Source organism: Pinus tabuliformis, chromosome 2_2 (genome assembly GCF_031772625.1).
Source record: "Pinus tabuliformis cultivar Carrire ecotype Pingquan chromosome 2_2, CPIR1, whole genome shotgun sequence".
NCBI classification, from domain to species: Eukaryota; Viridiplantae; Streptophyta; class Pinopsida; order Pinales; family Pinaceae; genus Pinus; species Pinus tabuliformis.
The window spans coordinates 719,222,170-719,294,258 of record NC_142300.1 but is presented as its reverse complement, the minus strand read 5'-3'; the positions used below and the strand labels follow the sequence as shown (position 1 = coordinate 719,294,258).

At 39.4% G+C, this 72,089-nt stretch overlaps 1 protein-coding gene and 1 pseudogene across 6 annotated transcripts; one reads left to right on the top strand and one right to left on the bottom strand.

Annotated features, from left to right (window-relative positions):
• Positions 1-13,613: 13,613 nt before the first annotated feature.
• Positions 13,614-46,372, top strand: LOC149194693 (uncharacterized). Of its 6 annotated transcripts, XM_089405139.1 has the most exons (7): positions 13,755-14,133; positions 41,794-42,090; positions 42,180-42,816; positions 42,962-43,161; positions 43,262-43,512; positions 45,755-45,841; positions 46,069-46,346. In XM_089405139.1, the coding sequence occupies exons 2-6, from the start codon at positions 41,807-41,809 to the stop codon at positions 45,799-45,801; spliced, it is 1,419 nt and encodes a 472-aa protein (XP_089261265.1). In that variant the 5' UTR covers positions 13,755-14,133; positions 41,794-41,806; the 3' UTR covers positions 45,802-45,841; positions 46,069-46,346. The 6 variants fall into 6 exon arrangements, with proteins under 6 accessions (XP_089261262.1, XP_089261263.1, XP_089261265.1 ...); XM_089405136.1 differs by lacking the exons at positions 13,755-14,133; positions 45,755-45,841; positions 46,069-46,346 and adding exons at positions 13,614-13,742; positions 43,603-45,153; XM_089405137.1 differs by lacking the exons at positions 45,755-45,841; positions 46,069-46,346 and adding an exon at positions 43,603-45,153 and having other exon boundaries at positions 13,754-14,133; positions 43,037-43,161.
• LOC149194694 (secreted RxLR effector protein 161 pseudogene) lies at positions 35,397-35,831 on the bottom strand (annotated as a pseudogene).
• Positions 46,373-72,089: the final 25,717 nt, after the last annotated feature.

Here is a 72,089-nt window from a genome sequence, read left to right as displayed (position 1 = left end):
GAGGGACTACATATCTTGCATTCCATCAAGGATTATCATCTTGGACCTGGTCATTTTCCTTTGGAAGAGTCACAACTCGTCTAGATCTGAAGGTTTTGCAACACCTCGCTCAACAAATTCTTTCAGCCCAAACTCATCCAACAAGAATAATATGCAAACCTTCCAAACTGTAAGAGCCCTCTCCTAGGGTCTTCTAACAGATCTATTTCTGATGAATTTAAATGCAATAAGAGGCAATAGTTTACTTTCTTACAAGACTTTTAAACAAATAAAATTTTACCATTTACATTCTAATCCTTATAACTTATGGAAAACATTTCATTTTAATAAATTTACCTAAGTAATATATAGAGGAATACCTATACCGGTGGCTGGTGGAGATGCCTTTGAGCTGTTGCTTCTGCTGAACGCTCCTCTTGACTGACCCAACTGGATTTACCTCCCAGCCAACTAGGAAATAATTCCTAGTCCAGGAAACCTCCACAGGTTCCCTAGCCCTTCGAGCCCAAGTCCAACCAAATGTAGTGTGTGTGTTTAAGATGAATGATCTAGACCAAAAATGAACAATATTTATCTCCTCTCAACAACCCAAGAAACCTCCATAGGTTCCTAAGGTCTCCAAAAATCACAACCAACCCCAAAATCATAAGCAAGGCCCAACCTCCCTTTTCTCCCTTCCCCCTTCCCTTTTTATACCCTCCCTCTCTTCTCCATCTCAACCAACTCCCATTAATGTCATTAACTTCTCATCCATCCTTACAGTTGACTTCTCTTCTCCCAAGTAAAGCTGAGAGTACATTTGGAAATGTGACATGAATATAAAATTGATTAATGGGAGAGGACCACGTTTTCTCCCAAGTAAATCTGAAAGTACATTTGGGAATGTGAGAAGAATATATACATTGATAATTAAATGGAGAGGACTATGCCTTCTCCCAAGTAAATGTGAGGGTACATTGGGGAATGTGAGATGTAATTAAATGGAGAGGACCATGTCTTCTCCCTAGTAAATGTGAGGGTACATTGGGGAATGTGAGATGAATATATATATTGATAATGAGTTGGAGAGGACCATGTCTTCTCCCAAGTAAATGTGAGGGTACATTGGAAAATGTGAGATGTAATTAAATGGAGAGGACCATGTCTTCTCTCTTTGAAATGTGAGGGTACATTGGGGAATGTGAGATGAATACATATATTATTTGAAATAATGGAAGGAGACCACATCCTACCTAAGATTCAATTTGAGAAGGTAAGTTGTGAATTTGAATAATAGAAATCATGAATTTTATATTAGACCAATATTTCTCAATATTTTCAGATAATGTAAACATTAATAAAATTTGCAGGATAAGATTTAAGTGGGGCATTACATACACCCCTCCTTCAGAAAACTTCGTCCTGAAGTTAGAATGAAAAGATACAAGGAGTTTGAAAGCATAGCAAATCAGAGAGAGTTATAGCAATAAAATTTGATAAGTCAGACAATGACATTACTTCCCATCAAGAGTCTCCAACTGATCTATATCCTCCTATCCATCCTGACCTACTTTTGTCCCCACCCTATCCGTCCTCTATTGCTTTATCAGTGGCAATGGCCATACTAACCACTAATAAAACCGACATGGTGGAAGCGTCGAATACATTGACCTAACTTCCCCAACAGGCAACTGGCAATTGTTATCACACATCTAGAGGAGCATGTCCACCACTACCCTCCCACGATTCCAGGTTTCGGAGGATACACGGTGGGAAATGCCTCCACCCCTCCTTTAGAACTAGGGTCAACGCCCTAACACAGACCACACTACAAAGCTGGTTGGACTTGTCATCGAATAATCAAGTTCAAGTAGGTATACCAGAACACAAAGAAGGCACACTCATTTGTCAGGGAGGATCTGATTTGTGAAGATTGATGCATACCAGCACAAGGATACTGTCGCATATGCTCTCTAGAATGGGCTTCATCATCATGGCAACGGGAAGAGGGTGCACTTTTCATCAGTGCCTTCAATCCAAATGTCAAAATCCTTGTGTACTGAAGTAAATTACTTTAGGTACTCTCTTGTAGCTTACACCCAGCGGAAAGGCACATGTTAGGGGCTACTCCTGTAGATCTTTTCAAGAGATATATGTAACAGTAGGAGAAGAGAGTTTTCCTTTGGCACTTTCGGGTAGCTACCAAGAAACTTATAAGCAAGAGGTCATTACCTACAGTGAGCCGCTTTTCCCACAGCTTCTTCATTGTTGCCGCCTTTATACTTTGAAGTCAATGTTGCATTTGTTGTCTCATGCATCATCAGGACTTTGCATGACAACATGCGATGTATATATGGTGATGGAGAAGTGGCACCTTTGTCTGATCTATTCTTTGCACATCAAAGGTTTATACAAGCTTGAGTGGAGGTGTGCATACACTCCCAGTGCCAGTTAAAGTTGTATGTTGTTTGAAGCAGGTGCATTAGAGAAAGTGATTGACATACATTTGGGTTGTAAACTTAAGTCTTATCTAGTGAAATTTTCAGTTGCATTGCACAAGTGGAGGGCACAGCACCGAATAACTTTATACCTTATCCATTAAAGCATGCAGAAGGGAAGTTTAAGTTCTATTTAAATATTTTCTAAGTATGATGTTTTGTAAGTTTAAACCATAATTAGCATTTAGTTATAGCAAGCTTCTAGACAGGACAAGAAGGTCACAGATTAGCCTAACTCTTATCTCCGTGAGTCAAAACATGCAAAGGAGTTATCCCAGCAAACGATGATAAGATGGATCAAAAGGTGAGTGAACAACATATGAGGATAGATATTCTGAGAATGTTTCAAATCAGACTTAATTTCAATTTGCCTATTTCAATGATTTCAAACCCATGCAACTCTGGTCAATGGTAGTGCTATTCAAGGAAAATGTGGTTGCTCCCTCTGGAATGATGCTAAGTTGCTTATCCATATGCATGATGAGTATCTGGAGGAGGATTAGAAAGCAGCTAATAAGGAGAAATGTTACTATTTCTGGACAACATGTCAAGTATTTCATGGAGTCATAATTGAACCTTATCTCTTCCTAACAATGGCATTGACTAGAATTCCATTTTTAACCCTGAAAACTATAGCTTTGATGTGTTTACATGGGTCTTCGTTGTGCCTTGAAGGGTTGCAATTGTGCACATAGCCAACAACCTGGGGTGGCAATGCTTGTTGGACAGTTGGCTCACAGAGTCCTCTTATGATTATAATTTATGAATTTGCGTCACAACCCACGATCCTTTGTCTCCAGCAATCTTCCTAACCATGGCATTGACTTAAAATTCCCTTTTAACCTTGAAAACTGCAGCTTTGGTGTGTTTACAAGTGTCTTGGTTGTGGCTTGAAGGGTTAAACTCAGTATTTACTAAACTGATCTTCATTTGCCCACAGAGTTTATATCCTAGTATTCGGAAAATATAATAGGCAATTAGAAGCAAGCAAAATGCTAGATACAATGCATATATACCCAGAAGTTTTCTTCAAGGGTATTGCATATCACAAAGTAGAGGTACAATACCACAACTTTGGCACACTTATATAAACTTCCATAACTGCTGGAGTTTCACAGAATCCATATGCAAAAAAAAAAACAAGAAACATGGCAATTTTTACCTTAGCACATTACAGTACATAATTACAGAGCTTTCCAATCCATGGATCAGACCTCTATAGCAGGGCACATCACATTTACACACTCCATCTTATTTTCTAATCCCTATCACCTAACTATCTTTCTCTGCCTCTGGAGTCTGAACCAGAACGAGGAGTACAGTATGAATGATTGTCAACACCAATTTATGGACCAGAAATTATGCTTCCTCTGCCTAGATATCCAACTCGTTTTATCTCTAGTATCTAAGTTCCTGAGACCTCTCTCTTCTTCCTCCCCTTGTTTGACTAGCAATTTTAACTTTTGTACATGTGCACTGACAATTACAAAGATGATTATCTCAGGTACAAGAATATCACTTACAGGTTTGATATTAGTTCATTTTCCTTGTTGACTACTCTAACCATTATATGTTGATGAGTTACTAGATTTTCTTTTGCATAGTGACTTTTCGTCTTCTTGCATTAGGTCTCACAACATTTACACACTTTACAAACCTGCCTTGCAACCTTCATGCACTTTGTGGCTTTACAACATTATTTAGTAGTCCCAGCACCCCAACCTTGTCTTGCAGGCTTCCTACACTCAGCAAGATTGCAATATTACATTGTGGTCTCATTGGCACCACAACACTACTTTGCAGGCTTTATTTTCACATTGTTGTTGTGGGGCCATCTTTTCATCAGGTTTCTTACACTCTATAAGCTTGTTTGCAATTTTACAATTTGCAACTTTATCCTGTGTTCCCTGTCCTGAGTTCTGAATATCTGATAGAGCCATAACCTAATTTTAAGGTTTTTTAATACTTGTCAACATTGCCTCATGACATTACAACTTTAGAAAATATTTGGCTCCTGCATGCATCTGTGACTCGGTTACCAGAGATGATAATCTATTTCAGGCCATATTCTAGAATAAGATATTTTTCCTGATCGCTTATCAAACCACCACTTGAAGCATAGCCTGTGCTAAATTTAGTTGCCCTATCAAAATTCCGACCAAACTACACTGCATAGAGAGAGGAGGTCACTAGATTTCCCAACACATAGTGCATATATCTTCCAATAGACAAAGTTGTCTAATTAGGACTAAAACAATGCTAATCAATTATACATGAAATAAAAGAGTTAAGCACAAATTGACCCTTTAAATTCCAGAAGTGCCATCAACCTTTGACTATCGTGACTGAACAACTCTATTTTTTTTTCAACTGGGAGCTCTTCAGGATGAGACCATAATAGTTCATAGATGAATTCTCCCCATCTAACTGTTGAACCATCCTGCAAAGTCCAATTTAACAATAATGCACACGTATTAATGTATTAATTCAGTGTCTCACAGTTTTTCAACATTCAGGCCCGGCACAGCCTATCAACTCAGCACTTCTTAATCACCACAGCTCACCACAGGCTTACAATAACTATCATATTCAGTGCCAAGAAGAATTCACCTCACACGTTGCTTTACTTCACACGGTGGTTTACTTCACACGGTCTATAGCGAGTCTTTCTACAATGTGGCTTCACACGGTCCAACGCTTTAACTCTACAGGTTTTCTACACACAACAATTTAATACTCTGCTAGTCTGCTCTTCCTTTACCACTCTCATTGGTTCCACACCCACACTTTGCATGCTCACATTCACTTATGCTCCACAGCCACACTTTGCATGCTCATTTACTTGACAAGCTTGTCCAACACCCAGTTTATGCCTGGTCACCAACTTCACACTGCTCGCTCATCCTTCCTCTGATACCACTACTTGACACAGATCTGGGAGAAGAGAAAACAAATATATATATATATATATATATATATATATATATATATATATATATATATATATATATATATATATATTAATTAAAACTCTCCAAACTTGCTTGTGCAAACGAATTACCAGACGAGGAGGAAAGGTCAATAGAGAAATTGTTTCTAAATATTTTGTAGAAGTAGAGAGAAATCCTCTCAACCCTAAGAATTTATTCTAACTACCAGATTTCTTAGCATTTTCTAGAAATCCTTAGAAACTTTAGAATTTTCTAGAGATGTTAAAGAGCAATTACACATAAAAAAAATGCCCTGACATCACTTCTAAGTTTCTAGACAAATCACTCCTCTTCAATTTTGACTTCCCCATCTTCAAATGGGTCATTGTCGCTACAAGGAATTTTTTTTTGTCACTAAAAGAAATTACAAGTTGTTAGAGGGAGAAAGCGGAGTCACACGTTCAATAGGGAATTCTACCCTAAAGTGGTGAATGGAAAAGAAGAGCGTGAACAAAAATTGAACGTTTATAAGAAGACCAAAGACATCTATATCACAGAAACAATGATGCCAGGAGCAAAACTAAGGGACCAAAAAACAAAATTATATACATTCATGGTCATTTCGTAGACAAAAAAAACAATTATATACATTCATGGCTATTTCACAAAAGGTAAAATTTAGAAGACGATGGAAAAAAGATAAAAATAAATAAACCGGCTAAAAAGTTGCCCGAGCACAAAACCCTAAAAGAAGAATCTGCAGTTCTTGCATGCACGGGAAGTGTTGTCCAGCGAGAATGGAACCGGAACATTGTGTCTTTATTAAAAGGAGAGAAGCAACAGATTCCAAACAATCTGGATGCAGAGGTTTATCGACCGACACCCAGCGGCCCCTGGACATGGTCGCTAAACCCTTTGCATCCAGGCTGCCAAGCGTCTGAAATCACCCGCCCACTCTAAATCTCGGCAGTTCTTCAGCAAAAGATAAGCATATTACATAGGGAAACGTTCCACAAAGTTAGAAATTCGTGATTGGACTGTACATCAAAAGGATAAGGATATAAAAAAAAAGCTCAGAAACTATAACCTGATAAGGATAAGAAGATTGCAGGGGGCAACAATCTACAAATTGAGTAGAATGTACATCATCATTGTCCCCGAAGCAAAAGGATGGATCTCAGTTAAAGGCTCAGAAACAATAACCCACAAGGATAATCAGATGAAAGAGGGCAAGGATCTACACAGACATCAGTGTAAAGTAAATCATCAGAGGCTCTGAAGCATACGAAGAAGATCAGGTAAAGGTTCCAAAACCATACACCAATACAGATCAAGCAGGCTACAGAGAACAACACCCTACATCACCATAAGTAGAACACACATTATTGACGTTCCGAAGGCAAAGGATGGACACCAACCAACGATTTAAATACAGTAACCTGATATTTATGCAGGTAGTCATACACACACACAAACCACGCAGGGAAATAAAGTCCATTGAAGAATAAGCTTCTGAATTCAGTTTGTCTAAAGTGATGCTTTCTGCAAGTTTCTGGGCTTAAAAAAAAAGTTTTGCCATGACCACTGTATCCATTGATGACCATAACAATTAAACCAGAACTTGTTACCACACTATACATCTTCATGAGCATGTCTGACTAATGGATATTGTTGTTTTGAGGCTTCTGTGATCAGTGCTTTGTGTGTAGTTTTCTTCTGGAGTTCTCACATCCATGATTGTTTGTATCGACGTTTCAAGCCATCCACCGTGGCTCATCATCAGGATAGATCAGAAATTGTGTAGGACAGATCTCATTAGACTTTGAATAAATAGGGTTAAGAGATGTATAGGGAATGGAAGCCGACCTTGGCGGAATTGTTTTGTAATATTAGGGTTTTAATATTTTATTATATGCTAATAATAAATAGAATGAATTAAAATTAAAATTGAAATATTTAACTATATGAATGAAATATTTAATTATATAATAAGATAATTAATATTAATGTTTAATATCAATAAAAATAATTTAATTATTTAATTTAAGATTCTTTGTTTACTAGTTAAATTTTTTTAATATTTGATTATATGGTAAGAAATTTAATTAATTCTAATTTTATGAGAATGAAATAAACCTAGAATATTAATTATGTAATATTTTTTTTCTTCAAATAATAGATATTAAAAAAAAAAACAAAAACCATTACATAATTAATATTTTAGGTTTATTTCATTCTCATAAAATTAGAATTAATTAATTTTCTTACCATATAATCAAATATTAAAATTTAAATTTTTTTAACTAGTAAACAAAGAATCTTAAATTAAATACCTAAATTAAATAATTAAATTATTTTTACTGATATTAAACATTAATATTAATTATCTTATTATATAATTAAATAGTTCATTTTTTCTTTAAAAAAGAAAACAAAATATTAATTATCTTATTATATAATTAAATATTTTATTTTTTTTCTTTTCCAATTAAAAAAAAAAAAAACCATTACATAATTAATATTTTAGGTTTATTTCATTCTCATAAAATTAGAATTAATTAAATTTGTTACCATATAATCAAATATTAAAATTTTTTAACTAGAAAACAAAGAATCTTAAATTAAATACCTAAATTAAATAATTAAATTATTTTCACTAATATTAAACATTAATATTAATTATCTTATTATATAATTAAATATTTCAATCTTAATTTTAATTTTAATTCATTCTATTTATTATTAGCATATAATAAAATATTAAAACCCTAATATTACAAAACAATTCTGCCAAGGTCGGCTTCCATTCCCTATACATCTCTTAACCCTATTTATTCAAAGTCTAATGAGATCTGTCCTACACAATTTCTTATCTATCCTGATGATGAGCCACGGTGGATGGCTCGAAACGTCGATACAAACAATCATGGATGCGAGAACTCTGGAAGAAAACTACACATAATGGATATTGGTCAGACAATATTTTTTCCGCCATTAGAAAACAACATCGTAGTAATTGTGACTACATCTCCATCCTATTACCAACAAAGCCACAAAATTGAAACCTGTTTCTAAAACAGAGACCACAATTGATGATAAATACTATGATATGAAATTTCAATTACAAATAAACCAATAAAAAAAAACACCATTTCACCAATTATGGGAACAAGTTAGGCCATGATTTTTGTTTTGATTTTGAGTTAGTAAAGTTTAGGGCTCAGAACGTGTTAGGTGGCCATGTTCTTCCCATGTTACTAACAATTTACAAGTTCATGATTTTGTGTTCACAACTATCTCATGACCCATGGCACTCTCTAGAGGTGGGGAGGAGAGCAAATTATAAAGCTCACTAATTCGCCCCTAAATAGAAAGGCCAGGTTGGGGTTAGCCCAATAATCAACAGTGATGTCGGGAGAGGATACATGCAAACGCACAATGGATTAGATAGCTATGGAATCAAACATATAGTAGCAAATCGATCTTTGCAGCATTGGAGTTGAAAATAATTGAATCAGGAAAAGGAACAGAAGGATACAGGACAGTGGATTCTCATTTGGGTTGGGTAAGTATATCGGGCCAGTTCTGTTAGGCTTCTCTGCGGTTACGCAGTGAACCAGTGTCAGCGGTAAACAACTTCCTATAGATGCCAAATTTAGCTTTCAAAAGAAATAATATCATAGTCTGCCCCTTTTACTTGGAATCCATTCAATTAGCAGATAAGCCAAGCCCTTGTAGCAGCCCAATCAACAAGCATCAGTAGGATCACAAAGCAACAAGCATTGACAACACACTGGTACCACACAATTTGAGGGGAATAAAAACACACTGAAAAGAATGATAAAGACAAAGCAGTGTGATCTGGAAAGTATACGCTTACAAGATGACTACTAGCACCGGGATATAAGGATTCAAGCACAAACTCCAGCATATTCAAAATCGGTTCATGTACTAATACTATTACCATGCAAGTGTGTTCAACCGATTGTACTATACTTCTCTTGATTCATTTTCTAATTGTATAGTAATATTTAGTTCATAGGAAAATTGTACCCAAAAGAAGCAGAAACATATGCAGTGTACACCCTCAACAAGTTGTCTTCCCATTAAAAAAACGTTATGAATGTTTATATTTATTGTTTTTCAGACAACACATTTCATAAAATAAGTCATGATTGTATTAAACACACTCATGGTATTAAACACATTTTACTGAATGCAAGAGTTCATTTGCTGTGCAAGACAGATTGACACCTCAACAAATTTGATTTCTTGATTTCCACAAACATGTGTTGTCATATCCCTAGGCACTATGCCATTGGATTGCTGTTGAAACATTTTGACATTCTAATTTTCTGGATTTTCTAATTTTTTGGGTCTAGATTTTGAACCAAAGATTTGATACCATGTGTAAGAGCCCTATCCTAGGGTCTTCTAACAGATCTATTTCTGATGAATCTAAATGCTACAAGAGGAAATAGTTTACTTTGTTACAAGACTTTTAAACAAATAAAATTTTACCATTTACATTCTAATCCTTATAACTTATGGAGAACATTTCATTTTAATAAAGTTACCTAAGTAATATATAGACGAATACCTGTACCGATGGCTGGTGGAGATGCCTTTGAGTTGCTGCTCCTATTGAACGCTCCTCTTCATTGACCCAACTGGATTTACCTCCCAGCCAACTAGGAAATAATTCATAGTCTAGGAAACCTCCACAGGTTCCCTAGCCTTCCGAGCCCAGGTCCAACCAGATGTAGTGTGTGTGTCCAAGATGCATGATCCAGACCAAGATGAACAATATTTCTCTCCTCTCAACAACCCAAGAAACCTCCACAAGTTCCTAAGGTCTCCAAAAATCACAACCAACCCCAAAATCATAAGCAAGGCCCAACCTCCCTTTTCTCCCTTCCCCCTTCCCTTTTTATACCTCCCCTCTCTTCTTCATCTCAACCACCTCTCATTAATGTCATTAACTTCTCATCCATCCTTACAGTTGACTTCTCTTCTCCCAAGTAAAGCTGGGAGTACATTTGGAAATATGACATGAATATAAAATTGGGAAATTAATGGGAGAGGACCATGTCTTCTCTCAAGTAAATCTGAAAGTACATTTGGGAATGTGAGATGAATATATACATTGATAATTAAATGGAGAGGACTATGCTTTCTCCCGAGCAAATGTGAGGGTACATTGGGGAATGTGAGATGTAATTAAATGGAGAGGGCCATGTTTTATCCCTAGTAAATGTGAGGGTACATTGGGGAATGTGAGATGAATATATATATTGAAAATGAGTTGGAGAGGACCATGTCTTCCCCCAAGTAAATGTGAGGGTACATTGAAAAATGTGAGATGTAATTAAATGGAGAGGACCATGTCTTTTCCCTTTGAAATGTGAGGGTACATTAGGGAATATGAGATGAATACATATATTATTTGAAATAATGGAAGGAGACCATATCCTACTTAAGATTCAATTTGAGAAGGTAAGTTGTGAATTTGAATAATAGAAATCATGAATTTTATATTAGACCAATATTTCTCAATATTTTCAAATAATGTAAACATTAATAAGATTTGCAGGATAAGATTTAAGTGGGGCATTACACAAACACCAAAATTGGAGGAGCCATTTAGTCTATCCTACTCTCTCAATTCTAATTTTGTGTGAGTTGTCATCTTGCAAACTTGAAGACTATGTGTTGATCAATTATTGTTTAAAGTTTTGATACCATGTAGATTTTCCATGAAAATGTTGATCTGCTAGATGAATAATCTGAAAACAAATTTTCTTTTCACATAAACACATAATTTCTCTACCAAATAACAATGGAATAGAACATAAACCATTCGCAAAAATTCACACAAGAAACAACACAATTTTCTAGGGAATGCAATTGAGAAAAACCTCATTTGATTTAGAATTTTATTGAGGAAAATTGAGCAATAGAGCTCTTACAAATAACCTTGCCTCAATTGAGAATACAATCTTCTCTTTCAACCTTATTATAGGCTTGAAACAACCTGCAAGATGTTGATATTCTTCCTCCTGCTACGTGCACTAGATGCTCCTATTTCCTAGTACAAATCCTTAGGAAATAGGCTCCTATTTCCTAGCGCTCATTGAGCTCCTATTAAATAAGGACACCCTATTTCTATGTGCACTTCCAAGAAGAATTGCCCTCCACAATAACTCGCACAAGACACTCTTGGCTCGTTCCTCCATAAGCTCTTTTGCTCACAAACTTGTGCTCAAGAATAATGATACAAAGTGTAACTTCAATCTCCTTGTAAGCAATTCGATTTGGCTTTTCTAGTTAAAAAAAGTCAACACAAGTTGTTAACTAGTTCATCCTAAATTTAGGAGGCTAACTCCACTTGAGTATTCAATTCCCAATTTAACTCACATTAGAAGACAAATAACTTGGTCTTCTAGCCCCAAGGGTTAGCTCAGTTGGTCAAAATCAGTGCCTCGCCATTAGGAGGTCACAGGGTCCAATCTCCCCGAAGCCCTTGGGGTTAGGCCTTGCTAGTGGGTTGCGGGGCTAGATTCCCTTTGGGGTCGATTAGCCCAGATTTTTCCGTGGACGTAGCGCCACCCATTGACCAGGGTGTCCGTGAACCAAAAAAAAAAAACCTTGGTCTTCCACAAACTTGCACTAGTCAAACCGCTTCTTGAATTCGTCCACATCACTAGAACTCCATGCATGATTAAGAAGATCAATAATACATTCCTTGAATCAAGGCACAAATTAAGGAATCCATTACTTCGCTATTTTTCAACATAAAATACATTTTTGGAATGCATAAATAGATTCAACAACCTGAAAATATAAAATACATTTTGGAATGCATAAATAGATTCAACAACTTGAAAACATAAAATACATTTTGCAATGCATAAATAGATTCAACAACCTGAAAAACCCGGGCACCCAAATTCTAATTAGACAACTTAAACTTGAGTTTCTAAAAGTCTTTGCCAGATTGTGGTTAAAATTAACTTGAAAAAAATTCTCTGGAAAAATTAGACTACATCAATAAATTATAATCAACCTAGATTCATCCTAACTCCGAACCTACCAAGCACCCAGAAGGATCATATTTATTGTTTTCTCTTTAGAAAAGTTTTGCACCTCAAGAGATTTGATCACTTTTGACGCTTGGTAGATGCAAAAATAAAATAGATTGTATGCTAATTTTATATAATCTTTATAAATTTGACTATCTTCAAAATAAAATAATAATATCCTCCTACAAAATTTGCTCAAAAAATAAAAATTAACAAAAAAAATTGAATAAAAAATATGAAAAATTAATTCATTTACAAGATGTAATCCCTAACCTTATACAAAATTTAACCCAGAAATAGTATTTTTTAATCCATTTATAAAATGTAACCCACAAAAACATTAAAAATGGACCATTCACAACATCTAAAACAATAATTTACTAATATTTTCTTTAAAGCTTATGTGATTCATAATGAATTAAACAAAGCTTTTGTAGAAATCACATGAGAGAATTTTTTGGCCAACGCATTTCAAACCAACGAGTGTAGTTCATCATCATGACCAGATGAAGAGGCAGACTATGGCAAAGGCTTAAATAGAGAGCAATGTAGAAACATAATTTCAAGTAACGGCTATATTTACACCTCAATAGATTTGATCACTCTTATTAGATGCAGAGATAGAATAGATGTATGCTAATTTTATATAATCTTTATAAATTTGACTATCTTCAAAATAAAATAATAATATTTTATTGTAATAATACCCAACACCAATTTAACCATTTTGTAAATACAATAATTGACTAATAATTTTCTTGTAACAATTCCCAAACACCAATTTAACCATTTCCATTTTGTACATGCAATAATTTACAAAATTTACCAATAATTTTCTTGTAACAGTTACCAACACCTTGTTCCATTAGAAAAGACTTCCATGAGAAATACCATTGGTTGTCCCCGAAGAAAAAACAACTAACCTTTACAGTCAAGACATTAAAAACGCCTCATTATACAACCAAAAATATATTTTTTATTTTATCTTTTATTAAAAATGAAAATATTCTTTTACATTTTAAAAACATTTACCCGTCTCTTTCTCAAAATTATGAAATTTATGTATTTAAAAAATAAAATAAATTCGAATAACCATACTTTAATTCCTTCACAGCAACAAAATACCACACAGAATTTAATACCCATCCATACACTAAAGACTCCTAAAATTCATCTACTATGTTTGACTTGGGTACGATTTTAAGAACTTCCATGCTCTCAAAGTAAAAGAGCTCGAGTTCAAATCTCATTACGTAATTTCTTCTTCTGTACCTTCTCCTTTGTTTTAATTTTTTCTTTGAAAGTTCAACATTTTCACGGGGAATGTTTTGATTTTTTATTTGTTTTTAATTTTTCTCGGGGAAATCGATCATACATACGGAATACTTTGAGAATCGAACCTGGCACAGCTGGATCACTGCATGCACATCATAACCTTTTACATAATTGGGCGGGGACAGGATGATCCATTACATGTTTTGGCGTGACAGTTGTATTCGACCTGAGCACATTTTCTCTGTTTTGCCTGTTTTACCTCGACCGTGGCTTCGGCCTCGGGGAGGGGGCGGTGACGAGAATTTTGTAGGGTTGGGAAAAGAAATAGGGTTCAAGGTGGGAGGAGGAGGCGCCCGCACTGTGGGTTAGGTATGAGGAATCTGAAAAAAAGTTCAAGCTAATTCTGGTTTGAGCTTTTTTGTACTGTTATGGCAAGTAGGATTTTAATGGGTTTTTGAATTTTTTGTCTTGTTTTGCTAAAGCAAGCTGTTTGATGGTTGTTTTTCTTATTTTTTAGGGCTAAATAATCCTGTTTAAATTATATATAATCTCTGGAGCCAGGAGTGTAGTTGTTGCTTAGAATTAGAGCCTTATCACATACTTTGTTCCTTGAATTGGTGTGCATTTATCATATAAGTAATTTTAGTTAAATGTTTATTTCCTTTTGAGGTGTTAGTAGAAAAATTGTGTTCAGATTTTGCTTGCATTCGATGTGATAGCATGGAAATTATCAGAGATTACTTTGCCCTTGCTTTATAGGGCAGAACTCGATGTTTGCCATTCATTTTGAGTAAAGAGCAGTGAAGAGAAGTATATAAAGTTTGATTTCTAATTGTATATCTTGAAGTCTTGTGAATATTTCTCGCATTTGAAGTCTGAACAGAAAAGTGGTTTTAGTTGTTCGAGGTGTTAGGAAAGAAATTCGAGTTTAAAGTTTGCAATTTTTTTTTCTTAATTATAATTTATTGCTGTCATAGATTTTCGTGATATTGCCTTCTCGAGGTGTACATCGTGAGTGCGTTTTAGTTGGCGTTAATGCAAGCATGTCACGGCTGAATTTACTCAGAAATTGCAGAGGAATTTTCTGTATGGCCAAAATTGAATGCAATATATGGTAGAGGAGCGATTTTTATTTTTCACTCTGGAATGCCGCTTTAACAAAATAAACATATGCTTTCCTATTCATGTGCACGCTCACCTGTGCTTTTCTATTGTCATAAGTGTTAGCTCAGCCGATTGAACCGTTTGCCCAATGCATGTTGCATTGCTTCTTCCTTTTCTGAGAAGACACTTAGTCTCAGAAGAGTTACGATTAAAAAGGAATCTTGGTAAATTTTGAGCTTGGCTTTCACTTTCATGATGATGGTTTTTGGTTTCTCTATTTTCTCAATTTATGGGTCGGTTTATGAGTGTCTTTTTAGTGGTAGTAGCACCGTAACGCAATCTTATAGGTTAAAGTATTAGGTTTACCTTCAGTAAGGCGAATGGTTCTAGTTTTAGTCTTTGGTGGGGTATGTTTGTAGCCCCATCGCTGATCGCATTCTTGTTTGAAACATGAAGTCTATAAGCTTTAGGCTTGCCTTCCCCCACAAAAGCTTTACCACAAGCAGCTTCTAATATAATGAGTGTTAATTTTTCATCAATTGTTGTTCTATGTTGCAACTATTACTTCATCAATATCCGATATATCCAATAGCATCCAATTTAACAATTTCCACTTCTTCTCTTTAACCAATATTTAACCGATGACAATAGAACAATAGTAGATAGAACAAGTATTCAAATACACAATGAAAGACAGTCAAGAGACCAGAGACACAATATTTGGTCAATGACCAAGGAAAAACCCCTCAAAGGGGAAAACCTTTGCAAATCTTCTTCTATTAGATTGTCTGAACAAGTATTCAAATACGCAATGAAAGACAGTCAAGAGACCAGAGACACAATATTTGGTCAAAATGACCAAGGAAAAACCCCTCAAAGGGGAAAACCTTTGCAAATCTTCTTCTATTAGATTGTCTTCAAATCTTCAGTAAAGAGGACATCATCCAAGCGTCAAAGTTTAACTTTGACTAGCCAATATCCAAAACCAATATACAATATTCAATCAATCTTATGTCAAATCAATATACCAATGTCAATATGATGAGGAAGAGTCAACTCTTGTCAACTGTTGAATCTGAAAAAAGTCAACAGCAGTTGAATGCCCTAACCAGTGAAGTCAACAGCAGTCAAATCATGGTCAAATCTGCTTCAATTTAATTCAGTCAAAGTCCAGTCAATGCAGCCTCTTTTGCTGGTCAAGGATCAGTCAAAACAGCGCCAAAAACTTTGGTCCAACTTGGTCAATGGAGAGAGAAAAAGTACAGCTCTGTTCTGCGGTCAACAGCAGTCAAACTCCTCAAAATGCCTCAGTTTTAGAGCCCAAAAATGAGGCCTGATGGGACAGACTTTCTCCAAGAAAATCGAAGTAATATGTCTCCTTTTGACCTTGGTCAACGCTGGTCAAACTTCAACTGCAGAAAAGTCAACACTGGTCAAAAGTGGTCTAGCTGCTTCAGAATTTTGTCCTTCCTTCCTCATTGAATTCGGCCTCCTTAATCAGATCCAGAACCCAAGAAAACCAAGCCAAACCTGTTAAACTCACATGGAATGTAAATAGCGAAATAGAAAAATAAGCATTCGATTGCATTTATTATTGACATGATATACATTTATAGTACATGGTGTGACTCTTGGATTCATCTTCCAAGTGGTCTCTTGGACTTCGGTGGCTGTTCACATTCCGCACCAACCCATAGAAGATTAGGGGTCCAACGTTCCCCCCTTAATCCGAAGGGGTATGTATGAGTCCAAGAAGAGAGCTGTAATACAAATGTGCAAAAATGCATGGCAGCACTAGGCTGAATGTGCTCTTTGAAATGTTGGTATAAGGGGGGTGGTTTAAGGATGGCCACCAACACTGGAACGCTTAGTGGAGTACCCGAAACTCTTCCAAATCTGGCATGAAGCTGAGGTCTTCTGCTAGAGGAAGTGCTCATGTTTTGAAGAGGGAAACCTTCAACCTTGAAAGGGAGGTCTCACCCCACCTGAAAAGGGAGAACCTCACCTAAAAAGGGAGGTCTCAATCTGTGATGGTTTAAGGATGACCACCAACTCTGGAATGCTTAATGCAATTCTTGGAACTCTTCCAAAACTGGCAAGAAGCTGAAGTCTTCTGCTAGAGGAAGTGTCCCCAATTCTTTGAAGAGGGAGAAGCTTAACCTAAAAAGGGAGGTCTCAACCCCACATAGATGGTTTAAGGTTGATCACCAACCGAAGGCATGCTCAGGGGTATCTTTGTCTCTGGCTATAACTCTGAATCTGGTATGGCAGGTTGTGGCTCATGCTCGCTTGATGTGGCTTTGAAGCTTGTATATGACCATCGTTTCCCCCTTGTTAGATATAAGGTGAGAAGATGGCGAAAACTCAACTGCAAGACTTTTCAATATTCGAGAACAAATCCTGTTGTATGAGTGAAGCCCATTGCCAAAAAGCAATCCATCCAAGATGAATATTTGTTCTTGCAGGAGGCTTGTTTTTGAAGTATCTGTGTGAAGAATGAGTACACTGACCACAATGATTGCACGGATGAAGATCAAAACAATGATCTTTCATATGGCCAACTCAGTCACAATGTTGGCATTTAACAACTTTTGGTTGTCAATGTGGAGGAGCATTATCTGGAATAGCTGAAGGTGAACTGTCATGAAGAAACCCAACACTATGGAATTGAATGGGCTTGGAAATGCCCACTTGTATTCTCAGCGCATTAAAAATAAGAGAAGACTCCAAGTACTAGAAAAGACTATGAAAGGTCTTAATAAGTGCCAGTAAAAGGCCTTGGTTTGAAATCGACAAAGAGCTTTTAGCTACCGAGCTGAGGGGGACAAAATAACGCCTCCTATATATCACCAGATCAAAATTTGTTGCGAGGAAAGATTTTAAAATGACATTGACAATATAACTCACAATTAACACTTTAAATTCCACCCTCTTACACCAATAGAAGCTCACTAGTGTGGTCAAATTCAAATTCCTTCAACATCTCAAAGTGAGGGACCACTTCAAAGTTTTTTTGAGCTTTCCTTGGAAAAATTTGAGTTTCGGCCTCCTTTCTTTTCAAAAATATCAACTCAAAGTGATAGGCTAATGACATATAAGGATTGATTCCCTTGTTAAAGCTAAAGGGTCGAGCAACATCAATGGTGCAGAAAATTTTGTTCAAAAGCTTCCAACACCTCCGAGAGCTTCAAGAGTATCTTTCTAGAAATGTTTGTAAGCAGAATAGCGTTGGTGGAGCTTGTATCCTTGATCATGTTACGCAACTTATTGCGATGCTTCTTTATTGACATCAATTCAAATCTGAGAGATAAACTTTAGTATTGGAAAAGTAAACATGGCATACACACGTCATCTTCATTCATTACCATTTCTCTTCTATTGACCATCCCGTTGTGGATCACACAGGTTCATAATCCATATATGTCAAAATATATGTCATTGAAAACTTTAAAGAACACCAACATGGTTTTCAAGGAAAGAACTCAACGCATACCACAAACCACTTGCATACTAGGAGGTGGAGAGGACGACAAAGCCCTCAGTTGCCGACGCTTCTTCCAAGGAGGACGGGGATACCAGAGAAGCAGAGCTTGCTTTTAACATCCATCTTACAATTTTGTGAGCACGACTATGCAATAACACGTTGGATCAGTGTTGCAGGAAACGTCCCCCCCCCCCTTGGATCAAAACCTTGATCTGCGATCCGTATGGATGCGTGGGGGAAGCGCCGTCCGAAGTGCATTTCGGAAAAACCAAAATGCATTTCGGGCTGATAAACACGCTTCCTGGAAATTTCTGAAGCATGTGATCGAAATGCGCTTCGGATGATGCTTCAGCTGTACGAAGCGTCAAGCTTCGGAGTGCGAAGTGTACGGATCGCGAGCTTCCTCCATGTTTTTTTTTGTATGAATTTTTTGAGCGATTCTAGGATGATGATGATCGTGTTGAGATGCCACCCCCATCTGGTCCCTTGGTTCCTAGGTTCCATGGTTCAACACCAACAACAGGGGGTTCTTCTTCATCAGTTTCAATGCCACAACTTCCATAGGCACCATCTTCTTCATTGCCACCACGTGGAGGCTCGCTGCCATGTTCTCTTCGTGGTGGAAGGAGGAGAGATTAGTAGATATATTCACAATTTACTGCTTTTGTCATAGATTAATCATTAGACTTGTAGGCTTGTGAATTTGAACCTTTTTGCTTGGCGGTGACCAAGTGACCTATTTTGTAAACATTATTAATTTGAATTTTGGACATGAAAAATGTTGACAGTTGCTCACTTGCTAGATAAATCATTATATGCTTTATGTTTTATGTTTTATAATATGCTTAAATGTTTTATGTTTTATAATATGCTTAAAAATTCGATGTATGTTTGTAATTGCTAGAATATAGATGGTTGATGCTCGAATAATTAATCATTGATGTACATACTAGTAACTACAATGGAATCGTGTATGCCATATCTATCTTGATTTATGCAAAAATATGCATGTTTTCATGTCTTTTACAACTAATTTGGTATTTGGGATGTTTGTTTTGAATATAAATACAAAAAAATATATATAATATATATATATATATATATATATATATATATATATATATAGCAGATGCTTTGCTTCCTAGCTTTTGGAAAATGACGCTTCTGCGTCCCCGCTTCCAAAAAACGTCCCCGTTTCGTCCCCGCTTCGTGCAACATTGCGTTGGATCCAAGGCATTGATTAAATGGATCAACTTTTGAATATGGGTTTCCCTCAAGCGATGGCAACTCAGTCTCTTGCTTCTACTCTAAAAGCCACTGAATGGATTCTTAACCAACGGTCCGAGAGCCAGAAAGTAGACTTCTCCATAAACACAGGAATTGAAGCAAATGACTGATTATTTCATTTTCAGTTCCCACACAATTGTCGCTGGAACGCTTAACTGTCTGCAAATTTCCATCGCACCGGAATCATGCTGCAAGTCCCATGCAAGGGAAGAAGGCTTTCTAACTCTAGACAAGCGGTAAACTGTCATAGATGCTGCAACATATAGTCACGCTGGAACTTAGGATAGAAAAGGTTGATTGAAGGCACAAAAACCCTAAGGCCCAGACCTTTATTTTGCAGAGGCAGGAAAGAAGAATGGACATGGCTTGGTGGAAGATCGTAATGCCTTTATCCGCATTTTTTTAAAGTCAAAAGTATCATCAACAATGAAGGTGAGTGTGATATTTTGACTGATAAGAGTCTATTTGCAAGGAGATTCAGAGAGATGGGAGTCTCGTCCGAGATATTTCGCCTTAAATTGAGCGATCCACAGATACGAGAATGGCATGGATGCTTGGAACTGCTTGTGCTTTTTTTTGTTGAAGGAAGCCAACCTATCGAGCAAGATGACCCAAAATGGGAAATGTATATCAGAGACTAGAGGGAATCATTGAGTGGAGGTGATGTTGTGTGTAGATTATTGGGATTCTGTACTTATTACCGTTTCTATCATTATCCAAACACCACCCGTTTAAGAATTAGCCATAGGACAGTTGAGAGGCGTTTTGGAGGTTGCTAAGATAAGGTTCGACTCACTGACAAAGAAATGACTACCAGGAGACTATTCAAGTCGACACCAGAACTGTGATAGGTAAATAAATGCAATGCAGGAAAGAATGACACTGAAGAAAGAGCGTTAGGGTTTTGAAGAGCGTTTCTTGGAAGCTCACTAGAACGTTAACCTCTACGCCTTAGTTGCTAACCAAATGCATAAAACAACGCAGATTCTACAACGTTCTAATTAAAAATACCCTTCCAAACTGTCCATCTCAAAATCGGAAAACAGGTATCCACCGTCCAATCCTATGTTGCTGAATGAATCCCATAAATTTACCATCGAAATGCATAAAATTCAACGATCTGACATTTAAAATTCTAGTCTCTGCATCAATTTTCACGACATTATAGCGTAACACCAATGTGGGAAAAATACACGTGAGAAAACCTTGAAACCTTACACAAATAGCTAGAGACACAGAGATGCGCAGGTTTACATAGGGCACAAAAACAAATGGCTCACAAAAGATTGAGCAGATTATGAACGTACCTGCTCTGATACCATGTTAAACTCACATGGAATGTAAATAGCGAAATAGAAAGATAAGCATTCGATTGCATATATTATTGACATGATACACATTTATAGTACATGGTGTGACCCTTGGTTTCATATTCCAAGTGGTCTCTCAGACTCCGGTGGTTGTTCACATTCCACACCAACCCATAGAGGATCCCAATCATCAAAAGTCAAAGAATGCCAAAGAGAGAGGTCAAAGATGCCTCCAAACCCTCGCACATGTGAAGAAGAATAGAGCCGCCTTTAACTTGTACGAACCAAACAATTGAAGAGAGAAGAAGAATGTGTGTTGTGTGATGTCCAAATGAGGCAAGAGGGTACTTATATTTATATGCAACTTGAGGGGTGTCATTTTGTCCATGAGATGTGTCGTTTGACTAGAGGCTGACGTTGATAATTTCGTATTTGTGGGCTTGACCTAAAAAATCCACTTTTCCTTATCCGAATTGAGTGCTTCAAAAGTCAATTTTGGTCCTCTGGAAAAGAGGAATTCAATGCAATGATTATCTCCATCAAATGAGTTGTCCAAAGAAATGTTATCAGAACTAGACTGGAGCCGGTGGAACTGGCCAGTTTGGCTGTTTTCGGCCCAAAACCGGTCTGAAATGGGATTCTGAACCGGAATTGGCCGGTTCGGTACTGAACTAGACTATTCCACCGAACTGGCTGGTTCAGGACCGGTTTTGTTTTGTTTGTCCCTTCCCAAGACAATGTAATTTTTTTGTCCTTTTTTTATTTTTGATTTTTCAATCGGTTGGCCCACATCTAATTCTCCCCTAGGCCAACCTAATATTCAAGCCTATGGTCCTATTATTGCTATGCATTTCATTTTGTTAAATTTTACGTATGTTCTATGCTTAGAGCAATTTATTTCAATTTTCACAGTAAGCTCAATATCTTTTCTAGATTAGCAATCACATCAGCATTACAGTGAACTGCAGATAGAACATAAACATAAATCGCAGAAGACAAGCCAAGACAAGAGGACATAAGATGTGGCGTTAGCCAGGGACAAACCCAATGTGGGGAAACCCTTGATCAATTCTTTTTATATGTTCTTCAATAGTTCAGCAGAGAGAGAGAGAGATAGTATGTTTACAATAGAAGTCAACACTTTGACTTATCTAGATAACAACATAGATCATCCCTAAGAAGATGATACATGAGATCAATTGAAGACATGCGGCTTCAAATGATTCTCCAAGGTGACTCCTTCACCTATCGTTGTGCTGCATTTGGTCATCATGTTGCACCTCACCATGCTGCACCATGCTTGCACCCATCGTTACTATGCTGCATCTCATGATGCTTCATTAATCATGACTGTACCCATCACTGTACTGCATTATGTGCCATTGCTGCACCATGTTGCCATACTGACCTATGTGTTGGCTGCATCTTGCTTTCTTGTTGTCCCTAGCTTGCTTGTTGTCTCTAGCATGCTTGCTGTTGCATGCTAGCTGTCATTTGCATGCTAGCTATAACATTGCATGCTTGGTGTACTGGCTGCTAAGAACCATACAACTGTCCCAATGTTAGTTAGTTGTCCCTTGCATGCTACTCTCCTTCGGAGACAGATGCTCTGGCTGTTCGGCAGTTCCTGGCAGTTCCGGCTGTTCCCAACAGTTCCGACAGTTCCAACCATTCCGGCTGTTCTCGACAGTTTCGGCAGTTCCAACAATTCCAACTGTTCTCAACAGTTCTGGCTTCTGCCCTCTGCGTTAGCTTTCTTGCCTGTTCCGGCAGTTCCTGGCAGTTTCTGCAATTCCAACTATTCCCGACAGTTCTGATAGTTCCGACAGTTCCCTGCAGTTCCGGCTTTTCCCGGCAGTTTCGGCAATTCCGGGTATTCCCGGCAGTTCCGACAATTCCGGCAGTTCTCAGCAGTTTCAGCTTTTCCCGACAGTTTTGCCTTCTACCCTCTGGATTAGGGCAGCGTTATCCCTTAGGATCTCTCCTCCTCCTAAAACCCAAAGACAAGTAGAGAGGAAGAGATCCCAAGTGTGTTGAAATGACTTGAAGGCCACCTCTATTTATACTAAAACATTGAGCACAAGTGGGGTTTATTTGGTTGCTGGACGACCTTGATGAATTGTCCCATAACACAAATAAATCCATATCTCCATGAATAATCATTGGAATCGGATGATCTTTAGATCAATCCTACACCTCTTGATGAGAGGGATCCAAGAAAAATATTAGTTTCCATTAATTAGATGACCCACATGGAGTTTGGCCCTAGTTGCCAATTTTAACACTCCCTCTCAACTAGGGAGAACTCCATCGGCTGATCCATATGTCCGACTGTACTATCTCTGCCATCATTGCCCTACACTGCTCTGCTCTGCTGAGCTCTCCTTAGCTTTGCTCTGCTCTGCTGAACTATGAAGAAGAATTAATCGAGAATGTCTCATACCATTCTCTACTGACCCGAAGTCAGTTTCATCTGAAGAGAGTGTGTCACATCACTCTTAATGGCCCGAAGTCAGTTTTATTGATCCCAGATCAATATCACAAGAGAGTGTTTCAAACCACTCATACTGATCCCAGATCAGTTTCATTGATCCTAGATCAATGGAGGTCATCCTAGCATAGGGAGTACAGTAGATACATCGATGCGTCCATCAATAGTACTACTATGGTCCCTAACCCCATTTCCCTACTCATTGATCAGAGGAGAGGTACTTACCATGAGTCCCAGATTGCATGGGTAGGATGCCTCGACGGGAGAACTAATCATCTTGTCCACAGGAGAACGAATCATCCTGCCCTAAAGTTGCCATGGGAGAACTAATCATCTCGACCCACAGGAGAACTAATCATCCTGTTTCACAGTTGCCACGGGAGAACTAATCATCCCGACCCACAGGTGAACTAATCATCCTGTTCCACAGTTGCCACGGGAGAACTAATCATCCTGTTCCACAGTTGCCACGGGAGAACTAATCATCCCGGCCCACAGGAGAACTAATCATACTGTTCCACAGTTGCCACGTGAGAACTAATCATCCTAGCGCACAGGAGAACTAATCATCTTGTTCCACAGTCGCCATGGGAGAACTAATCATCCCGACCCACAAGAGAACTAATCATCCTGTTCCACAGTTGCCATGGGAGAACTAATCATCCCGACCCATAGGAGAACTAATCATCCTGTTCCATAGTCGCCACGGGGTATCACAGGGGAAGGTTGAACCTGTCATCTTGTACATAGTGCACCACTAGGGGAGGGTGAGTGGCCCCGTGGTCGTATGTTGCTCCAGTAAGTACCCCAAGCCCTCCAAATCTCCCAGAGCTCAATGCATTCAACATGTAGGACCCTTACAAGAAGGTCTCTCAACGACTCCAAGTCGTTCGGGAAAGTCACAGATTTGACCTTTCCCCAGGGCTTTGACAAAATGTTTGCGACTTGTACATCAGTCTCAATGCGATGGAGCCTCCTCGCTCATCGACTTACTATATCCTAGATAAGGCAAGATCTGATGTCTATCTGCTGGAGCAATCATCGAATACGAGATTCCTCAATAATCAAATCCCCCCTCTGATTGTCACAGAGAATCACAGTGGTATTCATCATGTGTATAAACAGCTCACTTAAGAGCTTCTGCAACCATGCAACTTCACACGAGATCATACTCGTAGCTATGTATTCGGTCTCGGCGGTGCTTATAGCAACCGACTTCTTCTTCTTGATCATCCATGATATTGAATCAGAATCCAAAGAGAACCGGCACTGAGAAGTGCTCTAACGATCCTCCACACTGCCTGCCCAGTCAACATTCAAATAATCATGTAGTTTCATGTTTCCAGCAGTGTATCCCAATCCATGAGAGATTGTGCCCTGAAGATATCTCATAAGATTCTTGGCACCAATCCAGTGAGGCTCAACCAAGTATGAGCTCACCATGCTAACTGCAAAATATATGTCCGGATGGAAGTTCACCAAGAACATCAACGCAAATGAGTTTATGAAACTCAGAGGCATTTCCCAAATTTGGTTCGACATCACTACCATATAACTTTTGAAAGTTAAGATCCTCGAGGTAGTCACAGGCTTGCAGTTTATCATTCCACATCCGGAATCAAACTCCCTCTTACTTCTGCAAATGAGAGGGTGTGCACCTGTCAGAAATAGGTCGTCCTCATAAGGTGCCGGTATGATAGGTCTATCATCCACAACCTTCGGGTAATGGTTTGGATCAGTTTCACTCCTAGTGAATCTCAGCTTCATCAGACAGCTATCAATCCTCTCATACTACGCCTGGGGTGTTTTGCTTCAAGCCATAGAAGGCTTTCTTCCACCTATATACATGAGATTCCCAATCATGAATCTCAAACTCCTCGGGTTGTTCCAAACCTGTGGACTTGCTGTATGAGGGGAATGGTCCCCTTATAAGATTTTCCTTCGGTACATCTCAGACATGTACCTTCATGCTCTTCTTGAATTCAGGCATCCCTATCACCATCTGACTCACATCAGGTAGGGCCCCATAGGTAGACCTCCGGTGTTATAGATGTGATATGTCAATTGACATGATCCCCAATGGACCATCCTGCAACTTGATACAAATTGCCAACCTTGAACCCATGAGAAAAAGCATGTTTGAAAATTCTATTTTTTAACACGTATCTTTCCATCGATGAATGCCACCCTGAAACCTTTGACTTCCATTTCTGAGATGGACACCAGGGTTTTCTTGCGATTAGGTACATAAAAGAGATTCTTGTAAATGAATAGAGTTACCCTCATTCAATTGAGGGGTAACATTCCCTACACCCTTTCCGGGATAGGTGGCATCGACTTCAAGTATAATCCCACAGTTGTTTCCATCTCTACGAAATTCGAGAGAGCACCCTTCTATCCGATGGGGTGCCTTGAAGCACTATGATCAATAAGCCAGATTCCCAAAGAATCTGAAGGAGAGGGCCAATACAAGATAACACTTCTTTATCTTATCAGAAACAACATTTGGTTCTTCATACCTGGGGTCCCTTGCTTTCTCTGAAGAGTCGGTCGTTTCCTTGATGACGTGCATTATCTGTCATTCCTCTGATCATTGAAGATATCCCTGGAATTATTGTTATCATCATCAAGTGATGTGTCCCTACCTCAGATACTCCTTCGCATAATGGCCGAACTTATTACAACCAAGGCATCTGCCTTTCCTTCCACCCTTAGATCCGGGCTTTCCATTGAAGTGATCTTTAAGTAGGCCATTAGAAACTTCTGCTACGCCATTCTGATAATATTCTTTGCTTCGACTCCACCCTTGGTGAATTTGAAGAGGGATGAGGAATCCATTAATCGTTTTGTCCTTTCCCAACTGTCTTTGGTGATTGCTCTTTCACTCTTGCTTGGGCATTGTCTTCACCTCCGCTCTTATACCATGTTAAATTTTAGGTATGTTCTATGCTTAGAGCAATTTATTTCAATTTTCACAGTAAGCTCAATATCTTTTCTAGATTAGCAATCACATCAACATTAAAGTAAACTGCAGATAAAACATAAACATAATTGTAGAAGACAAGCCAAGACAAGAGGACACAAGATGTGGCGCTAGCCAGGGACAAACCCCAGTGTGGGGAAACCCTTGATCAATTCTTCTTATATGTTCTTCAATAGTTCAACAGAGAGAGAGAGATAGTACATTTACAACAGAAGTCAACACTTTGACTTATCTAGATAAGAGCATAGATCATCCCTAAGAAGATGATACATGAGATCAGTTGAAGACATGCGGCTTCAAATGATTCTCCAAGGTGACTCCTTCACCTATCGTTGTGCTGCATTTCGTCATCATGTTGCACCTCACCGTGCTGCACCCATCATCACTATGCTGCATCTCATCATGCTTCATTAATCATGACTATACCCATCACTGTACTGCATTATGTGCCATTGCTGCACCATGTTGCCATACTGACCTATGTGCTGGCTGCATCTTGCTTTCTTGTTGTCCCTAGCTTGCTTGTTGTCCCTAACATGCTTGTTGTCCTTTGCATGCTTGCTGTTGCATGCTAGTTGTCCCTTGCATGCTAGCTGTAACATTGCATGCTTGGTGTATTTGCTGCTAAGTACCATATGATTGTCCCAATGTTAGTTAGTTGTCCCTTGCATGCTGCTCTCCTTCGGAGACAGATGCTCTGGCTGTTCGGCAATTCTTGGCAGTTCCGGCTGTTCCGGCAGTTCCGGAAATTCCGGCAATTCCGACTGTTACCAGCAGTTCCGGCAGTTCCGACAATTCCAACTGTTCTCGGCAGTTTCGGCTTCTGCCCTCTACGTCAGCTTTCCTACATATTCTGGCAGTTCCCAGCAGTTTCGGCAATTTCGGCTATTCCCGGCAGTTCTGGCAGTTCCAGCGGTTTCGACAGTTCCGACTATTCTCGACAGTGCCAGCAGTTCCGGCTTTTCCCGGCAGTTCCGGCTATTCTCGGCAGTTTTGGCAATTCCGGCAATTCCCAGTGGTTTCGATAGTTCCAGCTATTCCCGACAGTTCTGGCTTTTCCTGACAGTTCCGGCAATTCTGGCAGTTCTAGCTTTTCCCGGCAGTTCCGGCTTCTACTCTCTGGATTAGGGCAGCGTTATCCCTTAGGATCTCTCCTCCTACTAAAACCCAAAGACAAGTAGAGAGGAAGAGATCCCAAGTGCGTTGAAATGACTTGAAGGCCACCTTTATTTATACTAAAACGTTGAGCACAAGTGGGGTTTATTTGGTTGTTGGACGACCTTGACGAATTGTCCCATAACACAAATAAATCCATATCTCCATGAATACTTATTGGAATCGGATGATCTTTAGATCAATCCTACACCTCTCGATGAAAGGGATCCAAGAAAAATATCAGCTTCCATTAATAAGATGACCCACATGGAGTTTGGCGCTGGTTGCCACATTTAACACATTTCCATCATTTTACTTAATTTTTTAACATTACCATGAAATGACTCAGGATGTTTGAGAGTGGTTCCAATCTCATTGGATTTCATACGGAGAAAGTAGAATTTTAAATTTCACTCAAAATCTAGTAGAATTAACAATTTTTTAGGATATCAGGATTGCAGGGATAGTAACATTTCCATTGGATTTTGTCATGTATGAGGGTAAGGAATAAGTATTTAATAAAGAGCACCATTCCCTCTATGTACTTTCATGTCAGTGGCAATGGTTGTCAAACTCCTCTATCATGACTCTACTAAAAAATTAAAAATTTACCCATCACTAAAACAAAATCTTGACTTGACATGCTACGCTTTTTCTATCTTATTATAATACTTAGAGGGTTATATTGAGGATGAAGATCCCAATATAGGCAATGATTGCAGACTTGGATGCTACTCATTCTTCAAATGAGGATGAGGAGGATGATCAGGATGATGATTCTGATGATGACATTGACAATTAGCACTTGTAGGCTGTAGTTGTAGTATTGTAGACTATAGTATCATACTATCATGTTATTTTGGACTATAAAGGCCTTTTAGAGCCCGTTGCTTGATGTTTTTTGGTTCAATGATGTTTTGCAATAAGTGTTGTTTTGGTTATATCCACTATTACTTGCTATATAAATGAGAACTTTTGTATATTTGAGTATAAATGGTTTGGATTCATATGGATGCACATGAATATATATGTTTTTCTTTAAAATATGAACTTTTTATGTGTTTTTGGTAAACCTTTTTTTTTTTCCTTCGGTTTTTTAGTGGTTGTGGTCCGGTTCTAACTGGTTCCTGTTATCACCCCAAGAAACTCTCCTAGGTTGTAGCTCGGAGATGCTCGGGAACATAAAAATTCAACTTAATATTGCAAATGGATGAATGGAAGAGATGATGCTTGTTCAAGCCAGATAACCACTTTTACCTTGCTTAACCCCAAACATGCATGAACACCCCCAGACTACAAGGCTTTAGACCACCAATTACTCACAGTTTAGGGATTGGGTGAATATGGAGAATACTGACCACACCAGCAGATGCACAACACTATGTGATGGCCGGCTGCAACTAGTAAAGAAGTATGCAAACATATTCCCTAATGCACAGACAGGATGACAGCTCTCTGGCACTAAGTGAAAAGAAACCTGAGTAACTCATTCACTGATACATACAAGACTTTAACACAAAGATAGGATGACAACTTCTCTAATGCTAAACATCAAGAGCTCAGAAATACAGCATATCAGGCACAACTTGGAAAAGAAGATACATGAAAAGTGAGCAATTAACAGCAAAAGAAGCTTGTATTAGCTGAAAATGAAGACGAGACGCTGCAGGTATCAAAATAGTTATAGTCTCGAGAAGTTGAAGCTTACATCAGAACATCAACCATCATCCTTCATTACATCTTGTTTCCGGATATATATAGAGTTTCATTACAAAGGCATTCGGCGATTCTAAGTATGGAGGGGTCATAATTGACCGCCAACTGCTTTAACTGCCTGATGGAGTCTCTGGTGCATTTGCTTGTTGTAGTGGATGAAACTGATCTTCTCAGGTGCTCTGCTGTCCTCTCAGGTGGCTGGAGTGTCATATAAGATGAAATTCCATGACTGTTAAATACAGGTAGTTGCTCGAGCTCTGTCCTTTTCCTTCTCGGCCATACTGTTTGTTAAATGCGGTTGTTGAGGAGGAAATGCACCTGGTACTGGTGAGCCGATTACTTTCGTCCTTCAGGTGCATGGAACGGTCAAGGGATGTGGACTGCGTGGCGGATGGACGGGCTGGATGAGGGAGAAAGGTCGGCTGTCGGATCAAGAGGATAGACGGTGGAGATGGCTTGGTGGGGAATATCGGAAGAAGCGGGAGTGGAATGAGCGCGGGCCATTGGATCTTGGCGGGACTGATCGGACAGCGGAGGAGTGATCGGGCAAGTCGCTTTATCGGGCGCGACGTAAGTCGTCGGATCGGGTTTTTGGTAATTTTGGGCCTTTACGTATGGCGATGTGCGATTGCGATCAGATCGCATCACAATATTGCATCGGCAGAAGCCGAGGGGTGCAACCTTGATACACATGGATGCGACTTGCGATCAGATCGCATCGGGGAAATCCGAGGGGCGCAACTTTTATACACACAGATACAACTTGCGATAGCGATTAAACATGGACTCGATAAAGGAGTTAATCGTTTTTAGGACTGATGAAGGGAGAATGAGCGGTGCAAGGGAAGGAGAAAATGACCATTGTGAGTCTCTTTTGGGCATGACCAAGGACTAAGCTCACTTCCGACCTTTAGGAATCAAAGATATGTAGCAGAGCTAACACTGGCTCCTTCTGGGGATGAGATCCTCCCTGTGAGGTCTTAAGAACCGTAGACCACTGCCTTCTACATCAGAACGAGATTAAAAACATTGCCAAGTATTCCATTGGGCATGGAGTCTAATTAAATCTACACTAAAACCTGTAAAAGAACAGATTTACAACATTAAGGCCTGAAAACCTTAAACAACTTAAATTTTCAAAAACTGCCCATTTACTAGGCCACCAAAATTGTTTCCCCTTCTCTTGGTCAATATACATGTTAGCCGATTCATCAAAGACTTGCAAAATCGGGTTAATTTGATCGTCTACCTCGAAAATTTTGGGGCATTTGACCTTATCAGGTAGAGATGGCTTATATTTCACCCCCTCTTTGTATGTTCTCATCCTTGGATGTTCTTCGCGGAAGCTTTTGTACACCTGTTGAATAACAATGGCTGTTGCGTACTTCACTGTGTCATTTGTGGCCTGCAAAATTAATATAAATGGTGGACCAATGTATTCTTGTGTGTGGGACACAAAGACTTCACCTGCTTCCGTAGCTTGCTTAGAACCAGCCCCATCCAAGGAGGTGTCCCAAAACTGTGCACCTTCTTCCTCTGTGATCTGGCAAACTGCCCCTTCAAGCTGTGTGGAGGCCACCTGGGCAGGCTTCGGAATATCAAGACTGAGATTATCAGTGCCAACCTTGGGCATTGAGTTATGGCTGGCCTCAGTGCCTAGGAGGCAACTATGAGGGATTGTCTCTTGAACAGATAGAGGAACATAAGATGATGGGGAACTGATCTCACCGTTTTTGATCACTGGGCTGGGGATAACAACTGGTTGGTCAATTTGCAGATTTGCATAGCCATTGGAAGCGTGGCTGGCTTTAGGCTCAGGATCTTCAAGGATAGATTTCTTGAAGGACTCTTTCTTCACTTGTTCAATCAGAGGCATGGGTATTCTTGGCTTTTGAATTTCTGATTGAAAACTGAAAGAAGGGGAACATTTAAGGCCTCTTACCTCTATGGCTAGATCTTTGAAGATGATGGGATCTGCTGCTGGTTGCTTTTGCTTATAAGTTTGTTTTTCTGCAGGGACAACAAAATTATGAGCAGGGCCTTTGAATAATGACTTCTCATTGGCAGCTTTGGTTTAAAAAGGAGCACTGCCCTTGTCATCCATACCATGGAACTCATCATCTTCTTCAAATTGCTTTTCTTCCATGACTATATTCTGGAAAAGGGTCTTCATCCTTTGGTCTTCGTTTGCATCTTTGTTTCTTTGCAAAATCTGCAATTACTCCTTTGCTCCTTTATATGGGTTTGGATTTGAAAGAGCAAAGGTATTGGGAGCTTGTCCTTTCCTTGAATGCTGCTTAACCCTTAATTTGGAAACTTCAGAGGCTAATGACTCTAACATCCTGGCCATTTTATCGATCTTAGGGTCTGAGGATGATGAGGGCTCACCCTTCTGTCTTCTTCTATCCACATTACCTTCGAGCCTTTTTGCAGCCATGATGTTTGATTCTACTTCCAGGGCTGCATCTTGCATATCAGCCAAAGAAGCACATCTTCTTTCCCTGAGTAGTAAACAGAAACGAGAATCGAAGGCATTGGCATAAGTAAGCTTAGCAGAAGTAGGGGTGGGTTTCACTTCAACTGGTATTCTGCTGTACATGCGGTTGAATCTCTTATTGAAATCAGACAACAGTTCACCATTTTCCCTCTGCAAGTTCCCAAATTCAGTATGATAATAGAGCAGATCTTTCTTATCCCCCCAATGCTTTAGGAACACATCATCTAAGGCCTCAATGTCTGCTATAGACCTAGGGGTTAATTCTCTGAACCATTTCCTAGCCTCCCCATCTAGGCTTTGGACAAAAACCCTCATCCACACATCATCTTCACTGATGTCTAGGTTATCAGCATAACAATAAAAAGACTCAAGGTGTTCTTCAGCTGTTACTCCCTCTGTACCAATGAACTTAGGCATGTATTTCTGATAGTCCCCGCAGGCATGGCATTCAAAGGAATAGGCAGAACCAAGGGTCCATGGCTAGTAGCTATGATTCTCTCCATCTTTGTGGGTGCTTGTGGGCTTGCCATGACTGGGGTAGGTGGAAGAGTACTGGTCGTTTGGATGACAAAACGCTGAGAAATGAATGACAGGGCAGAAGGAAACTGATGGATTGAAAGGGAGGTTTTCTTTGGACTGGGATCCAAAGGGGAAACTTATGGAACAAGGAGCTTTATGAATCTCTGAGGGTATTTCCTCATTAGCAATGCTAGGCTCTATATCTTCAAATTGTATATTCTCAGCTATAATCCTCTCTTGTAGAGATACATAAGATTTTTTGGGCTTACCTGATCCTGATGCTCCTTTCTGTGATGTTTTCCTCTGCTTGACAATCTTCTCAGGGTTAGGCACTGGGTTAGCTGGTGATTTTTTAGGATTTCTCCGAGTATGCCTCACAAACTGAGCCAGAATTGTAATGTGGAGTCGCCACCTGGTTGGTCCTCCAGTAGAGTCACCAGATAGATGATTACAACCAGAAATGTGTCCAGAGTTTGTTTATCATCAAAGCTGGCACTGTGTCGTTCTCCTAGGGAAGCTGAGCTTCAATCTCCTCTCCCCGGCAACGGCGCCAATTAATGTTATCACCCCAAGGAACTCTCCTAGGTTGTAGCTCGGAGATGCTCAGGAACATAAAAATTCAACTTAATGTTGCAAATGGATGAATGGAAGAGATGATGCTTGTTCAAGCCAGATAACCACTTCTACCTTGCTTAACCCCAGACATGTGTGAACACCCCCAGACTACAAGGCTTTAGACCACCAATTACTCACAGTTTAGGGATTTGGTGAATATGGAGAATACTGACCACACCAGCAGATGCACAGGACTCTGTGATGGCCGACTGCAACCAGTAAAGAAGTCTGCAAATCTATTCCCTAATGCACAGACATGATGACAACTCTCTGGCACTAAGTTAAAAGAAACCTGAATAGCTCATTCACTGATACATACAAGACTTTAACACAGAGATAGGATGACAACTTCTCTAATGCTAAACATCAAGAGCTCAAAAATACAACATATTAGGCACAACTTGGAAAAGAAGATACATGAAAAGTGAGCAATTAACAACAAAAGAAGCTTGTATTAGTTGAAAATGAAGACGAGATGCTGCAGGTATCAAAATAGTTATAGTCTCGAGAAGTTGAACCTTACATCAGAACATCAACCATCATCCTTGATTACATCTTGTTTCCGGGTATATATAGAGTTTCATTACAAAGGCACTCGGCCATTCCAAGTATGGAGGGGTCATAATTGACCACCAACCACTTTAACTGCCTGATGGAGTCTCTAGTGCATTTGCTTGTTGTAGTGGATGAAATTGATCTTCTCAGGCGCTCTGCTGTCCTCTCAGGTGGCTGGAGTGTCGTATAAGATAAAATTCCATGACTGTTAAATGCAGGTAGTTGCTCGAGCTCTGTCCTTTTCCTTCTTGGCCATACTGTCTGTTAAATGCAGTTGTTGAGGAGGAAATGCACCTGGTACTGGTGAGCAGATTACTTTTGTCCTTCAGGTGCACGGAACGGTCAAGGGACGTGGACTGCGTGGCGGATGGATGAGCTGGATGAGGGAGAAAGGTTGGCCATCGGATCGGGAGGATAGACGGTGGAGATGGCTTGGTGGGGAATATCGGAAGAAGCGGGAGTGGAATGAGCACGGGCCGTTGGATCTTGGCAGGACTGATCGGACGACGGAGGAGTGATCGGGCGAGTCGCTTTATCGGGCGCGACGTATGTCGTCGGATCGGGTTTTTGGTAATTTTGGGCCTTTACGTATGGCAATGTGCGATTGCGATCAGATGGCATCGACAGAAGCTGAGGGGCGAAGCCTTGATACACATGGATGCGACTTGCGATCAGATCGCATCGCAATATTGCATCGGGGAAAGTCGAGGGGCGCAGCTTTTAAACACACAGATGCGACTTGCGATAGCGATTAAACCCGGACCCGATAAAGGAGTTAATCGTTTTTAGGACTTATGAAGGGAGAATGAGTGGTGCAAGGGAAGGAGAAAATGACCATTGCGAGTCTCTTTTGGGCATGACCAAGGACCAAGCTCACTTCCGACCTTTAGGAATCAAAGGTATGTAGCAGAGCTAACAGTTCCCGGTCCACAATGTTTTTCGGTTCGATCACTAGTTTGGTTCGGAGAACATTGGTCCAAAGTAGAATTTGGCCCTAGTTGCACAATTTAACACTCTCTCTCAACTAGGGAGAATTCCACCTGCGAATATCTGACCATCAATCATCATGCCATCATGTACCATCTTTGCTTGTCTATGCTCATCTCATGTTGAACATTCTCGAATCTAAAGAAGAAGAAATGCTGCAGGGGAGCTCCAGCTACCACCCTAACTCTATCACCATCGGGGAGACTCTGCTACCACCCAGAATCATCATCATCATCATCATTAGGAAGCCATAGCTATAACCCGAAACTAAAGACAATGGGCGAGATCAACCTACCCCAACGTGTAGGGATCACACTCTATCCCAAATTCCTTGATAGTAAGTGAGATCAACTTACCGGAGGTAAGGATCACACTCTACCCTATTGTCCCTAATCATCCATCTTAACCCTAAAGAGTCAAATGGTAGAACACTTGCATCCACCAACTTGGGCCAGATTCACCTACTGCAAGGGGTAGGGATCACGCTCTATCCCAAGTCTCTCCACCCATGGACCAAATGGGAGAGGTTATTCCACAGAGTGGGCAGGACGCTAACTGGGGCATACTCAGACTAGGGGAGATCCCGGGTCACAACATCCTATCGGTCAGAGGTCTCTCATCCCTAGTAGCCCTATAGCTCCATTACTCACCCTGTGAACTCAACTAGAGGGAAGAGCATTGCTCAGTGTTCTTGATAAGACTAGACCCTTATTCGAAAGGGTCATCCCATCCAGTCCAAGTTGCTCTCTGAAGACCAAGAACTTCCCTTTTGGCACCATGTCACGGATGTAATGATATCTAGTCTCGATATGCTCTGACTTGTCGTGAAACACATAATTCTTTGACAAACAAATCCCACTCTTGTTGTCGCAATAGATGACTGTCGTGTCCAAAACCTGCTCAAATAACTCTCCAAAGAGCTTCCCCAATCAAACTGCTTCACAACTCACCAGGTTGGCTACAATATACTCGACCTCAGCAGTGCTAAGGGCTATGGACTTCTGCTTTCTACTCATCCATGATATCATCGCAGATCCCAGACTAAAACAACATCTGGAAGCACTCTTCCTATTGACAGCACTACCAGCCCAATCTGCATCTGTATATCCATGTAGTCTAACATCTCTAGCGATATATCTCAGTCCAAGGTTAATAGTCCCACGTAGATATCTCAATACATGCTTGGAAACAACCCAATGTACATGGTGTGTCTTGGTCATTAACTGGCTCAAAGTGTTAACTGCAAAGCATATGTCGGGGCGAGTGTTCACGAGGAACATCAAAGCACCAATCAGTTGTCTATACTCTAAGGGGTTAGCCAGGTCCAGTCCAGCAGCCTCTGCACACAACTTCTTGAAATTCATTTCCATAGGAGTAGGCAAGGATTTGCACTCAACCATGCCAAATCTTTCTAACAATTTTACAACATATTTTCCTTGTGAAAGGAAAATCTCGCCTGACTTTTGCCATACTTCTAGTCCTAGGAAATAGTGCATCAAACCAAGGTCTTTCATCTCGAACTCGGAAGCAAACTTCCTCTTACATTCTAGAATGAGAGGGTCTGCACCTGTCATGAATAATTCATCAACATATAATACCAAAATGAGAGGCATACCTTGGATCATTTTGAAGTACAAGTTTGGATCAACATTACTCCTTGTGAATCCCAGCTTCATCAAGTAACTGTCAATACCAACATACCAAGCATGAGGGGCTTGCTTCAATCCATAGAGAGCTTTCTTCAATCGACATACATGGGTCTTCCTATTATGAACTTCAAATCCTGGAGGTTGTTCAACATACACTCCTTGTAGCAAACCATGTAAGAAAGCAGTCTTCACATCCATTTGATGAAGAGTCCATCCCTGACTTGCAACAAGGGCTACTATCGAATGAATGGTTGTATATCGGGCCATCGGAGCAAATATATCATCGTAATCTTCTCCCTCCTTTTGGGAGAATCCATGGGCTATGACCTTTCCCCTGTATTTTTCAATGCTTTCATCAACCCCATGCTTGATCTTATAAAGCCATTTCGAAGTCACCACTGGTTTTCCTTTTGGTCTTGGCACAACATCCCATACATTGTTCTTCATGGTTGACTCGTATTCTTTGGCCATGGAATCCTTCCAAACTTGTTCTTTCACGACTTCTTTAAAGGTATGAGGCTCAACTTGAATCATATTGCTCATAGCTACAACATATGCTTGGTACCTGCATGGCTTCTTGCTTTCCCTGAAAGTTCCGCGAGCAACATGTTTCTTTTGTCCTTCGGCACATGGAAGTATACGAGGTAGTGAAAAATCCGGAGATAACCAATATCGGGCTCGACACTTGTGAATACTTCCTTGGGAGTCTTGTTGTCCAAAGCTTGATGAGGCAACATGTTTTGAACATATACCATTGTGTTTGTTGCTTCAGTCCAAAGGAACTTGGACAACTTTTGATCATGGAGCATGCTCGGGCAGCTTCTACAATGGACCTATTCTTTTTCTCAGTCACTTCATTTTGTTTGGGAGTGTAGGTCACAATGGTCTCCTTCTTAATTCCTTCCTTCTTGCAAAAGTCTATAAATTCATTTGAGATGTATTCTCCACTGTTGTCGAACTTGAAGATCTTTATTTTCGTCTTGTATGATTTTCAACCAAAGCCTTGAACTCCTTGACTATTTTGAATGCCTCATCCTTGTGCTCCAAATAGTATATCCATGTCTTCCTTGAGAAATCATCGATGAAGGTGATGTAATAAAGTGACCCCTAAGTGAATGCACAAGCATTGGACCACATATATCAGAATGAATGAGATGAAGGATGTCTTTCGTCTTGTTTTTTCTAGAGGGGAATGGCCCCCTTGTCTTCTTTCCACTAGCACACCCAGGGCATACTCCATCATGTTGAGCTTGAATATCGGGGATCCCAGAGACCAACTTCTTCAATTTTGGAAGAGCATCATAATGTAGATGGGCCAGCCTTCGGTGCCACAACTCGTTTTGATGAGAAGGGGTCTTCCAGTGACTTTATAGAGTCCTTCAGACCTAGATCCCAATGTGAAGGCATTTCTCATAAAGGATCCAACAGGCCAAGTGAGTACTTTTCCTTTGATGAATGCAACCCTCCTTCCTTTATCCTCCAAGGCAGTTATCAACACCAAGTTCTTCTTCAATCCCGGGACATACATCACATCATGAAGAAAAACAGATTCCTCAAAGTCCAAATGAAATTTGACAGAACCAAAACCCTTTACGGGATGAATGGTATTGTCACCAAGTTTAATGGTCAAATTGGTCTCCCTCTCTACCAGAGAACCTTCTTATATCTAAAGAAGTGATGAGAGGCCCCACTATCAACTAGCGAACTATCCCAAGAATCCGGAGGAGATGAACTAGATAATGCAGAAATAAGAATATATTCAGATTGATTAGTAGCATTACTTTCATACTTGGAGTTCTTTGGCCTCTTTGGTAGACGATAGCTATCTTCACGATCATCGGGAGAGTCTCTTCTTCTTTCATTTCTTCTTCCACTTCTTCTATCATCTCTTCTTTCATATGACTTGTTGTTGTTGAAGCCATGGTTATTTTTGAAGGACCTTGAAGAATTTATTCTTGGAGCATCTCTCTTTTTGGGACAATCTCAAGCATAGTGATCCTTTCGATGACAATTGTAACATTTAACATCCCTATCTCGCCTTCTTGAATCCTTGGAATCTTGATTGGATTGAGGAGATCTTCTTGATTTAGATAGCTTTCCCTTTCCTTTCTTCACGTTCTTCTTCTTCCCTTGAGCAGCGAAGGCAGTGGGCTCTCCTTCATTTGGCCTTTGAATTCTTCTCTAGATATCATAAATCTTTCCTCTTGATTGCATAGAGCAAGTAGATCATCAAAAGAAGGGATCCTTTCCCTGTTGTTGCTATAAATAATGAACATATTCCATGATGAAGGAAGGCCACTAAGGGCAGTCGACACCAATTCCCTGCCAGGTATGATTTCTTGAGTAGTCCGAAGTTGGTTCCTGATCTCAGTGATTCTTTTGAAAAATGATTGCACAGTTTCTCCCTTATGCAACTCAGATTCCTTGAGTTGATTTTTGAATTCCATTATATGACTCAAATTGTTCACCAAAATATTTTCCCCTTTCGATCAGTTGCTTAGAAGATGGATGCTCTTGCTCTATGTCTCTTGGGCTTGTCTTCAACTTGGCTCTGATATACCATGTTAATTTTTCATCAATTGTTCTATGCTGCAACTATTACTTCAACAATATCCAAACAATTTCCACTTCTTCTATTTAACCAATGATAGTAGAGCAATAGCAGATAGTACAATTATTCAAATGCACGATGAAAGACAACTAAGAGACAAGAGACACAATATTTGGTCAATGACCAGGGAAAAACCCCACAAGAGGGAAAACCCTTTGCAAATCTTCTTCTCTTAGATTGTCTTCTAATGTTCAGCTGAGAGAGTACATCATCCAAGAGTAAAAGTCAAACTTTGACTAGCCAATATCCAAAACCAATATACAATATTCAATCAATCTTATGTCAAATCAATATATCAATATCAAGATGATGAGGAAGAGTCAAATCTGGTCAACTGTTGAATCTGTAAAAAGTCAACAGCAGTTGACCGCCCTAACCAGTCAAGTCAACATCAGTCAAATCTGCTTCAATTTAATTCGGTCAAGGCCCAGTCAATGTGGTCTCTTTTGCTGGTCAAGGATCAGTCAAAACAGCTCCAAAAACTTTGGTCCAACTTGGTCAATGGAGAGAGATAAAGCACAGCTCTGTTCTGCGGTCAACAGCAGTCAAATTCCTCAAAATGACTTGGTTTTAGAGCCCAAAAATGAGGCCTGATGGGACAGACCTTCTCCAAGAAAATCGAAGTCAAATGTCTCCTTTTCCCTTGGTCAACGATGGTCAAACTTCAACTGCAGAAAAGTCAACACTGGTCAAAAGTGGTCAAGCTGCTTCAGAATTTCGTCCTTCCTCACTGAATTCGCCCTCCTTAATCAGATCCAAAACCCAAGAAAACCAAGCCAAACCAAATGCCCAATTGTCAAAAGTCAAAGATGCCTCCTAACCCTCGCACATGTGAAGAAGAATAGAGCTTCCCTTAACCTATATGAACCAAACAATTGAAGAGAGAAGAAGAATGTGTGTTGTGTGATGTCCAAATGAGGCCGATATGTGGGAGAGAGTCATCTCTTCCAAGTAAGTGGGAGATCAGATTTGAACAAGCTATTGTGTCTGCTTTCAAACAGATTTCAGAGCTTTGGAGACCTCTTGAAGGCATCTCTAACTAATCAAGGGATCAAATGATTCACATCTAAGCATGCCTTCCAAGGTTGATCCAGCTAGGAAGAAAATGTCAAATTGAAAAACCCAAGAAATCCTACCAAAGACAAATGATGATCTAGACCAAGGGGTCAAGGACCTCCTTTAGGTGCTAGACATTGAAAAAGGAAAACTGCACTCATATCTCTAGACCTAGGCAACGGTCAACACAAGGAAGGCTAACCAGCACATGTAATCTGTCACAGAAAGTGAGAGGCCTCATTCTCATCCACGTGTGTTAGGTATATGGAAGTGCCTTTGATACATTACACATGCTGCTAGCAAACAAGGGATGGGTGTATTGGGAGAAGCTAGTGCGAAATGTACACTACAATTTTCAGGGTCCATTGCAGATGAGCTGAGCTCAGACTTCTGTTAGTGAAATCTGTTAAGGTACCTGCAGATGTAGCAGTCTGTCTATGCTTCAGATATTTAGTTGCAAGATAAAAGGGATATGCAGATGCAGAACGTGATAAGGAAAGCCCTTTCATCTTAGGAAATAAAAGGATGAGCTCCTGTGCAAAGCTATTATCGTAAATTTATTCATTCTGAAGAAAAATAATTTGCCATTTTTTGTTTGATCTCAAAGCTTATGTATAAGGATATGAGTTTTACATGGAAATTTTTAGAAACACTTAGAACACTAAATGTAGAGAAGGATAAAATGTAGTAGCCAACCGAAGTTGACATCTGGGAAAGATATCATAATCTCTGGTGGCCGACAAATTAAGCTAACATGAAATTCTTTGAAGCTTATATGTTTAATTTAGCATGTATGTCTTTATACATCTGAAAACTTCATCCAACTAATCAATCACTGTCTCTAATTGTGGACAGAAATAATTCCTCTTTCCACGTTATGAGATTTACTTTGTTAATTTGACAGTCATTCTTTATATACTACAGAACAGTTCCTTATCTTATTTCAAAGGGTTCTTGGAAGGGATAACACTATATTTTGAAAAGTGGGTAATACTGAGCAGCTTTGTTAAAGGAAACTCAAGGCCAGCTCTAACCAAGTCCTTTTTGTTGTTCTTATCCTGTGTGAACTATGATGGATCAGGGGCAATAGAGAAGCATGCTTTTTGCCTTGAAAAATCAATGGACTTGTTGATGCTGCTAGGAGCTTTAGAGACACTATGATTTTTAATTTGGGTCCATCCTTATAAGATTTTGACTAGTTTAATTCATAACATCTCTTCCCTCTAATATCATCTGCTCTGTTGGTTAGTCATGCATGGCTTCTGTGCCTTACCATATGGTCATTACGCTGTTCAAGTCAAATGATGTAATAGAGGCAGACGACAAAGTCCTGTTTTAGTTTAAGAATAAGAGTACGAGAGAATTCATTGAGGACTGGTATATTAGATTACTGCACAAAAATTAGAGATTAACAGCAAGAATCTACAGGGACCTTAATTGTCATCTTATTGCTGCCATTAATGAATTGATTGTTAATTGTTGCCAGTTATATTACATCACTGTCATTATCAATTTCTGCTGTCTTTTAACCGTACATCATTGGTTTTGTTTTTTATGCTTATATTTCTCTCCTTATCCTTGTATTCATTGTATTAATCAATATCGTGTCTCACGAAAACCACGATAAGATGTATTCATGTTTTTTGTTGGTTTATTATAGGAAAAATATTTGGGTTTACCAATGTACTATTCTTTCTTTCCTTGATGATGTGCGGAGATACTGTTCGAAACGTTGGAAAAACAAAATATACAATGCTGTTCTAATTTCAAAAGCACAATGGATAAAACTAATTATGCCATTTTTTAAAATTAATTTTTATTTTTATATGTTTAATTATCACAATTATATTATTATTGTAACGATAGTTTGTTTATAATATTTCTAGGTTCCTTACCGAGATGTCTTAGACAAATATCCATTTTGTTATATTGTATGGCACATATTCATTTATGTATGCCCATATCTGATTGTTACTTAGGTGATTAAGTGTTCGTTGGCTTCTTATGTAGAATACCAAGCACAATGGGGCGGAGGTCAAAGTGGTGTTTTATTTTGGATCAACAAGTACAAGACTTAAGTGGGAAGAAAGTGTTTTCTCAGACTGATTTGATCTGGAGTGAAATTCTTAGAATGGATAATTCTCTTGACCGTGTTGCGCTCATTCCATATTCCAGAGTACTAGACTTCATCAAGGGGGAAGAAATGAACCCTGATGCACCTTGTAAGTTTATTCGGCATCAGGCAAGATCATATGAGGTCCTTGATAATTCCAGTGTAAGGGGTTCAAGATCAAATGTTTATTCTGTGTAAGTAACATTGTCTTGGATTTGTTGAAACCTGTGTTGATTTATATGAATTAGTTAAATCTGATGCGTAGACAATTGGAACTATTCAGCTATCATTGTTCTTATGGACCGGAAGATAAAAGGACCAAACCGGATCCTCCTATAAGAAAGCGGCGGAAAAATATTCAAAAGAGAGGATGTGGGTGCCGTTTCATCGTGAAAGAAATGGTTGCCAGACCAGGGGTTGCCATAATTACATACAATGCGTATGTCCACGAGGATAAGAATGGCTGGCCATGTCATGGGAAATTGGATAAGTCTGGTGATCTGAGTGCTAGGAATGCACCACGACTTCCAAGAGAAATGGTGTTATCAGTGGAGGCGATGTATAATTTGGGATTGCCAATCAAAGTGGTTTATGAGCAACATATTTTGGAGGTGGCAGAGGGCAGATATGATGTTGGACTAAAAATTAATCAGGATGGACATTTGTTGCAGAGGGATATCATCAACATTTGTAATCGTTTGGCCAAAGCTAAGTTTCAACTACACAAAAATGACTCAACAAGTGTTAACTTATGGTACCAACATGAGCACGAGTCATTCTTTTTCTTCCAAAGGCCAGATGCCGAAGACATGCAATTTATTATTGGCATTCAGACAGAGTGGATGTTGCGCAAGATGGTTGAATTCTCACACAATAGTTTTATTGCCATGGACTCAACATTCAGGACAAACAGATATGGGGTGAGTATTCATGGCAACTGACTAGGGAATTGAATAAGGTGCATATGTATAATCAGTGGTGTTAACGAATTTTATTTTTTGTCTTAACTATTCACATAGAAATTTTGTTTGTCTTAACTATTCACATAGAAATTTGTTAATGCAGTATCAATTGTACACCTTGCTCGTGTTTGACACACAACAGAATGCTCTTCCTGTTGCATGGGTTGTCTCATCACAGAATAGATTGTCAGACATCTTACGGTGTTTGCCAGCTCTCATGGAGAGAGGTCGACAAGTTCAATCTACATGGACAATAAATGCCTTCATGACAGATGATGCTTTGGTTGACATTGATGCATTAAGGTATTCGTTATAATTGATGCATTAAGGTATTCTTTATAATTGATGTCCTGCTCAATTCATTGTTGTTTATAGTTCATAAAACGTGTCTTGTTTGTTGTAGTGCTATAACTGGATCTCGAGTTTTGCTCTGCGTATGGCACTTTAGGAGAGCATGGTTGAAGAATGTGAACAAGTTGGCCACTTGTGGGAAGAATGCTCGAAAGATGTTTATAATGTTGGGTGAAATCATGAATTCTTGTTGTGACCCAGATGCGATATCACGAGCTATGAATGCATTCTATATTGATTTTGCAGCAGAGGAGCGCTTCTTGGAGTATTTTTCAACAAATTGGATGGTGGGCGAAAATTTTCGTAAGCATCTAGTCTGGGATTTGTAGTGCATTGATTTATCAATCATTTGTTGTCTGAGCTAAATTTTGATAAATTTGATAATTGTTGCAGATACGTGGGCAAAATTTTACATAAATTTCTGTCATGCCAACCAAGAAACAAACTGTTCCATCGAATCCTATCATTGTTTTCTGAAAAGAAAATATCTTTGTGATCGTAGAAAGAAGTCTCTACAGAGAATGGATTGGTTGATCTTCACATTACTAAAAAGGGTGGAAGTATGTTACTGGAACATGGCTTGTCTGAAAAATTCTAGTCTTGTAAATAACTATAGGTTGGAGCACATGTATGAAACATCTGTAGACAAAGCAAAAAGAATTCCTGAAGACCATTGTGTTCGGGATGAGCACATTGAAAATGCATTCTGGGTTCAGAGTCAGTCATCGTCGAATGCATACCTTGTGTTGTTTTTAGGGCAGACTTTTAGTTCATGTAATTGCCCATGGGCAATTAGAGGCAACTTTTGTAAGCATGTTATCAAAGTTAGCACGTTGTGGGGGGATATGCAGGACCCCAAGGAAATGATTAATTTAACTAGACAAGATATTAACTTCGATTGGCTAAGCAATGTGTCTAATATAGTGGTATTTAACAATGGTGTTGAAGAAGATAGTGTTGTAAATGCCAATGATAAAAATACAAAGAAGAATAGTGCTGAAATTGAAGATGATGATTCCGATGGTAGGAAGTGTGTCAAAATTTTTGAGGAATGCAACACAAAATTGCAAATGATAATGTCTCAACCTCCACAAAATTTATCAAAGGCATTATTGCTGAAAAATCTAGTTGACAAGCTTGTAAAGGATGTTAATGAGAATTCTATGATGGATTTTGACTTCATCAATGATGGTAACGAGCAGACATCAAAGCGGAGTAAGAGATTTATAAGCTCCTAAAAGAAACATTCCAGATATGAAAAGAGAAAAATCTTTTATTGAGAAGGTTCTGAAATGATTTTGATGTTGTGTATGTAAGCAGTACAGATTTCTTGGTGGGTTTGCTGAAAGATCTAGTTGACAAGCTTATGAACGATGTTAACACAAATTGTATAAAGGATTTTGACTTTATCGTTGATGGTAATGAGCAGACTTTGAAGCAGGGGAAAATCTTTCTCCGCTTCTAAAAGAGGCATGGCAGATATTGAAGAGAGAGAAAGCTTTTCTTAGAAGGTTCTGAAACGATTTTGATGTTGTTTATGTTAAGAGTACATGTTTCTCGATGGTTGTTGACAGGGAAAATCAAACCAGTCATTAGATTCAACTACCCTATAGTGACTCCGGACGTCACCATGACTGTAGTTTTTTCTATAGGTTTGCATCCTAGCTTCAACAAAGTGCTACATCTTTTTTACATTGGTCCATATATGGATATCTACTGGCAGAGAATTTGATCTTGTATTTAATTGCCAAAGCTGTAAGTTTTTTCTTATTTATTAATATATAGTTTTTCAATTGCTTGTACCACCAAAGATTGTTGAGGTAGAGTTGTTTATGAAAGTACGTTGTAGTTCAGTTTCCTAGAAAATGTTCACTTTGTCTAACTATGCTTGCAAACATGTTTAGAAACTGTGCATGTAATTCAGTTGAGAGAAGCAATGACACAGATATATATGAAAGATCGCATATTTTTTGTTTAGTTTTCCAATGCATGTTGAAATAAAGTGGACTCTTAAATTGCACCCTTTCTGAAGAACTAAAAATTTTCTATCTAAAATGCAAACATTGTATCTCTGGAGTCTGTACAGTGAAAGGGTTGTATTAATGCGTCTTTTCTGAAGTCATTCCTGTCTGGGAGGCGTGGCAACTGTTGTTACATTAAATGCTAGTAAAACTAATGGCTGGTGTAGAGTTGCCAATATTGCATATTTTAAAAAGCGTACGAGTTTCAAATAAATTTAAGTATTTCCTATGTAAAAGTAGTTTACCTTGCATATTACAGTAATTTGATTTGATTCGAGTCTCTTTTAGTCAACTAAGGAATCAGTACAGTCAGTATTTTGTCACCAAGTTCATTCGCTTCATGGGTATCGCAGTTCAAATAAATATTATGTTTTCTATTTCTCTATCATGCTACCACAGTTTTAACTTTTACTGTTGATATCTACAGTTATGTGAATTTCAAATTTGAAGTATTTTTAGTTGTTGATACTTATAGCTAACAGGATTATAGTATATACTTCTGCTAATTCATCTCACAATTTCAGGCTTTAGTTGCAGTCCTCACACATCACGAAGCAGAACTACAAAATAAATCTGCCAAAGTGCGCTCAAAAGGTTATTGCAGTAATATGGTATAATATTAGAACTTGTTCTTGAGCAATAATTTCTCTACTACATTCTTGTTCTTGGGCAATACATTCATTTTGAATAGATAACTGTTTTTCTATTTCAAATGAGCACGCACTTGATTCTCTATCATTATAAACGATCATCAAAATGATGTGCTTGAACAATGTTTGTCATGTTTGTCGTTTTTCATTGTACTTCACTAGTGAGATATGATCTATGTTCTTCGCAGAAACTTCTGCAGCATGAAATTTCTAGGGTTCACCATCTTTGGATAACAAGACATTTTAGTGTTTGAAGGGGCAACGATTCTTTCACATCCCATTTGAAATTGGTTCAAGTGGATGTTTCCTTTGTAAAAATTTACCTATCCTGGATGGAAAAAAACTCTGCAAATAAATCTTTGATTGCTAGTAAACAGTTTTGTTAGAAGTTTTTCCGTGAGGATCAAATTATTTGTGGAGCAATGTTTGGCCTAAATTCTGATGTTCTATCTTGCACATCAAGTAAAAAAGCATTTGCACTCCGTGCAGGCATGTTTGTTCTAATGTCATCACCTTTCTTGTCGAGTTAAAACAATGGTCAATAGAGGAGCCATCCTCTGTTATGATTAGTGCTGTCTTTTATGATTGACAATGTCAACTGTTTCATTTTCGACGCAATCTGATATGATACATTCCCGTTCTTTAATACATTCATTCAAATGTTGATACACTAACATGCCTTGGATCCATCACTGGGGGTTTAATTGTTAACAGTTATGGACACTCTGATGTTCCGCGACAGAATCTTCCTCCTGTCAAACCTCAGTGTATATATATTTTTACTACTAAACATCTGATACTAGAAATACATGATACACTGGATTCTACTTTTGTAAACTCTTAGTGGTTTGTTTTGTGTGTGTTGTTAACAGTTTGCAGATGATGTACAATAAAGCTCATATCTCCAATGAGGGTCTATGCTACACACTGTCGTTCGTAACACCAATCAAGTTTAAAAGTTGACACTCAGATCAGTCATTATTACCTCGCTCTTGGATTCTCCTTTTCTAAACTTAAAAGTTGACACTCACATCAGTCATTATTACCTCGCTCATGGATTCTACTTTTCTAAACAGGTTTGTTTCGTCTGTTTTAATCAGCGTGCAGATTAAGATGTACAGGAGGTAAATATTTCCAATAATTCTTAATGAGGGTCTATGTTATATAAGTAGCCATATAGACAATGTCATCCAAAACCCCAAATCAAATTTAATATTGACAATGTCATCCATAACCCCAAATCAAATTTAAAAGTTGACAGTCACATCAGTCATCATTATCTCATTCTTGTCTACATCAAATGATTCATGTTTTGCTTTTTAATGAGTGTCCTAAAAAATTTGCCTTCTTTTGTTACCCAAATGTTAATACCTTGCTAATACATTATCGAAACAAGAAAATACAGAGTGACAAAGTGATACTTTATTTTTAATCACCACCTTAAAAATATGATATTCATTCTGAGTATTAAAATACTCACATGAAGCATTGGTATATAGAATTGACCTATTTATTTTAGGTAAGGAATCAAAGTACATCTTATTCACAGCATGCTTTATTTTTAATCACCACCTTAAAAATATGATATTCAGTCTTTTGCGTATTAAAATACTCACATGAAGCATTGATATATATAATATGATATTCAGTCTTTTGCGTATTAAAATACTCACATGAAGCATTGATATATATAATTGACCTATAGGCCTTAAAAATATGATATTCAGTCTTTTGCGTATTAAAATACTCACATGAAGCATTGATATATATAATTGACCTATAGGCCTTAAAAATATGATATTCAGTCTTTTGCGTATTAAAATACTCACATGAAGCATTGATATATATAATTGACCTATAGGTATTTTGATATGCTTCATGTCTCATTTAAATTATCGATCTCATTTAAATTATCTATCTCATGTGCTTCTGAGCTATAAAAGCTATCTCCTATTGGATGTGAGTAACTTGACACCGCACTAAGTTACTCCCTACCTTAAATAATTTATTTTGATGTGCTTCATGTCTTATTTAAATTATATATCTCATGTGCCACTAAGTTACTCCCTACCTTAAATAATTTATTTTGATGTGCTTCATGTCTTATTTAAATTATATATCTCATGTGCTTCTGAGCTATAAAAGCTATCTCCTATTGGATGTGAGTAACTTGACACCGCACTAAGTTACTGTCCACTATAAATAATGGATGTGAGTAACTTGACACCGCACTAAGTTACTGTCCACTATAAATAATTCATGTGCAGCACATGAATAACACAAATCAAAATTTAAGGATATTGCATGACACAAATCAAAATTTAAGGATATTGCATGTGTACAAATTTCTATCCACATCAAAAATCTATTTCATGATAAAGATTATGTGAAACCTCAACTTACTCTCAATTCACTAACAAAGCTTATTACCAATAAACAATTAAACTATGTGAGATGGATGCCAACTTGTTCATGAGTGAATATAAATTTAAAATTTATTATTTGTAAAAGCTTATTACCGATAAACAATTAAACTATGTGAGATGGATGCCAACTTGTTCATGAGTGAATATAAATTTAAAATTTATCATTTGTAAAAGCTTATTACCGATAAACAATTAAACTATGTGAGATGGATGCCAACTTGTTCGTGAGTGAATATAAATAAAAAATTTATTATGAGTGTTACAAATAGACATGCTTTTGTTTACAATTTCAATTCACTACCAAAGCTTATTACCGATAACCAATTAAACTATGTGAGATGGATGGTAACTTGTTCATGAGTGAATATAAATTTAAAATTTATTACTAGTGTTACAAATAGACATGCTTTTGTTTACAATGAAATCCAAGGGATGCTTCCTCTTAATTTTGGATGACATTCCTAGTAAACTTATAGATATATGCCTTGTACATGGAGATTGGAACCATGACTTGTTGGCATGGAACTAGCGAAGTGTCGACCAAACTATTGGTCAAGTAGTTAATTAACCAAGAAATATACAAATGAAACTAAATGAAACTGAATGCAAAGGCACAAGTAAAAAAATGATTTTTTATGTGGTAAAACCTTGACAGGGTGTCAAGGAAACATCCACGGGACAAGGGATTGGATTTTCTATTAAATGAACAATGACTCCTCAATTACAATAGTTCGAGCATTCATCATTTTATAAGAACCTTCTCCGTTACATAACTGTTTCGGTATAAAACCAACTTGGCAGTAAATACAATTTTTACACATATTTACACAATTAGTTGTTAAATTCCAACAAACTCCAGCTTGACAACAATTTTCCTAATCCCTTGCCCATGCCCATTCATCATCTCTTCTGCAAGCCAAGAGATGCTAAACACCATTGCAGCTTCTCTACTATAACTGGCTTCGTGAATATGTCTGCACAATTCTCCCGTGTATGGACCTTCTTGAGAGCTACTTTTCTGCCATCGATCACATGTCTTAGAAAATGATACCTTACATCAATGTGCTTGGTCTTGCTGTGATAAGCTGGATTTGTATCCAAGTGAATAGCACTCTGACTATCACAGATTACATTCACTTTCTCCTACGTCCTTCCAATCTCATCCCGTAGATCTTTTAACCAGATTGCTTCTTTACTGGCACCTGAAGCAACTTTATATTCTGCTTCGGTAGTAGACAACGCAACTGTTTCTTGATGCTTTGACATCCAACTAATTGCTCCACCTGCAAGAGTAAAGACATAACCTGTAGTAGATCTCATTTTTTCCAAATCACTTGCATAATCAACATCTACATATCCGTAAACTGATCCTTCACTACCATTAAAGATGATGCAATGGTCACTTGTGCCTCTTAGATATCGAAGCACCCATTTCACTGTTCGCCAATGTTCTTCACCTGGATTTACCATGAACCTGCTGACAACTCCAACTGCATGTGAAATGTCAGGTCTTGTAGATACCATCGCATACATTAAGTTGCCTACAACATTTGCATATTGTACATGAGACATATACTGTTTTTCTTCATTAGTTCTAGGACTCAAAATCGAAGAAATCTAAAAATGAGAAGCTAATGGAACATTAACAAGTTTCACATTGTTCATACAGAACTTTTCAAGTACTTTTTCCACATACTTCTGTTGTGATAACCAAAGCTTACCATTTTTTCTGTCTCTATGTATCTCCATGCCCAAAATATGTTTTGCTACTCCAAGGTCTTTCATATCAAACATCCTAGAGAGATGAGCTTTAACCTGTTGATCTCTTCCATGCTTTTGCTTGCAATAAGCATATCGTCAACATACAAAACTAAGATAATGAATATGCAACTGAAACTCTTGAAATATACACAATGATCATACTCACTTCTAATAAAGTTTTGGCTTACCATGAAGGAGTCAAACTTCTTGTACCATTGGTTGGGAAATTGCCTCAGGCCATACAATGATTTGCTGAGCTTGCAAACTAATCTTCTGTTGCGACCTTGTACAAAACCTTCTGGTTGTTCCATATATATCTCTTCATTCAAATCACCATGTAGAAAATTTGTTCTAACATCTAACTGTTCTAACTCATGGTTAAGTAACGCAGTTAGTGCCAACATAGTACGAATAGAAACAAGTTTTACAACTGGTGAAAAAATCTCATGAAAGTCAATACCTTCAACTTGAGAATACCCTTTTGCTACCAGTGTCGCCCTATACCTTTCAATATTTCCATCAACTTTCCATTTCAATTTGAAGACCCATTTGCATCCAACAACACTTCCCCCTTCAAGAAGTTCTACAAGATCTCATGTATTGTTCTTGGCTAAGGAATCCATTTCTTTTTCCATAGTCATTTTCTATTTTTCACTATTCGTATCATCTACTGCTCCCTGATAACAAGAAGGTTCCCCATCTTCAGTAATCAAAGCAAAAGATGAAGCAGAATCTTCATACTTTTTGGGAGTTTTTCTTTCCCTTGTAGACCTTCTTAGAGTGATTGGTTGCTGAACTAGTTCAAAAACTTCAACAACTTCCTTTGTATCTTCAACACCTTTTCCTCTAGAAGTCTCTCCTCCCTTTCGACTTTCAAGAAAAGGTGTAGCCTCAAACTGAATTTGTTGATTTGGCGATATCTGTTCCTGTTCAATTCTTTTAACATTTGATTTTAAAAGAGAAGATTCATCAAATGTTACATCTCTACTAATGATTATCTTTCGTGACGTAGGATCCCACAACCTGTATCCTTTCACCGCATAGTCATACCCAACAAAGACATAACATTTCGATTTTGGATCTAATTTTGAACGCTGATTTTTAAGAATAAGAGCATAGGCATCACAACCAAATATCCTTAAATGTGAATAATCACATGAATGACTTGACCAAACTTCTTCAGGAATTTTACAATTAATTGCTACTGAAGGTGATCTATTAACTAAATAACAAGCAGTGGATATTGCTTCCGTCCGCAACTCCTTTTGTAGGTTAGCATTGCTAATCATGCTTCTGGCTCTTTCCATAAGAGTCTGATTCATACATTCAGCAACACCATTTTGCTGAGGAGTATAAACAACATTTTTGTGTCTAACAATTCCTTCGTCCTTACAGTATTGTTCAATTTCTAGATAAGTAAATTCACCACCCTTGTTAGTGCTTAAACATTTAATTGATTTTCCTGTTCTTTTTTCTACCATTGCTTTAAATTGTTTAAAGACATTGAATACTTCAACTTTCTTTTTCAACATAAAGACCCAAACATTATGGGAGAAATCATCAATAAACATTAAAAAATATAAAACACCTCCATATGACATAATAGGAGATGGTCCCCACAGATTATAATGAATACAGTGTTATAGCTCCAAATATCACTCTTATGGTTTGTGATGCTGCACTCATGGCCTAGGGCAACCCCTCCTTCCAGACCTGGTCCAAAATTTAAAAAACAATGTTTTATCCCTTATACGCGACATTGCCCCGAGTTAAACGCGCGTATACGCGGGTAGGCATATACCCAACCCGCATATATGTATCAAAACACTTAAAAAAATATAAAACTCCTTAATTTCGGGCGGAGATCGCGAGTTTTACCTTCTGATCACCTGTTAGTGCCCGTGGCCCAACTGTTCCCAACCAACTCCCAACTAAAAAACTACTTTGGGAGAAGTATAAAAAGGCTTCAATGGGAAGGCCTAAGGAATGAGAGAAGAGAAAGAAAGGTTATTATGCTGAGATTTCCCTGACCAGGTCTGAAGATCCTTGTGCCTCTTGCACTTCCCCCATTTGTACAGGAAACCCTTGTTTCCTTGTGTGTTGATGTCCATCCACTACTTGTGATATTATGGAGTAAGTCATGGAAGGAGTTTGTTAAATGCTTGAGACTGGACGAATCCGGAAGAAGGCTTTGCTTGGAGCCTGCGAAAGGACGACTCAGGTGAAATTATTCATTTTCTGTACTTTATTTGTCTATAATAAAAGAAACACATGTCTTGGTTCCTGATATAAATCTTCTTCATGTTTATGATATTCATGTTAGAATTCATATGTGAATGGTTGTTTAAATTTCATAACTAACTACCTTTCTTTATAATATGAAGATGGTTTCTTTATAAGATTTAGTCCATATACTGCTGTACTCTCTTGAATTGGTTGTTTTGCAGGTCAAAGGAGCAAAAGGAACTCCAAGAAGGGTTTGGACCCTAAAGGACCTTCTCAAACGTAGGACCTCAGGTACGCCCCTTATCATAGAATTTGCTTATATTTGCATAATGGTCGTGTGAATGTGTGTTTCTCTGTATAGACAACTTTTAGTTTGCTAGGGTTTCAACCCAAAAGCCCTAGGGGAACATTTCCCTTAACAGAATTGGCGACTCCACTAGGGACAACATTGTTGTTGTTCCTAGTTTGGGTGTTTTCAAGCCAATCAAGGCTCCGTTTCCTGTTTGCTTACTGTCGCTGTGTGGTCTGTTCTTGAATTCTAACTTTTGCCAGTTTCTTCAGACTGTTTTTTTATTTTTCTTGAAATATTTTATATACGCTGTTTTTCTTGATTACAGAAGTGTATATATGCATGTTTCCTTAAGTGAACCTGCGTATACGCAGGTTTCCTTAAGCACAGTGGTGTATACATGCAATCTGTACATCAGTACAGTCGCGCATATCTTGCAATTTTCAAGATTTTTAAATCTTTTTGTCTCTGAAGGTCTGTCTGATGGTTTGATTCAGTCTTAAACAATCACTTTCCAGTATCAGTTGTTAGTTTTACAACAAGCATCTTGTTCCAAATTCTCTCTGATTGTAAGAAGTGTTGGTCTTGTTTTTGTTGTTGCAAGCGTCATCGTTTTTTGCTTAAGCACGCAAGATTTCTTACTGGGAATATTGGCTGCTCTAATTCATCAGGGCAGGAAGATTGATCTCAATCTTTGTGTTAAATCTTGCTTTTGGTGACTTTTTGTTTGCTTGACAAAACCGCTTTTTGTGACCATCCAATTTTTTGTTTCATGAAAGTTGTTGATTGATACTTTCTTGAAAATTTGTCTTTTTGATCTTTTGGTCTTTGTTGCCAAAGCTTTCATTGTTGCTTTTGATTGTTAAGGGCATCTTTAAACACATTTCTTTTTGTTGAGTTTTCATCCATTTTGTGGTGTCAACTTGCAAAAGTGTTTGTTGCTTATTCTTCAATAACAAAGTTTCAGTCTTGTTGAGAGCATTTTTGAAAAGACATCTTTGTTGTTGCTTTTGAAGAAAACTTTTTGAAAAACTTGGTTTTGCTTTCTTGAACTTTGATTGATTTGGTTTCCTTTTAGTCAATGAAAGTGCGTTTTTGTTTGTCTTGAAACTTGTTTTTAGTGTTTAGACGAAATGAATGGTAGCATCTCATATTCCATCTAAACATTTTAAGTGGCAAAATAAAAATTGATAAGCAAGCAACTTTCATTTCTTGATTTTAGAGTAGTTTTGAGTCTTGCATCAGCATATACTTGTTGCATTAGGATAGATTTGCATATCTTTTTAGGCATCCATAGCTTTGTTAACTTTTGTGAGTGTGAAGCGTGAATTAACGAAAAGAAAAGAAAAATTTGTTTTATTTGAAGTTCCTCTGAACCCTGTAGAGATTTCTTTTCATCGAAAAACGAAAACAAGTGCATTTGCATGTAGTTTGGTTTTTATTAATTTCTTTTGCGTCAAAACACCACTAATTTCACTTCCGTTTATCCTGTGACTTAAAGAACAACCTATTTTAAAATCAAACACTAATTAAAATTCACTAAAACTCTTTTTTATCAAGTTAGATACACCAAAAAGTTTTAGGATTTTAGGGCCTTGGATTAGGCAAGTGGAGAGTTAACTCTCCAAGGCCATTTAAACTGTCAAACATAGGAGTCTGAATAGTGAGTGAAAATCCAATAGCGTTAGGAAGACCAGGAAAGCTCTGGATCTGGGAGTTAAGCATGAGGGTCTGTGAAGACAGGGAAAAGAGATACCCCCTCTCCTACTTGTCCAAACTTACCTCACGACTGTTCCGCCTGGCTTCTGCGATGAGTTGGTATCCATAGTTGCTACTCCTAGGGATCTACACAGGTGGCTGCGGAGGGGAATCCCGTGGCACCTGAGGTCGACGTTGCATCACTCTCAACGGTACTACTGAAGGGCACCCTTGCGAAGCTTGGGGGCTTGCACCGATGTAGGCTGTTGTTAGGAGATCAGCGTAACTTCCTCTGTTACCTTCGCTGATAGGACTGGGCCCTCATCATTTCAGACTATCTTCGGAAGGCCCCTTAATTCACTTTCTTGTATTTTGGTGTCCGGTCCTAATCACTCGGAGCGGAAATACTTGGAAGTTGTTTGACTGGATGATATCTTTAGGGACTTTATAGTGTGTGCTCTGTGCTCTTAGTTGGCCTAGCTTTCAATTTTTTGAGTCTTTAGTTAGATCTTAACAAAAAAGTCAAAGTGGCTGACCGATCACCTAGACGGTCTCGAAGACTTCATGGTCTTTCACCACCAAGTTTAGAGCCTTCTCCTAGAAGGCGCAGAGGTAATATTGCTGGTGGGTTTTGTCCCACGGCAGTTGACACATCGGGGATTGATCCTCCTCTCGGGGGCATTAGTGTTCAAGCAAGCCCTGGCACTTCCGCAGAACAAGAGAGGAACACTCCAGTTCTTTCTCGAGTTCTCTTTCAGACAGAGAATAACATAGAGGTAGAAGAACTCTCAGAGTCGTTAGCGGCTCCGAATTCTCCCCTACCATCTAGCCATCCGGAAGTATTACAATACGTTGGGACTCCGATGCATAGACCGTCAAGTCCAAGTCACATTACACCCTTACCATCGATGACCACTACTGGAAGCATGGCTTCTACTACAAGTGCTACAACTATGCAGACTCCAACATCGGTACAGGGGGGAGGAACGATTTCCATCTCCTCTGCTTCTTTGTTTGGATATTTTGCTAGCACATCTTTAGTTGGGTCTACCTCCCTTCCATCCACGAGTGGAAATTCCCAAACCAATGCTTTTAGTTCTGGATTCTTCCCATTTGGCACCCATTCACAGGGTATTCCATCAGTTCCGTTTAGTGCTGCCACGTCCATGATGGGTGGATCGGCTTCATTCCAGGGTTTTCCTTTCGGAAGTGGTCATATACCACATTCCAACCCGACAATAGGATCCATGCCTTTTTCTTCTATAGGACAAAGTAGCAATCCTTTCCAAGGTTGGACTAACCCTGAGGTTAGTGGCACGGGAACTGGGAATCCATTTTTTGGCCAACAAGGGAATAGGCTGTACTCCACAGTTAGTTCATTTCAAAGTATTTCTCCCTTAGCTTCGGCTTGGAATCCGTATCAGGGGTTATCATCTCCTTATAATCCTTTAGGAGGAAGCTTTGCTGGTTATGGAGGCTTTGCGGTCGGAGTTGGTCAAACTCCGAATTTTGCTGGATCATAAGGCTTGCCTTTTGGTTCAGCCGGTTCTGTTGGTTACTTCAGGCAGCCTGGTGCCTTCCAAAATCCAGGCCAATCTTTTCAGAACTTTGGGAGCTCTGCCTAGTCTAGGTAGAATCCCCAAGGTCCTCCTAGGCTTCCATTTCTAGCAACTTTGAACTTGCCAGATCTCACTAAGTTAACAAACGATCCAATCAAATACAATCCGGCCTGGCCTCCGGTCCCAACCAAACTCCCTTCGGACATTCCAAAATTCGAAGGGAAGAGCGGTGAAGACCCAGGCGACCATGTAACCACATTCCATTTGTGGTGCTCATCGAACTCCCTTATTGATGACTCGATTAGGTTGAGACTTTTTCAACGCACCTTCACTGGTAATGCGGCGAAATGGTATATAGAGTTTCTAGGGGGAAACTTTACATCTTTCGCTGACTTAGCTAATATTTTCTTAAATCATTTCCAGTTGCCTGTCCGTTATGATGCCAGAACTGAACTTCTGGCCACTTTTCGTTAGGATAAGGCAACCCACATTTCTGACCATATTCAGGAATGGAGACGGAGAAAGAGGCTCATTAAAGCCGAAATCCCTCCGGAGTACCGTCTCGAATGGTTTTTGAAATCTTTACAACCCGAGATCTCTAAGGATGTCTCCATGTCTGGAGTCTATTCTGAGGAGCAAGCCATTTTTAGGGCCCAAAAATTAGAATTGATCTACTCTTAGTCTAGGATCCTACAAAAATACTTGCCAGATGCTCCTGGGTCTAAGGTTGACATAGCCAAGTCGAAGCCAGGTCCCCATGTAGATGGTATCATTGGGTCGGTAGACACAAATGCGATGAACTTGTTGAACCAATTGCAACAGTTGTCTTTACAAACTGCTTCTAACAACCAAGTCACATCGTCTAACCCTCTGGCTTCCCAAACCTCTTCGATTAATGCCGTCCAATCTGATAACCCCAAAGGAAATCAAAATTCCAATGGGAAAAAGAAAGGACGAGGTAAGAAAAAGAACCAGGATGGGAAGGCTGACGCAAATAAATCCGGCAATAATGTTGGTGGTGGTAGAAATGAGTCTAGAAAGAAAGTCAAGTTTCCATGCAAGTTGTGCAGTGGAGACCATTTAACTCACCTTTGCCCCAAGATTGAAGACGCTCAGCACTTGTTAGGGCAGCAAGGGACTTCTAGTTCTCAGGCTGTGTTAACCAACCCTTTTCCCCAAGGGCAGCAACTTCTTGTTGGCGCGAGTTCAAACCCTGGAATCTCCGCAGGGGCCAACCAAGAAGGGGAAAAATCATCAAATGTATTCATGATGGGTTCTAACGTCCATGTGGCTACTCGGTCACGTGATTACGGTGAAATCGAAACTTCCAAGGACAAGACTGCTCCCGGAAACACTGACCTTCATATTGAGCGACCCCTTGTCGAGACTATACCACGGATACCGAAAGGTTCCGCTAAACGCACGACTATTAATCCTAATGCTAGGGCCGCCCAGAATTACTCCATTGTTGAGGATCTGGCTCAGAGTCCATGCGCCATGTCTGCTTTAGAGGTTCTCCGGTCGTGTCTGGCTCAACGAGTGCTTTACTTTCCGCGATTGGGGCAATCGATCCAACTAACTCTTTAGTTCTCACTTTTGACATGTTAAATGTCAAAAAGCGACTCCCTCATCATATGGCTTTCCAAATAAAGTCTAGATACCGAAAAATTAACATTTTTCGTACCGTTATCGATGAAGGAGCTTCCACGTGCGTCATGTCGATGTCATGCTGGAAGGCTATTCGATTGCCTTCGGCTGTTCCTTCACCTACCGTCTTGACTGCATTTGATGGTCATTCTCATAAGCCGCATGGGATTATCCCAGCCTTTCCTATATGTGTTGGGGTGAAGGTCGTCAATATTGAAGTAGAAGTTATAGATGCTAACCTAGACTACAATCTCCTCTTAGGAAGGAACTGGGTATACGAAATGGACGCCGTTGTTTCGACTCTGTTTTGTGTCATTTGCTTTCCTCATGAGGGGAAAATCGTTAAGGTTGATCAATTGGATTATTGTCCAGTCGATCCTCAAGCAATCTCTGACTCTACTGTTCCTTTAGTGGATAACCCTCGTCCGCCTACTGAGATGTATTCCTCATTGATGGGTACTTTTGATCTTCCCTCTCCTATCGCTAGAATCAATGTCGTTTCATCATCTAAGCAGTCTCCTCGAGAAGAGTTCTTCTGAACTCGTTATTTTTCATACCCTTGGACCTTGCCTTCACCTATGACCATCTTAGTTGAAGGACAAGTAAATGGAATGGCATTCCGTATATCTGCAGCTGAGCTTAGATATCAGTCTATCGTCAACTCTGCAGACGACCACTCTACTCCTTTTTTCCGAAGAGGAGTTAGATGGTGATGTGGCCCCGGCTTGGAGCCTTAATTCTACCTCTGCCTTGGACTGCTTAGATTCGGTTTTACCTTCTGAAGAAGCAATCCTCGAAGCAATGATGGGTATAGATCGACCTTGGGAAGGCTTACACCATCGTTCATACTTTCTTCCTCCATTGTAGGAAGTAGAATCTAGATTCTCCGAGCTCTTTACTAGTGATGTTTGTACGGTGTCAAATCCTTTGGCTCCAGCACACGTTTGTGCCGAAGGTAATATGTTGGTGATTTCAAAAACGATACCTATAAACATCTCTAGGGACCCTAACGTGATCGAGAACCTCTTCATCGAAATCGAATGTTCCCTTGAAGAGATTCAAATTTACACCGACCTTTTTAAGGAATTTCGAGATGTATTTGCTTGGTCTTATGAAGAAATGCCTGGCATTGACCCATCTATAGTTCAACATGAGATCAAGACGTATGAAAACGCCAAACCGGTTCGTCAAAGGCTTCGGCCGGTTAATCCTAGGAAAGCAGCAACTATCAAAGCTGAAGTTGAGAAGTTGCTAAAGGCGGGTTTCATATACCCTGTTCCTCTTACTGATTGGGTTTCTAATCCAGTCCCTGTGGATAAAAAGCAAGGAACAATCCAAGTATGCATTGATTTTAGGGACCTAAACAAGGCTTGTCCGAAAGATAATTACCCCACGCCATTCATTGATCAGATTATCAACGAGTGTGCTGGTAATGAGATTTTTTCCTTCATGGATGGTTTTTCTGGTCATAATCAAATTTTTATTCGTCCTGAAGATCAACATAAGATAGCCTTTATATGTCCCTGGGGTACCTTTGCATATAGAAAGATGCCTTTTGGTCTTAAAAATGTTGGAGCCACTTTTCAACGGGCCATGTCATATGCTTTCCACGACATCAAACCTGTCATCGAAGCATACTTGGACGATCTCACTGCTCGTTCTCGAAAGAGAACTGATCACCCGAGTCATCTTCGAATGGTTTTCGAGCGATGTCATTTTTATAAAATCCTGTTGAATCCCAACAAGTGCGTTTTCACAGTTACGTCCGTTCGGTTGTTAGGGTTCATTATGTCAAATGAAGGGATTCGGGTTGATCCCTTCAAGGTTGAGGCAATAGTTCAGTTGCCTCCCCCTGTTATAGACATTTTTGGGCCCTACAACCCCAAGCATGAAATGTCCATAAACCAAGGGCTCCTAAGTCCCTAAAAGTGTTGTTCTAACCCCTAAAGGAACAAGGTCAACAGATTACACCTTCTCCCAGAAGTTCTCGAGCGCTTGTTTTGTTCGGCTCGTTAAAACTATCGAAATTTCATCCCTTCTGTATTGTTTTATACTTTTTCGGACTTAAGGGATTAGATGACGAAAAAGGAATTTTGGAGTTACCTTTACGTTCCTTTTCAGACTCTCTAAAATTGAAAAGGACCGAGTTATCTTTGTCGTTAAACTCGTTAAAAAGATTAATAGCGACAAACTTGTCTTTAGACGAGAACGAGTTTCACTATCGCTAGGCTCGTTAAAACATAGCGATGGGTTTGCCTGAAGGGCAAATTATAGAACAAGCATATGTTATCCTCCTCAAGCTTAACAAAAATAAAGAGGTACTGGTCAGCAATGACTGGGGAAAAATTGGGAAGAAAACTCAAAGAATCTTTATTGGTAGCAAGTCAATCTTGAACATGACACTTCCACTCCGTGTCCGAGTCGGGTTGGGTTGTTTCATTCACCGGTCACATCGCCATGGTCACGCCATACCATCCACATTGGGGTTAATGCTACCAATCCATCACATCAGTGTCGCCGATATGTTCAAGAGAAGTCATCCAGAAAAGTCACCTGTGTCTCACCCACTACCATACATTATACTCCATTCTTTCATGACCGCCACCCTGAACATTATATCATCAGATTGTTTTCACCTCCATCAAAATCATTTGCTCCGTTCTGTGTCATTGATGTGGGATTCATTAAGGCCCTCCTTTGACGGATCACTTCTTGTCGACATCAGCTCATTATCCAAGAAGTTGGTCTAGGAACACCCCATTCAGTACTTTGAAGCTTGCATGCCTCAATGGCAAGTTTCTCACTTTCGGCGATAGGTTTACATCAATGACCTTCGACCGAAAGATTTTGCGTGGTGTTCGACGCCAAGTCCTTTATTCACACCATGTGAATTGTACTGCAGTACCTTGAGGATCATTATCATTATCGGTGATTCCTCTCGCGCTTGTTAATAGTTTACATCATTGACTGGTAATCAAGCGATGTCTTTCCATGTTCGACTTCAAAACATTTCTCACATGGATCGACCTGTACTTCGAGTGAAGATCGGACGAGATTGAAGACCCAGGATCTAGTTTCATCCATCCGGGCTGCGATATATATTCAGGGAAATAAAGACATTAAATGTACAACATTGCAGTACAGATAATCATCCTACCAAAAGGATGATGGCTCTATCAGAATCATCAGTCTACACTCAGACGGTTGTCTATCCTATGTACATGAAAATGAATTTATAAAGCTGAGCATGGGAATGCCCGCCTCAGCTAGATCATGAAAATATTATGAAGATAATGTATTGTATTGTATCTTATTACAGGTCTCCTCCCAACATTGAAAGAACTTCGGATCCTCATAATAAAGCATTTCACCCAACATCAGAAGATTAACGACCTCATGCTTTAGGGGGCAACTGTTATAGACATTTTTGGGCCCTACAACCCCAAGCATGAAATGTCCATAAAACAAGGGCTCCTAAGTCCCTAAAAGTGTTATTCTAACCCCTAAAGGAACAAGGTCAACATATTACAGCTTCTCCCAGAAGTTCTCCATGAAAAACTACTCAGAACTGGTCAAAACTAGATCATTGCACTTGCTCCATGGCCAGAGTGCGATGCATTGCACCTTGTACACACGGGAAGTGCGTTGCATTTCAAAAAGCCCTTCTATGGGGTGCGATGGACGAGAAAAGACAAGTGGCAGAGACAGTTTGCGAGGTGGATGATCATGGAATCTTCCAGAAACTTCTCCTGGGACACTTGCCTCTCAGAATCGCCCAAGGATGAGTAAGAGATCAATGAGATCTCCAAGTGGCATCAAGAACTATCAGAGAGAAGACACTAATAAAAAACCCAGAGCTGACTCACACCTCTGCAAATATCTATATATAGATCTCTCATCCCAGAGATCCAGAGGTTGGAGGCTGGAATTTTGCATATTGTAAGGAATTGTTGTTGGTTTTTGAGACAAACATCAGAGTATTGGGTGATCTATGCTTTGTTGGAGGTGAAGAGGGGCTTCTTTGCTGGGAGGTTGATGCTGGGTCAGGAACCACCGGTTGTAACTCCTCCTGGATCTTTTCTTGTTTATCAATAAAAACTATTTGAGTTTTTCCTCCATGCTTTTGTATCATTGATGCTTGTTACATTTGTATGGTTAACTTAAATCTGATCCTAAGTTGTTTATGAATATAGATCCATGTCTTTGTATAGTGTTCTTCTTCTGTGATCTTACAGGTACTTTGTGAAGCTGGGCAAGTAAGGGAGCAGGTAGCTGGAGACTGTCAAAGAAGAGAGGGATTGGATCAAAGGATTAGCGCAAGACACAGGTTGGTTCTTTCTAGTCATCTCTATCTATAGTTCATAAAGGAAATACAAAAGTAGTTTTTCTCTGTTTGTTTCTAAGGCAACTGTCACACCTTAGTGGGATAGAGCAGTTCTAAATAGACACTTTTCCCTGTAACACCCCCGTCCTCAATTCGACAACTTCAAAGTCTTCAAGGGAGGGCTAATTTCTTAAGACGGTTTATAGTGAACTATGCCGAGATCACTAAACGGTTCATGCGTTTTGCTATGGAAAGGAGTGCCATTTGCGTGGGACGACTTTGCGCAGCGATTGTTCGATGCTTTGAAAAAGGCACTAGTCTCTGCCCGCTTTTGAGTCCACCAAATTATGATAGGGACTTCCTTTTATATCTCCCTGCAGCAGAATCAACCATTGGTATGGTTCTCGTTCAGAAGGACGATGCTCTCACCGAGCATGTGATTTATTATTTGAACCAAGGCTTAATAGGTCCTGAACTTCGCTATTCTCTAGTTGAGAAGTTGGCTTTGGCAGCTGTCCAACGGCTCCATCATTGTATACTGCTACGCAAAACTTTTGTCTTAGCGGCGGTCAATCCATTTCAATTTGTCCTCAGTAGGCGAGTGATTGGGGGCAAATATAATCGATGGATAGTCATATTGCAAGAATTTGATCTCGAGTTCTTGTCTGCCAAGTCTAAGAAATCCATGGTTTTCGCTAAGCTAATTTCTGAGCTGCCTTGTGGAGAGGATACTGTTTATGAGGAAAGTTTTCCCAACGAACATTTATTCCTCATCTCTTCACTCGACCCTTGGTATGGAGATATCATTGTCTATCTCCAGACTTCGAAGTTTCCCTCTACTTTCTCCAAGGATGAACGTCGAAAATTACGTCACCTGGCTAAAAATTATGTTATCATTGGTGATACATTATACCGTTGAGGGGTTGATTCAATCCTTCGGCGCTGTTTAACCTTAGAGGAAGCAGAGTCAGTGCTAAATGACTGCCACAGTGGAGCTTGTGGTGGTCATCTATCAGGGCTTGCTACAGCCCAGCGCATCTTACGTGCCGACTATTTTTGGCCTTCACTCTTTAAAGACTGTGTGGAAGCGGTCAAACGCTGTCACCCCTGTCAAATTTATACTCGGAAGATGCATGCACATCTAGCGCCTCTTTTTCCCGTTATCACCTTCGATCCCTTTACTAAGTGGGGTATTGATTTTACAACTTGTAATCCACCTTCAACGGCGAATCACAGGTACATTATCGTGGCTGTAGACTACTTTACGAAGTGGGCTGAGGCCATGCCCACTTATAAAAATGATAGTGACACGACAACATTGTTCCTTTTTAATCAGATTATCTCAAGATTCGGTATCCCGAGAGAGATTGTCACTGATCATGGCAGTCATTTCCAGAATCAACTGATGTCTGAATTGGCTCTCAAATTGGGTTTCCGGCAGGAGCATTCGTCTCCTTATTATCCTCAGGCCAATGGACAGGTCGAGGCAGTCAATAAAACTCTTAAGACGATCCTCCAACGGACAATCGACAAAAATCGGTCCAATTGGCATCTTATGTTGTATCCGGCTCTTTGGGCATACCAAACCTCCGTAAAGACTGCCACTGGTTTTACACCTTTTTAGTTGGTTTATGGGATGGAATCTATCTTTCCAGTTGAATTTGAAATTCCATCTCTTAAGTTAGATGTTGAGCTCCTTCCAGAGACTTCAAGTCTTGAAGAGCGCCTCCTTCACTTGGAACATCTCGATAAGCAGCGTTGAGATGCCGCCATGATGAATGAGGCTCATAAGAAAAGGGTTAAAACGCAGTATGATAAAGCTGCCTGTCCTCGAGTCTTTTATGAAGGTGACCTTATCTTGGTCTATCACCTAAAGACACCTTGGGGGCAGGCAAGTTTAAGCCTATTTGATACGGTCCTTTCATTATTAAACGAGTTTTAGAAAAAGAGTCGTATGAGTTAATCGATTTTGAGGGAAACAAGCTGGCGGAGCCCCGAAACGGGCTCTACCTAAAGAAGTACTTTGTTTAAGTATGAGTTAGGCAATGGCTTCTTTGTACATTATGTATATTTGTACATATATCATCGAGAGTTTTTTTGATATCAACACTTTTTGGTCTGCTGTGACCGGTGTTGATGGATGACTTGGTCCATTTTGGGTTCGCCGATGGTGCTAGTCGGCACACTCAGAATCTTGCTTCCGCAGCTTGGGTACTCTATTATCCAACTGGTCAGTTGATGGTATCAAGGGGAATATGCATTGGTCCTGCTTCAAACAATATGGCTGAGTATACTGCTGTTATTAATTTACTATCCGAGGCAATTTCTCACGAGATTGACTCGTTGGTAGTTTATCTTGATTCTCAATTGATAGTGTCACAATTAAACAACATTTATTGGGTAAGAGATCCATGTTTATATCGCCAGTATTTAAGGGTGAGGTTGTTGCAAAGATCATTTATATTAATTATTTGCACATTCCAAGATCTCATAATTGGTTAGCTGATTCTATCGCTAATCAAGCATTAGACTGGCACATCAATCATTCATCACAATAAAATCAAGCATCGAAAAGTCGAACTATATATATATATATATATATATATATATATATATATATATATATATATATATATATATATATATCATAAAGCATCTCGAGTGTACATATGTTTGTCCAAAAATATACAAAATTGGGACTCAAATTCCCATAATCATGTTCGGCATATCTAATGCCCCGACTCAGGATGAGCAGCTAAGTAGGTAACTATCGCATTGGCCACACGCTGAAAAGTGCGATCCCAGTCACGTGGCATGCCAACCACATGACGCTGCATATTCTCAGAAAGGTCCTCTACGACAGCCATCGGTACTCGGTGACTTAGTCTCGCCAAGTGTCGCTGGACATTATGTAGAAGTCGTTCTTCATCAACAACCGCCTCTTCGGCTCCTCGGCCGCGCCGTCCATGCCGCGGGAATCCATCTGGTCGTACAGGCCCAATATCTGGAACATGATCATCATATTATTCATTTGAATCCCATCAAAAATATTTTTCAAAATTCATCGTTATATTTGAAAAATAAAAAAAAAATCATATAATCAAAAAATACTTACCAATGTTGCCCCATGCTGTAGTCGGTGGTAATGCTAGATTAGGATCTCCTCAGAAATACAACCCAGCATAGGGGTAGTCATCTATGGCGATGATCTGCTGATCTCACCAGGTAAAGAAGTCATCGTCAAATGTAGTCCGTGGGACCTCCCCACCCCCTAGACGTTTCATCAGGTCAGCCCACCGGACCATGCGTGGATCTTGTGGGGTGCTGATGGAAACTGCTACCCTAGGGCAGAGTGCTGGGACCTTCTCAAAAAAGAAAGAACACAGGATAGTCCCATATCCAAAGTTTTTGGTCTGTCCCCTCTTGATAGAAGTGAGCTGGCTCTTCATGTTGGCCAGAAGAGGAGTACACCAGTCAAATACAGTGGTGAGACAGTCAACTGCCACGCTCATGGTTAGCTGTGATGCCTGATGTAGAGAGGCTGATCCGTTCACTCGAGCTATGGTGAACATGATTATCCTCAGTGATAAACTCGCCACATGTGTGATGGAAATCTGACTCCCAACCTTCTTGGGATGTCTTGGGCAATATATCTGTATGTAGTCCTCGATCGAGAGACTGCTCCGTGTCCTGCCCCGGGAATGTACTACCTCTCCCCTTCGAGAAAGGCCCGTGATGAAATAGATATCTTCCACTTCTATCCTGAGTGGCATCTGGTCAATCATAAAGGCATCCTCCTTGATATTCCAATAATCAATGAGCATCTCAAGCAGACGTGTGTTTGCTTTCATATTCGGCATTTTGAAGAATTTAAGCAAACAACATCCCCGTAGGGCATCCAAAGCATCAGGATCGTTCATGACTTCATTATCCACTGCGTCATGCTCTCTTTCTCGCCAAGTGACCGACACCCTGAGGAAAAAATGATTTTCAACCATTAGTTTTTTGTTTAAAAATGTTCGCGGAGTATACACGGGTCCCTGTGCACACAGTCACGTATAGGGCCCACATGTACGCGGGTTTCATATTACCAACCCGCGTGTATGCGGGTTTCATATTACCAACCCGCGTATACACCGCGGTGAAATTTTTGGCAAAATATTCAACGGTAAAACATTAATTAAAAATCCTAAAACTAGTCACAATCAATTGCTAAGTATAAGAGTTACCTGGAGGTTTTTGAAGAATCTGAACGGTTGAATTTGGCATATGGAAAGTTTGCTCCTTTTGCTCCAATTCTTTGCTCTCAAACTCAAATGGTGAAAATGGTGAGTCCAAAAGCTCTTTTATAGGTTTTGAAAATGCAATTTTTTTTCAAAATTTTATTTTGTTTGGCGTCATGTGACTTTTAACTTGGGAGTTTGGAATGTCGAGAATGGTTTGATTTTCAGGACATTTTGGACATTTTTTCAACAATTTCGAGACGGTTCCATGACTGCTGACCCGTCATGGCAGGTATCATTTTCTCACTGGCATATAGGTTAGGGACACCATTTTTCCGTTGCATTCTACATACTAGCCTCCATTTGTCGATACATATGCCATAGGGTCGACCCCATCGTGTTATGGTTCGTAAGCCATCTTCACTCGCCGATTCTTTAAATCATGACACGATGGTAAAGCCATCCTTTACATGGGCATCATAGTTAGCACCTCATTGACATTTGTTGCCCATACTGCTCCGATTTGAGTAGGCTCGGGAGTCCTCTGTACTCCCACCATGACTTATGCGTTGAAGACTCATTCCTCTTAGCTTCTTCACTTCGTTCTGGCCTTATACCCTAGAGGATCCTTTGTGTTGAGTTGTACTACTGCATTGCATGTTGACCACTTGCACCTTTTGGCCTAGAGCCGGCTTCACTTGGACTCGTGTTTAAGCCAACTTTTGACCATGACGACTGCAAAATCAACCTTGCATACCTTTGACTTCTGCAACTTGACACACCTTGACTCGTGGAAGGAACGCACCTTTGAGTGTCACTGACCAGTTTTCACCTCCCTGCATTGAGCATAGGAACGTTCCATTCCCAGGAACTAGATCATCTGTTTCACCGACACTCGTTCTTTCCACTATACCATAGCATTCTTTTATTATTTTTCAAGCTTAACAGAAAAAGACAAAAAAATTAAATATTCCAAAAAAAGAGCGGGAACGGAACAATATTTCTATTTATTGTTGGCAGCTAGAGTCAGTCGTGTTGCCCTTGAACAAAGCACTCAAAGCAAAGTCTCCTCCGTTTGGGCGGGATTTAGTTTGACTTAGGTATGCCTTAACCTTGTTATTGAGTCAGTTCTCCCCCGATTGGTTATCTCTTCCAATCATATGGAGGGTTCGTTCGTGCCTCCTGAATGACGAACTTATACAGAGTTATCATATGCTACCACATAGTCACATTGAGTCGTGCTTTTGTTCAAGGGAAGTTAGCCTGAGTCAGCCTCTCTGCGGTGTCTCTTGACTCATTTTTCATTCGGCCATCCCTGGTTGTCAGTGTCATGTCTATCATCAAATCAGCTATATTGGTCCTTTACTCGTGCCGGTTTGAGAAGGTCTCCATCGACTTCTTGCTGGCGGGTCTTGTCCTTATCGACGATGACATCTTGCTCTGAGGACAGGCCTAGAGCTGCACCCCGGCCCTATTTTCATTATTGATAGGTCACCTTGTGCTCAGCATCGATCAGTATCATGGGTCTTTGACTGAGTGGTTTCCCTTGTGTTCGACATCAGCGTACATTATCACACATTGGGATTCGCGCATTACCTTGGTTTCCATTTGACCCTATTGGTGGATACCTCACCTCTGTGTCAACTTCCATTATTGGTTGGTTCAGAGGGTTTCTATCGTGCACTAGCCACATCTTATGTACGCCGGAAACATAATTCGGTTGGGTTACTACATCTCTTTCATCCGATTCCTTCCACATTATTGGCCTACGGGTTACACTCGCGCTAGATTGATGAAGGATGCCTTAATGCCTTCCTTCTAGCGGATCTTTCCCTATCGACTCCGACTCATTGCTCTGGGGCAAAGATCTAGAGTCCATTTGGCAGTACCTTGGGGTTTGCAGTCATTAGTGGCAGATCCTTTGCTATCGATAGTGGGAAACCATCATTGTCTCCTGATCAATATATTCTTACAGGTGTTCGACTCCAGCTCATATATTCACACTTGTTAGATTGTATTGGGTACCTTGACGCTCATTATCATTATCGGTGAGTAGTCTCGCGTTTGTTAACGATATACATCAATGACCGGTAATCAAACAATTTCTCACATGGTCGACTTCAGATCATTTATTCCCATGGTGTAGAAATGTACCATGGCGGTTGGTGAAGACCTCAGGTTGTATCAGCATTCATTGGTTCACTTGACAATTGCTCCTGTTGCTGCTAGTTGATACCACTCCACCTTATATGTTGCAGTCAGTCATGGCGACATTCTATATGCTGGCACCTGAGTTTGCAGTGTAGTACCATCCTATTCCATCATGTTCAGTTGGTACCTTTTGGGATCAGTCTTTGATATCAGTGATCCGTTGCATCTTTCAGCATCATTGACAGTCTTATATGTGATATTCAGACATGTACTTGTTCGATCATGATTAGATGATCCATTATGTATTTTCCAGTCATTTATACTTGTATACTTAGTGGATCTGCTTGTACTTGATATGCAGACATGCTTTACTTTTTCTGAGCATGGGTATGCCCGCCTCAGACAGTGTTTCTTTCTGATCTCCTTTTGTGGCTTGGCAGGCTGAACTCTGGTGAAGTCCTTCTCGGTTTTTGACAGATTTCCTTTCCATGTACTTGCTTAATACATTTCGGCCATCATGTACCCCTTCTGACCTCATATATTAGGGGGCATCTGTTATAGCTCCAAATCTCACTCTTATGGTTTGTGACGCTGCACTCATGGCCTAGGGCAACCCCTCCTTTCAGACCTGGTCCAAAATTTAAAAAACAGTGTTTTATCCCGTATACGCGACATTGCCCCGAGTTAAACATGTGTATACATGGGTTGGCATATACCCAACCCACGTATATGTATTAAAACACTTAAAAAAATATAAAACTCCTTAATTTCGGGCGGAGATCGCGGGTTTTACTTGCTGATCACCTGTTAGTGCCCATGGCCCAACTGTTCCCAACCAACTCCCAACTAAAAAACTACTTTGGGAGAAGTATAAAAAGGCTTCAATGGGAAGGCCTAAGGAAAGAGAGAAGAGAGAGAAAGGTTATTATGCTGAGATTTCCCTGATCAGGTCTGAAGATCCTTCTGCCTCCTGCACTTCCCCCATTTGTATAGGAAACCATTGTTTCCTTGTGTGTTGATGTTCATCCACTACTTGTGATATCATGGAGTAAGTCATGGAAGGAGTTTGTTAAAGGCTTGAGATTGGACGAATCTGGAAGAAGGCTTTGCTTGGAGCCTGCAAAAGGACGACTCAGGTGAAATTATTCCTTTTCTGTACTTTATTTGTCTATAATAAAAGAAACACATGTCTTGGTTCCTGATATAAATCTTCTTCATGTTTATGATATTCATGTTAGAATTCATATGTGAATGGTTGTTTAAATTTCATAACTAACTACCTTTATTTATAATATGAAGATGGTTTCTTTATAAGATTTAGCCCATATACTGCTGTACTCTCTTGAATTGGTTGTTTTGCAGGTCAAAGGAGCAAAAGGAAATCCAAGAAGGGTTTGGACCCTAAAGGAACTTCTCAAACGTAGGACCTCAGGTACGCCCCTTATCATAGAATTTGCTTATAATGGCTGTGTGAATGTGTGTTTCTCTGTATAGACAACTTTCAATCTGCTAGGGTTTCAACCCAAAAGCCCTAGGGGAACATTTCCCTTAACATATAGTCGAACATTTCTCTACTATTATAACTTCCAGTTTTAAACCTCAGTTAACACTGTTTTCCATACAGACAATGTTTACAGAAATCCAACTTCAAGGATTCCAAAACAGGAAGTAATTTACGTTTCATCAGTACCTGAAGACCTTTCTCACTCATGTGATCCAATTGCTGATGCCATAGGTGAGTACCTTCTTCTTCTTTCTTTGACAAAATCGCTGCTTCACTGACTTGAGTATTTCCTTTGAGTCTGTAAAGATTTCCGTCCTTTTCTGCTTTCATAACAACTAGGGCGTCTTTAGAGACTTTCATCACTCCATTCTGACCTGTAAAATTATAACCATCCGAATCCAACACTCCCAAAGAAATCAAAATTTTCTTCAATTCAGGTACATGTCTAACACTAGTTAATGTTCTAACCGTGTTATCATACATTTTAATCCTGAAATTTCCCATCCCAATAGTCTGACATGATTCATTATTAGCCATAAACACAAAACTACCATTTACATCTTCATATGAAGTAAACCAATTTCTGTGTGGACACATGTGATGAGAAGCACCAGAGTCTAACAACCAACTTTCAAAATCCTGAGAGACATTACATACAGGTAAAGTTTCATATATCATACATAATTCTCAGCAGATAAAACTTCTTATATCATACTTGAATCAACCTAATTTGCTTCCTTCTTCGGGTTATCAGAGTCTTTTCGTTTCCAACAATCTTTCTTAAGGTGTCCATTTTTATTGCAGTGCCAACATTTTGCCTTACACTTCTTTTCCTTTGATTTTGATCTATAAGACCCCCTTGTTTTTTCTCCTCTTTCCTTTGACCGTCCTCTGGCTATCATGGCTTTTGGTGTAGCTGTTTCAGTACTGGATTTCCTTCGTACTTCTTCAAACAAGAGAGCTCCCACCTCTGATTCAAATTTCAAAGAATCAGCAGTGCTCAAACTGATTGAAGTTACGAAGTGGTCCCACGACTCGGGAAGAGAACACAACAAGGTTATAGCTTTGTCTTCTTCTTGAATTTTAACTTCCATATCTGATAGTTAGCATATAAGTGTATTATTTAAATGTTCTGCAACATTTGTACCCTCCTTCATCCGCAGACTGTACAATTTTCTTTTCAAATAAATTCTATTGGTTAACGATTTTGTCATATATAGTTTTTCCAGTTTTTCCCATAAACCTGTCGTTGTGCTCTCTTCAAAAATGTTGAAGATAACTTCATGTGCCAGGCATAAATTGATGTCATTGAGAGCTTGGGCATCCAAGTCCTCCGAGTCCGAATCTATCATGCTAACAGGTTTCTTATTTGCCCCGTCTAATGCTTTGTGCAACCCTTGTTGCACCAGCAAATCCCTAACTTTCAGTTTCCATAGAGCAAAGTTGTTCTTGTCGGTGATTTTCTCCACCTCGAACTTTGCATTCGTCATCTTGGCAATTTCTTCCTTCCTAGGGTTTCAGTGTTTCAACTAGGGTTTCTTTGAATTTATCTTCCTTTGATTTCTTAAAAAAAAGTGATTATGTTCCCCTTTAATAAATTTCCAAAACTTCCATAAACAACTTCAAACCCTATTCAACTTTTTCTGTATCCTTTTTAGTTCATAATTTCAGAGAAAAAAATTCCTTCTTCCTTTTTTTTTAATAAACCCTGCTCATCCTCAGTTCAGATACTTCCCTACTCCAAAAAAAATATATCTTTGTTTCTGCTATAAAAAAAATTACTCGGATTTCGTTTTAAACAGCAGCTCTGCTTCAAGCAGGGGGCTTTTTGCTTCTCTCTGTTGTTTTCTACTTTGACAGGGGCTCTTTGAATTCTGATGCTACCCGAACATTTTCTTTAAAAAATTTCAGACTTCAAATAGTGGCTCTTTGCTAGCAATCTGCACGACGGGCTTGGTTGTTGCCTCTGCAGCTCTCAATTTTTATTTTATTTTCTTCGGCAGACTTCCCACATAGACTACAAAGTTCTTTCTTCACGACGGGCAGAAAGACGGGCTCTTCCCTTCGGCGTCAGACTTCAGCGATCGACCTTTCTTCACTACGGGCAGACATCGGCGTCAGACTTCAACAATCGACCGACGACCCTTCAGGAAAAAAAACGACTTCCTCATTGGCGGCAGCGGTGGCTCTTTTTTGCAGCTTGATTCTTTCCCTACGGTAATGGGCTCCAACACATAGTGCCTTTCTCTCTGGCAGCGAGCAACCAACAACGCTCTTCCTCAACAACAACAACACAACTCTTTCTCTGGCGGTGGGCTTCAACACACACGGGCTCGATGTGGGCTCCAATAATTTTATATAATCTACTCTGTCAAGCGGTGGGCATGGGCATGGGCATGGG

Coding starts and splice junctions, on each gene's coding strand:
- LOC149194693 (XM_089405136.1), top strand. CDS start 41,807: ATGGGGCGGAGGTCAAAGTGGTGTTTTATTTTGGATCAACAAGTACAA. Junction 42,817..42,961: donor TCAGGACAAACAGATATGGG/GTGAGTATTCAT, acceptor TTGTTAATGCAG/TATCAATTGTACACCTTGCT. Junction 43,162..43,261: donor GTTGACATTGATGCATTAAG/GTATTCGTTATA, acceptor TGTTTGTTGTAG/TGCTATAACTGGATCTCGAG.